This window comes from Sorex araneus, chromosome 2, assembly GCF_027595985.1.
Source record: "Sorex araneus isolate mSorAra2 chromosome 2, mSorAra2.pri, whole genome shotgun sequence".
NCBI classification, from domain to species: Eukaryota; Metazoa; Chordata; class Mammalia; order Eulipotyphla; family Soricidae; genus Sorex; species Sorex araneus.
The window spans coordinates 124,041,871-124,113,642 of NC_073303.1; the positions used below are offsets into that span (position 1 = coordinate 124,041,871).

General features: G+C 44.5%; 1 protein-coding gene and 1 pseudogene across 3 annotated transcripts; one reads left to right on the forward strand and one right to left on the reverse strand.

The window, feature by feature from the left end:
- The first annotated feature begins 1,704 nt into the window (after positions 1 to 1,704).
- Positions 1,705 to 43,827, forward strand: RRM2B (ribonucleotide reductase regulatory TP53 inducible subunit M2B). Of its 3 annotated transcripts, XM_055125503.1 has the most exons (10): positions 1,705 to 1,948; positions 6,156 to 6,215; positions 13,120 to 13,275; positions 17,476 to 17,592; positions 18,770 to 18,903; positions 19,724 to 19,818; positions 22,565 to 22,698; positions 26,161 to 26,265; positions 32,086 to 32,199; positions 37,006 to 43,827. In XM_055125503.1, exons 3-10 carry the CDS (start codon positions 13,234 to 13,236, stop codon positions 37,156 to 37,158), a joined length of 894 nt encoding a protein of 297 aa, XP_054981478.1. In that variant the 5' UTR covers positions 1,705 to 1,948; positions 6,156 to 6,215; positions 13,120 to 13,233; the 3' UTR covers positions 37,159 to 43,827. The 3 variants fall into 3 exon arrangements, with proteins under 3 accessions (XP_054981478.1, XP_004607745.2, XP_054981477.1); XM_004607688.2 differs by lacking the exon at positions 6,156 to 6,215; XM_055125502.1 differs by lacking the exons at positions 6,156 to 6,215; positions 26,161 to 26,265.
- LOC129402689 (U2 spliceosomal RNA) lies at positions 41,677 to 41,846 on the reverse strand (annotated as a pseudogene).
- Positions 43,828 to 71,772: the final 27,945 nt, after the last annotated feature.

A 71,772-nucleotide genomic window follows, 5' to 3' on the forward strand; every position in this document is an offset into this window, starting at 1 on the left:
TAGTGGATTCAATTTTCTTTGACTGTGATGTTTTTCTCCTGTTGTAGAGGCTTCATTGTGACTTTGCTTGTCTGATATTTCCTTACTTAGTGAATAAGCCTTCGGAAGAAAGGGTGATGGAGATCATTGCTAATGCTGTAGAAATTGAACAGGTAAGTAGAGAAACATATCTTATTAGCCCAGGGCTCTCATATCCATACCATTATTGGATTAGGTTGGCACATATAATTTAGTGGTACAAAAATATGGTAACAGTTTTATGTGGTCAAGAATACAAAGGCAAGGGCTAGAGAGATAGTACAGTGGGCAGGGCATTTGGCTTGCATGCAGCCAACCTGGGTTCAATCTCTGGCACCCCTGAGCCTGCCAGAAATGTTCCCTGAATATAGAGTCAGGAGTAACCTCTGAGCATCACTGGGTATGCCCTCCTCCCCAAATAATACAATGGCAGCTCACAGACTGGGAAAAATTATTTTCCCACCACTCATCTGACAAAGGGTTAATATCCAATATATATATATATATATATATATATATATATATAAAGCACTGCTAAAACTTTGTAAGAAAAAAAAATCCAACCATATCAACATATATAGAGTATCATGGATCAAGTTGTCTGGGTCAGCCTTGCATTTTGGTATCTTTAACTATCTTCAGGATCAATTCTAAATGGTTGAAATGTCTTGTATTTTCCTCTCTTGACACTTCATAACTGTCTACAGTATAGATGGAATATTGGCTTAATCAACTGATCTTCCAGCCCACAGATTCATTTTATTTTTTTTTTTTCATTTTCTTTGTTAGTTGATTTTCCTCCCTGTGCCAACTTCCTTCAGTGGCCATTTTCCCACCAACAGCCATTCTTACCCGCCTCTTACCCCGCCCCCCCAACCGATTTTGGGCCACATTCGGCAATGCTCAGAAGTTAATCCCGGCTCTGCAAGCAGGAATTACTCCTGGTGGTATTCAGGGGACCATATGGAATGCTAGGGATTGAAACCAAGTCAGCTGCATGCAAGGCAAGTGCCCTATCTGCTATACTACAGCTCCAACCCTGCCAACAACAGTCATCTTTTAATTTTTTTATTTTTTAACATTTTTTTAAACAATCATCTGTGGTGAATTTATTTCCAGATATTTTGGTAGAAACCCTTTTTGTTTTGTTTTCATAGCAAGACAGTATTGAAAACATAGTGCCTAAAAGGAAAATAAGAAAGAGAGCGAGGAGAGAGAAGAAAAGTTGTTTGTCATAGAGGCAGGCTGTGGGGGCAGGGCAGATGGGAGGGAAACTGGGAACATTGGTGGCAGGAGAAATATGCATCGAGAAGGGACGGGTGTTGGAACACTGTATGACTGAAACCCAATCGTGAACAACTTTGTAACTGCGTATCTCACAGTGACTCAATAAATTAGAAAGAGAGGAAGAGCAAGCAAGCGTATGGATTCCTGGCCTCCGTGTGCAAAAATCCCAGTTCTTGGCATTTAGTCTCCATTTATTTGGGCTATTTATGATCCGAATGGGTGATCGGAGCGGGGTGGGTCAAACAGAGGCCCAGCGCTGGCACTGTTGCTGCAACCCGGAGCCTGGAGATTTCTTCAGCGCTAAGGGGCGGAGGGCCCCGATGCGGGCAGGGGCTCGTGATGCGGGAGGCGGGGCGAGATGACTGACGGCTGGAGAACCCTCCAATGGGCAGGCGGGAACGGGAGGGGGCTCGGCCCAGCTGCCGGACTCTTCTCGGGCGGGCCGGGGCGGACCCAGCCCCGCAGACCCCCGGGCCCCGTCCGCCCGCGGTCAGCAGCAGCGCTGGCTACCCACAGCCCGGACGGGGCCGGGGGGCCTGCGGTGCCCGGTCCGCGCCCCTCCGTCCCCTCCGGGAGCTCTGGCGGAGTCTGCGCCATGGACGGCCGCGCCGGGGGCGCTGCGGCCCCGACCGGGCCGGATCAGGTAAATGTCCGGGTGCGGCTTCCCCCGCTGGCCAGGCGCGGCCGGCGTCGCTGTGCGGAGTTTCCCCGGGGCCGGCCCGGCCTGGAGCCCTCGCCGGAGCCGGGTCTGGGGGTTGCCGGCGCCCGGCACAGCCTCGCCGGGGACGGGGCGAGCAGAAGCCGGCGTCCTGCGCCATCGCGCCGCCCCGGAGCGCGCCCAGGGCGACGGGGTGATGCTCTAGGCGCCCTTCTTCCTCGGACCCTTTTCGGTGTGGATGAAGCAGGGGGAGGGAAGGGCAGCGGGGGCGCGTCTACTGGAGAACGGCTTCCCGACTCGGAGCCAAGGAACTGGAGCTGAAGGATGCGCGGCACGGGACACGCACACCGGGCGAGGTGGAAACGAAGGCAGGTGCAAGGCCTAGAGACAAAGAAAGGGAAAGAGGAAGTACGACTGGGACGCTGAGAGCAGTATTGGTCAGACCAGGCTATTTTAACCGTCGGTTGACTGCCTGTTTGCTTTGGGGTCACCTATGTCTGTGCCCAGGGGCTGCCCCCACCCCCAACCCCCGACTGTGCGCAGAGTTAGCTCCTGGTGGCTCTCAGGGGAACGCACAATGTCAGGGACCAAACCCGGGCCTCTCACACGCAAAGCACCCGCTAGTTGGTTGGGGCCGTTCCGCCGGCCCCTACTGTGTATGAGATTATGTCATTTTTATATTGATATACAAAGGTGAAGTGATCCTTTGGTAGAAACTCACAGAATACAAAGAGTGCTTTATGAAAAGTGCCAAGCCATTTCATTTTTTCTTTTAATTTTTTTAAATTTTATATGTTAGTTCACAGTATTTGATTATACCCAATATTCAAACACCAATTCCACCACCATTACACCTTTCCACCACCAAATTCGGGATGTTTCCATCCCAAACCCCAATCCTTCTCCCAAAACACAACCGAAATAATATATTTTGTATTATCTGTTATGAAGAACTGCTGAACATGCTTACAAAAAGTATTCATATAGGAAACAGTGTGAAGATTGCTCTATTTTGGCAGGAGCCATTAAGACATTCTATAGGATATCACTAACATGTTAAAGTTTGGGTGATGTGAGCTTTGGTATATATATCTAAAAATATGTATATATGCATATATATACATATATATATTTCCCTCTATGATTCATTTCCTACTGTCTGAACCCCATCAACTATGGTGTGGTAATTATGGAGAATGGGTAGGGAGTGTCTTATGATGTGTCCAGGAATATGTTCACTCATATGTGAGGCTTGGCCAGAGCCTGTGAGGAGTGGCCTTGAGAGTGGCAGCAGTTGGATTGTGGAGGTCGGCTGCTGGGACTGGGTCCTTTGGGGCCAGGAGGGCTCTCACCAGCCTCCCTCTGGGGCACCTGGAGTGGAACAGCCTGCCGTGGAGTCCGATGGCATAGCTATGGGGGCCTCATGTTATGCTCCTTCCGGGAGAAGCAGATGTAGGCCATCTGCTTGATCTAGATGTGATCTAGATGTAGGCCAATGACAAGATTATCTGGCTCCAGCAGGAGGTGTCTAATGGGAGTGACCTTGAGTCACTGGAGACTGGGGGAAACAGGCAGAGGATCTCCGCTCCCAGGTCCCATTGAGCCCACCAAGTCATTTCTGGGCACTATATAAAACCTCAGTTAACATGTTTGTCTTCCTTGGCTTCCTCTAATTAGTACAAGTATGTAATTGGCAAATTCTTTTTGTGTCTTTTGTTTTTTGCTGGGGGCACATTTGGGGAGATAGGGAGGTGCCAGGGTTCAAATCCTGGGCTACCAAGTCCTTTGAGGCATATCCCTCACCACTCAGAGACATTTAAACTATTTGTATAAGAGAAATACTTTTTGTATTTATATCAAACCCATTTCTGTGTTTGATTTAATAGTTTCAGCTCAGACTGGCTCACGCCTAACCCCTATTTTCTTTACAATCTTATAGATTTTGGATTTTGTTTTTATTATGTACACATTTGGACTGAGTGATAGCACAGTGGGTAGGACATCTGCTTTGTATGAGGCCAACCTGGGTGTGATTTCTCCGCCCCTCTCGGAGAGCCCAGCAAGCTATCAAGAGTATCCCGCCTGCACGGCAGAGCCTGGCAAGCTCCCTGTGGCATATTCGATATGCCAAAAACAGTAACAACAAGTCTCACAATGGAGACATTACTGGTGCCCGCTTGAGCAAATCGATGAACAATGGGATGACAGTGCTACACATTTGGTAAATAACAAATGGTAAACCATCCAACTCCTTTAGCTTTTTTGGGAAGGGAGAGGGTTGGGACTGTGCCCAGTGTTGCTCAGGGTATTCTTCAGACTCTGTGCTCAGGGATCATGCCTGGTTGAGCTCAGGGACCGGAGGTGCTGAGGGTTCAACCAAAATTGGCCGTATGCAAGGCAAGCGTCCTACCCACTGTGCTCTCCTTTTTTTTTTTAACTCTAGAAGTTAAAAAGCCAACTTCTGTAGCTTTTTTTTTTTTTTTTGCTTTTTGGGTCACACCCGGCGATGCACAGGGGTCACTCCTGGCTCATGCACTCAGGAATCACCCCTGGCGGTGCTCAGGGGACCATATGGGATGCTGGGATTCGAACCCGGGTCGGCCGCGTGCAAGGCAAACGCCCTACCCGCTGTGCTATCACTCCAGCCCCAACTTCTGTAGCTTTTTTTTTTTTTTTTTTTTGCTTTTTGGGTCACACCCAGCGATGCTCAGGGGTTACTCCTGGCTTTGCACTCAGGAATTACTCCTGGCAGTGCTTGGGGGACCATATGGGATGCCGGGGATCGAACCCGGGTCGGCCGCGTGCAAGGCAAACGCCCTACCTGCTGTGCTATCGCTCCGGCCCCCAACTTCTGTAGCTTTTTAAACAAATACAGTTCGTACCAAGTCCTTGTATGGGACAATTTTAGATATTTCTTTATGTGCTAATTGGCAGCAGCTGTCATTCAGACTTAAGACCTGGAGGTTCACTTCACTTACCATCCATATATCAGTGATACAATCTACAGATAGAGGCAGTTTTTTTTCTTTTTGAGTCACACCCGGTGATGCACATGGGTCACTTCTGGCTCTGCACTCAGGGATTACTCCTGGAGGTGCTCAGAGGATCATATGGAATGCTGGGAATTGAACCCGGCTCTGCTGTGTGCAAGGCAAATGCTCTACCCGCTGTGCTATTGCTCCAGCCCCAGAGGCAGAATTTTTAGATCTGGAATGAATTTGAGTGATCATCTGATCCAAAGGGATTTTGGGGGGTGGGGAGGCGTGTTTGATTCTTTGTTTTGGTTTGGATTGATTGGGTTGGGTTGGGTTTGTGGGCCATACCTAGTTGTTCTCACAGCTTACTCCGGGCCCTGCATACAGAGATTCAGGGACTGTATGGAGTACCAGGTATTGAAGCTCGGGTTGGCACTGTGCAAGGCAAGCATCTTTCTCCCTGTACTATCTCTGTGGCTCTGATCCAAAAGTTTTTTACTTTGAGACACAAGGATGCAGTTAACACCTTGTTTCTTTAGATCCTTGCTTCTGTAGTTGTGGGTCATGATTCCATAGGAAATTGTGAAGAGTTTGTCAATAGTAAAAGACTTTTTGAATACACCAAGGCTACAAATAAGTTAAAGAGTAACCTCTACAGTGAACCTGAGGTATTTTTGGCACTTTGTAGCATTTCAGAAGGGGCATCTCCTCTGGAGCGTACAAAGTTTCAGGAACCTGCACAGTATAACAGGGTGTAGTGTGACCACCTGAGTCAGAAACAACTGGAGTGCTTTGTTAAAAAGATCAGTTATTGGAGCTGGAGTGATAGCACAGCTAGGGCATTTGCCTTCCACACGGCCGACCCGAGTTCGATTCATCCCATATGGTCCTTCAAGCACTGCCAGGAGCAATTCCTGAGTGCACAAGCCAGGAGTAACCCCTATGCATCACTAGGTGTGACCCAAAAAGCTGGGGGGGGGGGAAGGTAAGTTATTGAGCCAGGGGTATGCTCGGCGGTAAAGGACTTGCCTTGCATATGTAAGGCCTGGGTCAGCTCCCCGGCACTGCAAAACAAGAAAGAAAAAGTGCATTTCTGGACCCAAACCCCAGACTAAGTAGATCAAATTCTCCTGAAATGGACATTTTTTGGTGGCTGAGGGGTAGTGGTTCAGGCCACACCTGGCCATGCTCAGGGATCGTTCCTGCATTTCTGACAGTGCTTAGCTGATTTTATGCAGTGTTGGACTTGGAACTGGAGCCCGATGTGCGCAAGATAAGTAAGTGCCTTACCCCAATTCTCTGTCTGTCTCTGTCTCTCTCTCATTCTTCTCCCACTCTCTCATTTCTCTCTCTCTCCTCTCTCTCTCTTTCTCTCTTTTCTTTCCTCTCTCTCCTCTTTCTCTCCACCCCACCCCCAAGATGGTAATTTTTATCTAGCAGTGTAGGTGATCCTGGTACATATATTGGAAGAAGAAACGATCTTAAAGGACATGCAGGGGAGGTTAAAAAAAAGTTTCATTAACCTTTTTTTTTTCTTTTTTTGGGTTACACCTGGCGATGTACAGGAGTTACTCCTGGCTCTGCACTCAGGAACCACCCCTGGCGGTGCTCAGGGGACCATATGGGATGCTGGGAATTGAACCTGGGTCAGCCTGGGCTGGCCTTTTGCAAGGCAAACGCCCTACCCGCTGTGCTATTGCTCCAGCCCTGGTTAATGAAACTTTTGAAGTTTGTAGGCTTTATATGTGCTGCAGGAGTCTTCTGAGGAAAGGGTCCTTCCACTGCTTATGTCTGTTCTCAAAGTTAAATGTTGTTCCTTTGATTAGTAGTCCCATTTTCTTTCTTCTGTTTTTGGGTTTTTGTTTGTTTTGTTTTGGGGCCACACCCAGCTGTGTTCAGGGATCACTCCTGGCAGGACATGGGGACCATATAAGGTGCTGAGGATTGAACCCAGGTTGGCTGCATGCAAGGCAAGCACCCTGTTCACTGTATTATGGCTCTGGCTTTTGAAAGGACTATACAGATGCCAGCTTTTTCCAAGTTTCACTGTATCACTGTCATCCTGTTACTCATCAATTTGCTCGAGCGGGCACCAGTAAAGTCTCCATTCATCCCTGTTGTGCTCAGGGTCAGGGGAATGAGGCCCATTATTGTTTCTGTTTTTGGCATATCAAATATGCCACGATATGCCCAAGCTTAATAGCATTAAGCATTCCCAAGTTTAATAAAAAATTCTAGATGTTGTCATCATCCTCTTCCTGAACATGAAGAAACACCCTTCCCAGTGGAAATTTCCTTCATACGTCTTAGTAGCCTTCCCAGACGTTTGCAAACCTCCCCCCACCAAGGTACTTCCTAACTCCCAGACTGGACCCTTTCCAGAACTTCCTCTGTCCCTTCTGCGTACTGATGTTGGTAGCCTGCCCAGTCTCTGCAGCCACCTCAGCTGCTTGCTTCAGTTTCTCCTCTAGCTCCTCTTTTTCCAGCCACGCTGTATTTAGGGGATCACACTAAGTGGGGCTCAGAGCATACTCCCAGTTGGTTGCTCAGGGCTCATGTTGCTGGGGATTGAGCCCAAGGCTCCAGCATGCAGAGAATGCACCCCAGTCCATTGAACTGTCACTCTGGTCCCCACCTGCCCTTTACAAAGAGAGAACAGGGGTATAAGGCACTTGCTTTGCATGTGACAGATGCTGGTTTGACCCTCAGCACTGCGTACAGTCCTCCCAGCACAGCCAAGGAGTGGTCCCTGATCACAGAACCAGGATTAGGCCTTGAGCACATCCGGTGTGGCCCACACCCCCAAACAAAACACAGTCAAAAGTCAAAGTAAATCTGGACTTTCGGTAGGCTGTGCCGGTGCTTGTGCTGGCCGTATGTTATCCCTGTCCGAACATGCTCCTCCCTCACGGGGACGGCTAGTTGGAGCTCCACCAGTCTCCAACGTGATGTCTTATTCCCAGCTGCCTACTGGTTGTCATGAAATTCAACCTGTTAAGGTTTAAATTTTGTTTTGTTTTGGGATCATACCCCTCGATGCTCAGGGCTTATTCAGGGCTCACTCCTGGAGGGGCTTGGGGCACAACAATTAAATCAGTACTGACTGTGTGCAAGGCACGTGCCTTACTCAGTGCCTTGTCTCTCCATCTAATTTTTCTTCTAACCTAACCACTTTTCTTTTTTCCTTGTGTATGTTTTGCTTTTTGGGTCACACCCGGTGATACTCAGGGGTTCCTCCTGGCTCTGCACTCAGAAATCACTCCTGGCAGTGCTCAGGGGACCATATGGGATGCCGGGAATTGAACCAGGGTTGGCCTCGTGCAAGGCAAATGCCCTGCCTGCCAAAGAACTAACGCTCTAACCCCGCTAGCCACTTTTCTCCAAAAAATTATATTTTGTTTCATTTTGGGGCCACACCTAGTGGTGCTCAGGGGCTTCTCCTGGCTTGTTGCTTGGGGAGCATGTGGTGCTGGGGATTGAATGCTCCTGCATGCAAAACCTGTGCTCCAGACCTTTGGCCTCTCTCCCTATCCCGTGAAAGTGAAGTTAAACACAGATCTAAGACAAGAGAAATAGTGCAGGGGTTAAGGCACTTACCTTTTATGTAGCAAATTCCAGTTCTCCTTCCTAGTTCCACTTAGGGTCTCCCAGGCAGTACTGGGGATTTTCCCTGAATACTATAGGGTGTAACCCAAATCACACCCCCCAAAAAAAATCAAATATGATTATGTGTCTTTTTGTTGTTGTTGGTTTTGGGTTTTTGTTTTGTTTTGTTTTTTGTTGTTATTGTTGTTAAACCCGGTGGTGCTCAGGGCTTACTCCTGGCTCTGAGCTCAGGGATCATTCCTGATGGAGTTTGGGGGAACATATGTGGTGCCAGAGATTGATCCTGGGTTGGCCACATGCAAGACAAGTGCTCAGCCTACTGTACTATTGTTCCAGCCCTGATAATGTTTCTTGCCTGATTAAAAACTTTAATGGCTTCCAATCAGTATATTCTCACTGGTTGACTTATTCTTTTTCAAAATCAGGTATCTTATTTCAATTCCATTTAAGCTAGTTGCAGTTCTATTGGAATAATTGTGATTTAATGAACTGTTATGTAAGCTGATAGTATATGAGTATGAAAGGAAAGTTGTTTCTCTGGAAACTTAAATTGAAAGTTTTCAAAATGCAATAAATATTAGATGTGAAAAATAAAATCTGGGTGTCTGAGAGATAGTACAGGGTTTAAGGTGCGTGGCTTGCTGGTGGCTGACCCTGTTTGAGAGCTTGCTTGGGGATTCTAGCCAGGAGCGAGGCTGCTCCTATGCCCTTGACTGTGGAATGGTCCTTCTGTTTAGGGAAGGTCATTAAACCAAGTGGGCAGCTTCAGGATGGACGCACATGGAGCAGTGAGGGAGGAAGGGGACACACCCACTTTGCTAGCCCGATTAGCCCATTCAGTCCCGGGCATAGTGGGAAACAGGTGTTGCAGCCAGATAATATGCTGGCCTCTCCTGGATCCCCACCACTACATATGGTCCCCAAGCACTGCCACACATGACCACCAAGCACAGAGCCAGAGCTATCCTGAGTACCTCTGGGTGTGGCCCCCCAATCAAAGACAAATTAAAAGTTAAAATGAATTGTTTCTGAGCAGGCTTGGGATGTAGGTCAAGTAGCACAGTACATGCCTTGCCTGTCCTGTTTGGCGCCTGAGCAGAACGCGGACTACTTCACTTCCCTGTACCAGGACCAGCCTTGGGGTGCCAGCCACCACAGGTCAGGCCCCATCAGTAAGAAAAGTCAGTGCAGAAATTCTACCCAATTATGTGTAAGTAAGCAGTCGAAGGACCAGAGATAGTACAGGAGGTGGGCGCTTACCTTGCATGTGGCTGATCCTAACTGGACTCCAGGCAAAGCAGATGGTCTGTTAAGAGAGTACCGCCCTCGGTCAGTCCTGAGCACAGAGCAAGGGATGTCTCTTAAGCACTGTCCATGCAGCCCAACCCCCCATTCTTCCAAACAGAAAGTTTGGGGACGGGGTGATTAAAAGGGGGATTCTGCACAAAGGAAACAGGAAGCATTGGTGATGTGTTTACATCAGAACACATTGGCATTTCAATCACTAAACCAAACAACAAAACCAAAAAACTTTGGCCTTGTATCAGATTAATAAATAAATGTATTTTTTAAAAGTTAAATAGTTTAATGCATGTATAATATTCTTATAATTGCTGTAGCTAATTTTTCAGTAAGAAAAAGCTATTTGTATAACTTTGAGAATGAGAAGCTTATACTGTACAACTGCTTACACTGTATTATTGTTTGCTCCTTTTTTTAAAAAAAGTTTTTATTGAATATCCATGAGACAGACCATTACAAAGCTGTTCACTCCCCAGAAGTAGACACAAATGGTTTTGGAGGTTTTGTTGTTACTGTTTTGGGCCACACCTGGTGGTGCTCAGGGATTCGTATGAGGTTCTGGAACCAGTTGAGCCAGGATTTGAACCATTATCATGGTTACAGCCACGTGTGGTTAAGTACCTAACCTCTATTCTCTCTCTCTCTCTCTCTCTCTCTCTCTGGCCCGGCTGTTGTTTTACTGGCTGTCTTTCAATCTCATGATATTATTCTTCAGTGAAGCAAAATAGCTTGAGGAGAACCTTTTATCCAGGGATACTTAAAAATAAGAAGAAAAGAAAGAAGAAAAAAAGAAAAGGAAAGAAAGGAAGGGGAAAAAAAAAACTATGCCCTGGAAATATAGACTCATGCTCAGGTTGTTTCCTTTGTGTACATTAGAAGACATTTCTGTGATGTTGTTGTTATTTTGGGTGTGAATTTACCTGTGTGTGTGCTGGGGCTGGGGGGGGACTGTGCAGGGATGGAATCCGGGATTGTACACTTGTGTCACTCCACCTTCCACCACTGAGCTACGTCGTTGGCCAAAAGGTGTGTTTTTGCTTTCTGTGTGATGTCCCATAGGTCAGAGTTCTTCAGAGTACATTTTGGAAGTGTTTTCTGCTTTTTTTCATGATTTTTGTTACCTTCCATATCTTACTCATACCATAAAGTCCAGACTTAGAAAATTACTTATGGGGGTTGGAGTGATAGTACAGCAGGTAGGGTGTTTGCCTTACCTTCGGGTGACCTGGGTTCTATCCTCAGCATCCCATATGGTCCCCGAGCACTGCCAGAAGTTATTCCTGAGTGCAGAGCCAGGAGTAACCCTTGAGCATTGCTGGGTGTGACCCCCCCAAAAAATTGTGGTTCTTCGGAATATTCTAAAACAGCTTTAGACCTTTGCTCAGGTCTGCCAAGGGTTTCCTGCACATCCCAAGATCTTTGGACACCCAACCCTGGCACTGTATTGAAATCTGTGTGAATTTTTCTATGCATGATGAAAATAAGGAATGTGAGTCAGAGCCATAAGTACAGAGGAGATGGTGAAAAATAAACTCTTATCCACTGCTGGTGGCAATGTTGTCTGGTACAACCCCTGTGGAAAATATTTTGGAGAGTTCACAGTAAATTTAGAATTGAATTATCTTATGATCTAGCAATTCCACTTTTTGCAGTCTACGTCCAGGATATAAAAACTCTCAAAAGGACATATGCACACCAGCATTCATTGCTGCACTCAGTTACAAGAGCTAAGATATGGAATGAACCTAGGTGTCCAAAAATAGATGAATGAATTATGAAGATATTGTATATATACACAATGGAATATTATACAGCTGCAAGGAATGATGAAATCATGCAATTTCCTGCAACATGGTTGGAACTAAAAGATATCATGTTGAGGGAAGTAAGCCAGAAGAAGAAAGACAAACACAGGATGGTCTCACTTAGCTGTGGAATATAGAATATTGGATGAGGAAATGCATTGTAGTAAAGGGGGGGAGGGGGGAGGTCTAGATCCCCCTTGACCCCAGTGTTTAGAGGAATGAAATCTAGGGGGCAGAGGGAGAAAAGAGCGAGAAGTAACAAGTGAACGGGCTCAGGGCATCAGTGATCCCAGGGCTGTGAGTGAGGAGTCTAGCCATAGACCCAAAGCAGATTCAACAGAAATGAAAACATAAGGCCCAAGTAACAAGCACTGAAACTTTGCAATGAGCCTGTCGAGGTGACAGGTGGGGGTGGAGCAGTGGTTGGGGTGGGGAGGGAACCTGGGAGCACTGGGGGAGGGGAGTTGATACTGGTGGAAGAATTGGTGTTGAATTATTGTTTGCCTAAAATGCAACTATCGGTGACTTTGTAAATCATGGCTCTTTAATAATATTTTTTAAAAAATTTTAAAAATGAGGGGGCTGGAGCGATAGCACAGCAGGTAGGGCGTTTGCCTTGCACGTGGCTGACCCAGGTTCGATTCCTAGCATCCCATATGGTCCCCTGAGCACCACTAGGGGTGATTCCTGAGTGCAGAGCCAGGAGTGACCCCTGTGCATTGCCGGGTGTGACCCAAAAAGCAAAAAAAGAAAAAAATATTTTAAAACGCTTAAGGCAGAGCCATTCTGTGCCAGTGTTGTTTCCAGGAGAGTCGAAAGCTCTATTTGACTATGGACTTGGAGACTTAGCCACCCTCATCTGTTCTTTTACTGATGAGGCTCAGCAAAGTTCAATAACTGCCTCTGGTCGCCCCATGAATCAGTTACAATCCCTCTTATGGGCACCGCAAAGAATCCCTGGTGGGCTGACTGACTCTGCCATGTGGGCATTTAGATAGTGCAGGGGCAGGGTTGTAGCAGGCATTTGCTCAGTCAGGAGCACCAAAACAATCTATGGTGAGCAAACAAGGAGATTTTTATTCACTGGTGAGCTGGATCCAGACAGCCAGGGTGTCTGAGAACTTCGGCAGGAAGCAGTGGCCTCACAAGCATTACTGCAAATTCAGCATTAGTCTGCTTCATACTCAGGCATTGCGGGGGGCTTGCATGTATCGTGACATCTGAGCAGCTATGGGGAGTCGGGGAGTTTCTAAAAATCTGCATTTTCTTGACTAGAACCGGGAAGTTCATCCCAAGTGCAGACAGGGGTGGGCATCTTTAAAATTTTCCACCACAAGTTCAAAGGATACATGAGTATATGCTATAAATCAATATCAAATCAAAGATGCATATCATAAATATTCCCCATAGCTAGGAATAAAGAGCAGATGTGGCAATGAGATGGATGTCTGTTCTTTCTGATCCAAAGAGGCTCTCTGCAGACACCGATGAAAGTGAAGCCAAGGCAAGTGAAGAGCCGCTCCTGAGAAAGAGTTCTCGGCGGTTTGTCATCTTTCCCATCCAGTATCCCGATATCTGGAAAATGTATAAACAGGCCCAGGCTTCCTTCTGGACTGCAGAAGAGGTAAGTGCCATCAGCTTCACAGGCGTGCTTGTTGGGCAAACAGCCATTGGAAAGATTTTGTTTATCTCATAAGATACACGGACAAGGATGAGCTGATGCCCACTGCTGAGACTAACACAGAGCGCCAGGGGTTGTGGGATCAGGTGGCTTTCTAGAAACAGACCGAAAAATAATACAACCCACAATGGCACCTCCCTGGACCAGATTTTCAGATCCAGTATATTTCAGTGCATTTCTACTTTTTTGGGGGGAGGGTCACACCCAGTGTTGTTCAGGGGTTACTACTGGCTCTGCATTCAGGAATTACTCGTGGTGGTACTTGGGGGACCATATGGGATGCCAGGGATCGAACCCAGGTTGGCTGCGTGCAAGGCAAACACCCTACCAGCTGTGCTATCACTCCGGCCCCGAATTTTTTTTTTCTTTTTGGGTCACACCCAGCGATGCAGGGGTTACTCCTGGCTTGGCACTCAGGAATTATTACTGGCGGTGCTTGGGGGACCATATGGGATGTGGGGATCGAACCCAGGTTGGCCGCGTGCAAGGCAAATGCCCTACCCGCTGTGCTATCACTCCGGCTCCACATTTCTACTTTTAAACAGACTTTTGGTGTGCAGTGGTCAGCCCAGTCGATTAGATGGCAGCTGTAGCCCCCACTCTCTCCCCCCAAAATGAGAGCAGACTTTTTCCAGCCCTGCTTTCACTTGAGAGAAGAACCTGAGCAGCAGCAGGGAGCTGAAGTACTCCCTCCCCAGAGCCTGCTCACTGCAGTAGCCATGCCCTTCTTCCCCCGCCTGGCATAGCTGCCCCAAGAGACAGCTGTACAGGGATTCTGTTGACCTGATCTTTGCCTAGCAGGAAATGAGTTAAACACAACAAGTGAGAAATAGAGTGTCTGTTTGAGAGGGAAAGTTGGCCATGCATGCAACTGCATTGTGGTCTAACTGAAACTCCGAAGTCATGGTCTTCATCTTTGAAGGTGATGTTTGCCACCTGCCAGAGTATTCTTTCTTTTTTGGGGGTGGGGGTCACACTCGGCGATGCACAGGAGTTACTCCTGGTTCATGCACTCAGGAATTACTCCTAGCAGTGCTCGGGGACCCGTATGGGATGCTGGGAATCGACCCCTGGTTGGCTGCGTGCAAGGAAAATGCCCTACCTGCTGTGCTGTCACTCCAGCCCTGCCAGGGTATTCTTGTCCTGGGTGTGTCTTGCATCTGTCCAGTCGCCTGTACCATTTGGATCCATCTCTTCACAAGGCAGTTTTACTCCTTCCCAAGCCAAACTGCTCAGCTCTGCCCTAATCTTGTCAAGTTGGGAAGGTTGCTTGGTCTCTCTGTGGATCCGGGACTGTGGGGTTAAAGGGATTCACTGATTTTTTTTGTTGTTGTTGTTCTTGCTTTGTTTTTATTTGAACTTATTCCTGGTTCCTCAGTCAGAGATCACTCCAGCCAACGCTTGGGGGACCGTATGTGGTAACAGGGATTGAACCCAGGTCAGCTACTTGCAAGGCAAGTGCCTTACCTGCTGTATTATCTCTCTAGTCAAAATTTAACATATTTAAAAAAAATTTTTAATTGAATCATTGTGAGATAGACCCTTACAAAGCTGTTCATGATTGGATTTCAGTCATACAGTGTTCCAACATCCATCTCTCCTCCAGTGCACATTTCCCAGCACCAGTGTCCCCAGGTTCCCTCCCATTACTCCCCTCCCCCTACCCCCTGCCTGCCTCTATGGGATGCTGGGAATCGAACCTGGGTCAGCCGCATGCAAGGCAAATGCCCTACCCGTTGTGCTATCACTCCAGCAACCCCCTTTACCTACTTTTAACCCTCAGATCTTGTCCAGCCGATCATTTCCAGCTATTATTGTCATACTGCTTCTTCTGTATCTTACCTACCTTCAGCCCCACACACACCTTGGTTAGTTCCAACCATTGACCAGTCCTCCTAACCCTGTTTTCCCTGGCCATGGATATTAGTCTTCTACTATATGTAATTTTATATACCACAAATGAATGCAGTCATTCTATATCTGTCCCTCTCCTAACTCATTTCACTCATGATACTCTCCATGTCCATCCATTTATAGGCAAATTTCATGACTTCATTTTTCCTGATAGCTACATAGTATTCCACTGTGTAGTGGTGCCATAGTTTCTTTATCTGTTTGTCTGTTCTTGGGCACTCAGTTTGCTCCCAGATTCTGGCTATGGTGACCAGTGCTGCAATGAACATAGGAATGCAGATGGAGTTTCTGCTGTGTGTTTTTGGGCCCCAGAGTATAATCCCAGAAGTGGTATTGCTGGGATTATTTATATGAGAAGTGGTATTTCTCAAAAATTATTTATATGAGAAATGGTATTTTTCAAAAAATTAAAAATGAGAGCTCAATTTCTAGGTTTTTGAGAAACGTCCACATTGTTTTCCAAAAAAGCTAGACCAGTCGGCATTCCCACCAACAATGAAGGACCAGTCGGCATTCTCTCCACATCCACGCCAACACAGGTTGCATTTGTTCTTTTGGATGTAGAATTGAACATATTTTACTGGACCAACCTCCTAGCCATTCTTCTCTCTTATTTGGTTTTCTTTGGAGAAGTGCCTATTCAAACTTTTTGCCTGTTTTTGGATTGGTTTATTTGGTGATGGTGGTGTTGAGTTATGTGAGGTGAGTTCTTTAATGTAGAGTGGTAGTTTAAACAATTGCTTGCCAGGTATCTAATTATGTATATATATAATATACATATGAGTGTGTGTATATATGTATACATACACACATATGTTTATATGTGTATATATTTATTTTTATATGTTTTTTGTTTTTTGGGTCACATTTGGCAGTGCTCAGGGCTTACTCCTTGCTCTGCACTCAGGATTACTCCTGATGGTGCTTGGGGGACCATATGGGTTGCTGAGGATTTATCCTGGGTTGGCCACAATCAAGTTAAGTACCTTGCCTGCTGTACTACTTCTCCAGCCCAAATTCTTTATATGTTTTTTGATTAACCCCCTCATCTGATAAATGATATGAAATAGCTTCTTCATCAGCAGATTTGCTTTTTTTCATTTTTGTGATAGTTCTTTCTTTGTAAACATATACAAATCAAAACATAAATGCAAACAAAATCTTTTCCATTCAGTGCAGTCACATTTCTCTATTTTTTTCTTTTATTTCCTTTACTATTGGTATTGAATCCCCAAAGACAGTGGATGATTATATTAACTATGTTTTTTCCTATGTATTTTATAGTTCCAGGCTTCAAGATTATTTTTTAAATTCATATCCCATAAGCCCTAGAATACCCCTCTCTAAGGATTAATTCTGGTAAAAATTTTCAAAAAAATTTCTTAAAAGGCTGATTTTTACACAGTGCTTAAAACCCCAGTTTGTAGGATCAGAGAGATTATACAGGGGTAAGGTGATTGCCAAGTTTAAAATATGGTCCCCAAGTCACTTCTAGAAGTCAGTGTTGAGTGCAGAGTCAGGAATAGCCCCTGAACATCACCAGGTGGGGCCCAAATCCCCTCACTCCACCCACCAAAAATCCCTCCAGTTTGTTACACATTTGACATTCTGAGTGTGAGTAGATTAACTGGCAGTAATGTAGAGTGGTGCTATCGCTGGAGCGATAGTCCAGTGGGTAGGGCGTTGGCCTTGCACACAGCTGACCTGGGTTCAATTCCTCCGTCCCTCTGGGAGAGCCCGGCAAACTACCGAGAGTATCCCGCCCACACAGCAGAACCTGGCAAGCTACCCATGGCTTATTCGATATGCCAAAAAAAAAAAACCCAAAAAAACCCAGTAACAAGTCTCATAATGGAGACGTTACTGGTGCCCTGCTTGAGCAAATCCATGAACAATGGGACGACAGTGCTACAGTGCTACAGTGTAGAGTGGTAGTTTAAACAATTGCTTGCCAGGTGTCTAATTATTGACTACTATAGTAAATACTGCACAAAGTGATAAAAGTTACTGCTGAGAGTAACTATTTACTAATCTTGTTCTTTTTTTTGAGATATGAAATTTTGGAAGCATATAAATGTCTAGTCTATAGCAATAATGTTAACAGTTTTTACTTTTTCATGTTTTACTTGTAACAAGATGCCCCTCCTTAACTTTGAAAGAAAGTTTGTTTTCCCAGCATTTGGAAAAGGTTTTAGCCCCAGGGTAAAATTTTTGAAAATTTTATTTCAGGTTGACTTGTCAAAGGATCTCCCTCACTGGAATAAGCTTAAATCAGAGGAGAAGCATTTCATCTCTCACATCTTAGCCTTTTTTGCAGCCAGTGATGGAATTGTTAATGAAAACTTGGTAAGAGTTTTGCTTTGTTTTCTTTGTGTTCCCATCCAGGAGTTCAGTGATGAAAATGGCAGTGAGATCATGAGACTGAGCCTGAAAAATAATTTCTAGGAAATGAATTTGATGAAGCTTATCCATTGAAAATAAAAGTTTGATAAAGCGTTAGATGAAAAGATACATTGCTGTCATTTAACTCGCAAAATATCCTGAGATCAAGCTTATTATACCAAGACTATTGCCAGTGCACAGACAAGAGGTTATTTTGGTTTTGTTTTGGGTTTTGTTTTTGGCCCACACCTGGCAATACTCAGAGCTTACTCCTGGCTCTCCACTTAGGGGTTACTTCTGGCGGGCTTGGGGCACTAAATGGGATTAAAGGGGATCAACGGAATCAAACCTGGGGCAAGGCAAGCCCCTTGTCTGTGTTGCACTGTATCTCTGGCCCTGAGTTTGATTTCTTTTACCCCAAGATATTGACCCTAATTAGAGAACCTGCGCTTTCATAACCCTCTGGAGCACTGTAGCAGAGCACTGGGTCATGGCTCCCCATTTTAAACCTTGCAGGGTGGTTAGTCAGGAGAGCTGCTTTCTGGCTAAACAGAATGAAAAGAATCAGTTCGAGTACTTGTGAGTTGTAAGGGGCATCAGTAGATCTACATCTACTGTAGCAAAGTGATGATTTAAAAGCTAGTTCTACAAAATGGCTCATTTTCAGTCGATATGCTGAGTTTATTAGGCATCCTAATCACTGTTTCCACTTCTTAGGTCAATTCATTAAATATCTTAACAATATAGCATGCAAAGAGTTTGGGGTGGAAGTTTGGTAGATAAATAACAGGACTTGTTAAATGACCCATTATGTCTCTCTAACCTATTCTGGCATAACAGGAGATTTTTTTCAGGGAGTCGGAGAAGGGGCCACACTTGGCTATGCTGTGATCCGAGCTTACTCCTGGCTCTGTGCTCAGAGGTCACCCATGGGTCACTCCTGGCAGGTCTGGCGGACCACATGTGGTACTGAGGATCAGACCAGGGTCAGCTGAGTGCAAAGCAAGTGTCCTGCTTCCTGTCAGTGCCTTGTTCTGGCCCATGGCAGGGAGTTCTAGGATGATCATTCTGATTTACAAGTTCTGACTTGCAGCGCTTAATGAGAACACATAGAATTAGATCTTTCCCCCTTATTTTCTAGGTGGAGCGTTTTAGCCAGGAGGTACAGGTTCCAGAAGCTCGCTGTTTCTATGGCTTTCAAATTGTCATCGAGAATGTTCATTCAGAGATGTACAGTTTGCTAATAGACACTTACATCAGAGATCCCAAGGAAAGGTATTGCGTGTAGTATTTTATTTTCAAAGGTTTATTCATTGCTTGATGATGTTAAGAGCAAGATTTGTTCCATAATAAAACTATGGGAGCTTAGGAGAATAATATTTTTTCTTATTAATTTGTCAGATTAAAAAAATGGATAGAACTTTTTGTGGGATTCTGCTAAACTGTGGAGAACTGCTAAACTGAACTGTTCAGTTTAGCAGTTCAGTTTTCAAATTTAGTCATTTTGGGGGCTAGAGTGATAGGACAGCATTTGCCTTGCATGCAGCCAATCCAGATTCAATTTCTGGCATCCCATAGAGTCCCCTGAGCACCACCAGGAATAATTCCTGAGTGCAGAGCCAAGAATAACCCCTAAGTATTGCTGGGTGAGATCCAAAAAACCAAAAAAAAAAAAACAGTCAAATTTAGTCATTTTTTTAAAATCAGACTATATCTAAACCATGAATTTTAGTTTACTTTCTTTTTTATATGTCTATTCCAATTTTCAGAAATGCAAAAAACTGCATACCAGAGAGTTTCAAATATTCTCCCTGATTGGTCTATAAAAATTTATTCCAGTTAAGAAAAATAAGTGAGGGCTGGAGAGATAGTACCATGCCTGGTAAGGCACTTACTTTGCATGCGGCCAACCCAGGTTCAATCCCTAGCATCTCATTTGGTCCCCTGAGCACTGCCAGGAATGATTCCTGAGTGCTGAAGCAGGAGTAACCCCTGAGCATTGTGACCCAAAATAGTGTGACCCAGAAACAAAAATAAAATAAAAAGAAAGAAAAGAAAATAAATAACTTTGCCATTCATTCTTTTGTTCATACAGGGAATTTCTATTTAATGCAATTGAAACGATGCCTTATGTTAAGAAAAAGGCAGACTGGGCCTTGCGGTGGATAGCAGACAGACAGTCTACTTTTGGTATGTATTTTTCGTTGCCAGAAACACAGTCCGCCTCATAATCCGAGGTACTTGTATGGTGTGACTCTTGGGTACCAATCAAAGTTAAGGTACAGGAAAGAGCAGCAAATATCTGTGTGTGCCTTTAGCAGAACTGTGATTTCTAATTATTAGAAGCTCATGATAAAAACATCTAAGGCTGTTGTCTGTTTTAATAAGTTGAAACTTGAAAGGTGGACATCTCAATGCACAGTTCCAGTTAAGAGTTAGTGACATAGAATATGATGAGATGAAACTGGGATTAGTCTGTCTTTGCTTTCAGGAATGTTTATTTTAGGGATTTTTTTTTTCCGGGGCTGTGGGGGCCATATCAAGGAGTGCTTCAGGAGTACTCACCCCTATACTACCTCACCTTACTACTGTTAAGCCCGGGATTATGGGTTCCCAAGTGGTGAGATGGACAGAAACACGAACTTGATAATGCAAAAGCAGTAGGAGTTTATTCCAGTATACTGGGGTCAGCTATCTCACCCACAGAGTGGTCTATTGATAGCGACCCCGACTTCAGGCAGCAAGCAGTTTATATAGGGTTTGATTACATAAGCAGTACATGCCTTATTGTTTCAGAAAAGAATCTTAGTTACCAAGCAAAGGTGTTTTGGCAAGTGTCTAGGGTGACAGTGGTTAGGCAACAATTGAACAATAATTTCCAGTATTAGTACCAATTTTATATAAATAAATATATAAATATATTCTATATATTTATAAATAATATATTTATGATAAATACAATAAAATTTAATAATAAGTATAACATTTATAATAAATGAATATATAATGTACTTACAAATAAATGTATATCATACATTATATACATGTATATTATAAATAAATATATAAATAATAAATATATAAATAGACTTCTCATTCTTTTAGGGTTAACAAAAAAGCAGCTTCTGGGGCATTGTGAGAATTGATTAAATGAGCCCACTTGCTGAGCCCAGGAACTTTCCCAGGTGGGTTCAGGTTGGCTAGTTACGCATTGTTTCATTGATGGGAAACTGAAACTGTTTTAGTTCCCGTAACTGAACCTGAGGCCTAGCCGATTTTGCTTATTTCTGCCGCCTATCATGGCGTCAGTTTTGCCTTTACACTACCTCTCAGGCTGTCTATTGTATTTTAACGTTTATTTGGATTTGCACGTACCCAGCAGTGCTCTGGGCTTGGTTCTGCCTTTTCTCAGGGAATGCGACTCCTGATGCTGGAAGTAAGGGCTGATGCTGATGCTGGAAGTAAGGGACTTGCCTTATGCAGCTACTATGGCTCAACTCCTAGTTCAGATCCCTGGCACTGCCTAAGGTTCCCAGAGCACAGAGCCAGGAATCTCTGCCCTGAGCACCACTGGACGTGTCTCAGCTTCACCTCCCTAATAAATTAGAATTAGTGACTTGAGGCCAGAGCTATAGTTCTGTGGGGAGGGCACTTTCCTTGCACGTGGCCAACCTGGCCTTGATCCCTGGCACCCCATATAGTCTTCCAAGCACCACCAAGTATGGGCCTCCCACCGCCCCCCACCCCCCAAAAAAAATCAACAAAACAGAATAAAAAGAATAGTATTCTTTTTTTTTTTTTTTTTTTTTTGCTTTTTGGGTCACACCTGGTGATGCACAGGGGTTACTCCTGGCTCTGCACTCAGGAATTACCCCTGGCGGTGCTTAGGGGACCATATGGGATGCTGGGATTCGAACCCGGTTTGGCCGCGTGCAAGGCAAATGCCCTACCCACTGTGCTATCGCTCCAGCCCCAAGAATAGTATTCTTAACTAGAGCAAGAAACAGTTTACAACAAGTTATATTTTTTATAGATTAGTGCAGACAGCTTTATAGGTGAGTTAAAATCCAATAACATTTGGGTGTGACCCCAAAGCACCATCCCCCCCAGAAAAATCCAGAATCTGTTTATATATGTAGTTTGAAAGGGGAGGAGGAGCCAGAGAGAGCTCAGTGGGTTGAACACATGTTTTGCATGAAGGAGGCCCGGGTTTAAGCCACACAGGCCACCACCAGCAGGAGGACCGAGAAACACAGAGCTGGGAGCAGCTCCTGAGTCCTATCAGATGTAAACCAAAAACAATGAAGGAAGAGAAGGAATGAGTATAAACTTTATTTACTTTTTGCCTTTTGAGGCCGCACCTTGGGGAGCTCAGTGCTTACTCTTGACTCTGCTCAAGGATCGCGACTGGTGGGGTTCAGAGAGCCATGTGTGGTTCCAGAGAGCAAACTGGGTCAGATGTGTGCACCACAAGTGCCACAACCCCTGTACTATCTGCCCCACCCCGTACGCTGTTTGTGTTGGAATTGCGGATTCCTGGCAGTGTCTTTGGAGTTGCTCATACAGCCGAGCTGTAGGATCGCCTGTCTACACCAACACCCCCAGCATGTATGTCCTATTCCGTCTGCTGCTCCCACCCCGCACACATGCACCAGAGCTGGCTCATTGCTGAGGCTCAAAGGTTCTCTTGGTCCTCAGCCTGCCTGGGGTTGGAAGTAGCCATAACTCCCTGTTGCAGTGCAGAGAGATGCCGAACTGCTTTCTGAAACCCCTCAGTCATGACACTAACGTTTGGGTTTTGTTTCCTTCTTAGCCAAGGATCCAGTTGCAGTATTGGTATAAAATATGAGGGAAAAAATGTGTATGCATTCCTGTCAGCAGGCGAACATCCACAGTGTACAGTATTTCAGAAAGTGAAACTGTTTTATGTCTCCAGGGGAAAGGGTGGTGGCCTTTGCTGCTGTTGAAGGAATTTTCTTCTCGGGATCCTTTGCTGCTATTTTTTGGCTAAAGAAAAGAGGTCTTATGCCTGGACTCACCTTTTCCAATGAACTCATCAGCAGAGATGAAGTAAGGAGCAAAGTGTGCTAGTTATCTGTTTCTGTTCTTATGTTGAGTTCATTTATTTTTCTGTCTGTTCTTATGGTTGACACAAGGATCCTGATAATATAAGAAAATAGCTCTTCCGTGAGTTAGGTGGTCCCGAGACCACTTTATCTTCAGTCCAGACATTTTTGGTGTGTTGCGTGTGTGTGTGTTTGTGGGGTGGGGGGTTGCACAGGGTATCTTTCAGTAAGGACCCCAAAACCTGCTAGACAAATTCTGAAAATCTGTAGGTAGGAGGGCTGGAAAATCGCTCAAAAGACTGGGATGCAGGTTGGGGCATGAAAGTCCCTGAGCTGCAGGCCTGGTAGGAGGAGTGCCGGGGTGGCCTCCAGACTCCCTCAGCGCTGCCTGGGAAACCCCCAAAGTGAGTAAAACAAATCTACTGCTCACACCAGCTCAGATCCTCTGGAAGTCATTTCCATACTCCTTGTTCTTTTCCATTTGCTCTCTCATGTCTGGGATGTACCTACCATGCGGGATCATCTTCCCCATCCTTTCATCTGTTTCATCCCTTGCTTACTTCCTGCCACATTACAGCTCACCCCTTATCTGATGCAGTTAGGTAAAACCCAAACAGAACACTCAGGAACCTCCCTCTTCCTTTTCCTTCTGGAGTCTGGAGCCACACGGCCCTTCAGTTCACTTTCACTGACACCGAGCCTGGCTCCTCAGGGTAGAGAAGTGACCATTTCAAATCACTTTGTCGTCTCTGAGACTCAGTTTGTTCAACTCGAAACTCTCATGAGTTTTTATTATAGTGGTCTGATGGAGTATGGGCAGAAGTACTTAATACATGCCCGAAAATGCTTTGTAGAATGACATTTTTTTTCTTTCACTGATTTGTACTTAACTTTAGGATCAAGATCAGTATGAGTATTACTGAAAACTAGATAATAAAATTTATCTTAAAATACTTCTGCCAGGGGTTGGGGTGAAGAGCTTCCTCAGCACTGCATGCCCCCCCCACCAGTGCTTTCAGAAATGAGTTAAGTAGCTACACACAGTTGCTCTGCTTTATTTATTTTTAAAAAACATTTTGCACTCTAATGCAATTGAAATTTCTTAGATAAGTATTGACTTTAATATCAATGTAGTTAGTATAGAAAAAGTCAGATTTTTGTTGTTGTTATTGTTCTGAGGGGTTCATACCTGGCAGTGCTGAGGGGCTATTGTTCACTTGGTGCTAAGCGGTAGCTCCTGGCAATGTTGGGGTACCATTGGGTGCCGGGGATCACTCAGGCCTTCTGCATCCTAAGCATGCACTCCAGCCCTTTGAGCTATCTCCCTAGTGTAACAAATTAGAATTTAACTTAATTTTGTTTCAAATGTATGTGGAGTTTTCTAGATCTGCTCAGTAAATAATTTGTCCTCTCCCATCAAATTGTGTCATCTTCTTTAATATGTGGAAAAGATATAATCAGACATAAATATATAAGGATATAAAGTATACTAAAATACTTTTCAGGGCTTTGTTGTTGTTGTTTTGTTCCATTATACTGTGTCCATCTTCATTCTATTATAAACTATTTTAATTGTTGTAGTTAATTTTAAAAAAAGTTCTGATAGGTTAAATTCATGATGTCTGTTACAGGTATTCTCATATAACTATAATCATTTATTCTTCCATAATATCATTATCATTATTTCTTGTTGTGGAGAGCACACCTGTTGGTGCTCAGGGCCTACTCCTGGCAGTGCTCGGGAGGACCCTGCAATAGCAAGCATTGAACCCAGGTCAGCCATGTGCAAGGCAAAAGCCTTCCCTGAGTACTATCTTCTCTGACCCCAGATTTTTATTATTTTTTAAATTCAAAAACAAGATTTGAGTTGGAATTACTTTAAATCTCAAATTTAATTTTATTCACTTACTGACTTAACAGTGCCTGCCTTTGATTTGCTCATCTCCCTGCTAGTCAGTGCTAATCAGTACTTTTTTTTTTTTTAATATACGTTAGGGTAGTTTATTTGAAATTTAGCCTTGATAATTTGAAATATTCTTTTAAATTTGAAGAAGATATTTCACTAGAAATCCAAGATTAGCTCTTCAAAGACTTTTTATCCACCCCTGTTGGTTTCTTCTGAAATGACAACTTACCTAGTAAAATAGTCCTTGGAATATGCCTTTGATTTGATTTTTATCTTTCAGTGGTCTTTATGTTTTTCTTGATTCATTTAGAAAAAGCCAAGTAATCCTCATTTGTAATCCTTTAAAAGTCATAGTCCTTCCTACCGTTTCCTCCTTGATGACTTACAAAATTCTTTCTTTTCTTTATAATTTAGAAATGTGAATGAACTCAACCTTGCCGTCAGCCTCTATCATCTTTCTCCAGCTCTGGACTCTTTGTGTTTTGTTTTTTTGAAAGTTTCTTTTGTCTTTTTAAATTTCATACCACCTGTTCTGTGATTTTGGACCCTTTCTTGCTCTGTTCTGATACCCTTTTCTGGTATTTGCATAACCTTCTGTTCCGGAGCATATACAAAATAATCTTTCTTTGCTTGAATTTTCTGCAGTGTCATTTTCGTTTCATACAGTTTCAAATGATATTCTTCCTTGACTTCTATTTTCACTGCACTTAATTCATTTTGGAGAGTGCTCAGGGCACTTTTGTAGCACTGTGTTCAGAGATTACTCCTGGTGGTATTTAGGGACGATATGCATAGTCAAGGATCAAACTGGGGTTTTCTGGGTACAGGGCAAGTGCTTTGCTACCGGAATTCATTTTTATGTTGTGCCTTTTCGAAAAAATTTTCAGCTACAACTGGCACCTTAATTTCTTATATCAAAGCAATCACTCCACCACCTGACCTGTCTCTCCACCCCTGCCATTCTTTTTTAATAGAAATATCGACTGTTTGGACATCAGAGTCTTGCCTCTTCTTTTTTTTTCTTTTTTGGTCACACCGGCGATGCTCAGGGGTTACTTCTGGCTCTGCACTCAGGAATTACTCCTGGAAGTGCTTGAGGGACCATATGGGATGCTGGGAATCAAACCCGGGTCGGCCGTATACAAGGCAAATGCCCTACTGGCTGTACTATTGTTCTGGCCCTTGCCTTTTGTTTTAGTGCATATTATTTTCCAATCATTGCTTAAAATTTCTTAGTCACTAGAAATGAATGAACTTTTGTATTGGCATTTTTTTCTTGTTTTATTTTCCTTTCCAAATACTTTCAGTTGCAGATTTGTTTTTAACAAATTCTTCAATATTCATAAAATCAGATTTGCTGGCTCTGGAAACTTTCCATTCTAGATGATTCTATTTGTCATTTTACTTGAAGATAGGATATTTCTGTCCTTATTGGTGCCTCTTCTGTCATCTAGAAGTTTTACATTGCAGTCCCAGAACCTATCTTATAAACTGTTAGGTCACTATGTAAAAATAGTTGATTCAATTTTCTTTGACTGTGATGTTTTCCTCCTGTTGTAGGGGCTTCATTGTGACTTTGCTTGTCTGATATTTCATTACTTAGTGAATAAGCCTTCGGAAGAAAGGGTGACGGAAATCATTGCTAATGCTGTTGGAATTGAACAGGTAAGTAGGGAAACAACTCTTATTAGCCCAGGGCTCTCATATCTATACCATTATTGGATTAGGTTGGCACATATAATTTCACTATCACTGTCACTGTTGATCCTCAATTTGCTCAAGTGGGCCCAGTAACATCTTCATTCATCCTAGCCCTGAAATTTTTGCAGCATCTCTTTACTCGTCCTTCCCAATGGTGTCACATTAGAGGCTCTTTCAGGGTCAGGAGAATGAGACCCATCTTTGTTACTGTATTTGGCATATGAGTACATCATGGGGAGTTTGCCAGGCTCTCCCGTGCGGGGAACTCTTGGTAGCTTGCCAGGTTCTCTGAGAGGGAGAACTAGGCTATAAGATGTCTGAGCAGGCTTGGAGATCTCAGCCCCGGGTCCTGCACACCTGGGTTCCTCTTCCAGTTCCTTCATGCATGAGGCTCATCTGAACGTGTGGAGAGGGGCCTTGAGCATGGCTGTGGCTGGGTTCCAGAGGTCTTCGGCTGCCGGGGCTCTGCTCAGGGTGTGGAGGGAAACTCAACCCATCCTTCTGAGGGATTCCAGTGAAGACAGCCAGGCATGGGGGCAAGAGACTCTGAGTCACTCTCTTCTGGGAGCGTGGCTTTATAGTCTCTGGATGTTATAATAAACATATAATTTAGTGGTACAAAAATATGGTATCAGTTTTATGTGGTCAAGAATACAAAGACAAAGGCTAGAGTGATAGTACAGTGGACAGGGCATTTGCCTTGCACACCGCCAACCTGGGTTTAATCCCTGGCACCCCTGAGCCTGCCAGGAATGTTCCCTGAATATAGTCAGGAGTAACCTCTGAGTGTTGCTGGGTATGCCCCCCTCCGCAAATAATACAAAGAGCTACCTACAGACTGGGGAACATTATTTTCCCACCACTCATCTGACAAAGGGTTAATATCCAAGGTATATAAAGTACTGTTAAAACTTTGCAAGAAAAAAAAATCCAACCCTATCAAAAAATATAGAGTATCATGGATCAAGTCTGGGTCAGCCACTGCAAGGCAAACACCCTCCCCACTGTACTATCTCTGGCCTCGCATTTTGGTATCTTTAACTATCTTCAGAATCAAATCCAAATGGTTGAAATGTCTTGTATCTCCTCTGTTGACACTTCATAACTGTCTTTTAGTATAGGTGGAATATTGGCTTATTCACTTGATCTTCCAATCCACAATCCAATTGATTTTTGTCTTATTTTCTTTGTTACTTGAGTTTCCTCCCTGTGCCAGCTTCCTTCAGTGGCCATGTTCCCACCAACAGTCATTCTCTTCCCCCCTCCCTCTTTTCTGGGCCACACTCAGCATGGCTCAGAAGTTTCTCTGCAATCAGGAATTACTCCTGGTGGTATTCAGGGGACCGTATGGAATGCTAGGGATCGAAACCAAGTCAGCAGCCTGCAAGACAAGTGCCCTACCTGCTATACTACCACTCCAACCCTGCCAACAATAGTCATCATTTTTTTAACAGTTTTTTTAAAGAATCATCTTTGGTGAATTTATTTCTAGATATTTTGGTAGAAAACCTTTTTGTTTTGTTTTTATATCAAGACAGTATTGAAAACATAGCGCCTAAAAGGAAATTAAGAAAGAGAGAGAGGAGAAAGAGAAGAATAGTGTTTGCCATAGAGGCAGGCTGTGGGGGAAGGGCAGGTGGGAGGGAAACTCGGGACATGGGTGGCAGGAAATATGCACTGGAGAAGGGACCGATGTTGGAACACTGTATGACTGAAACCAAATCAAAAAATCCCAGTTCTTGGCATTTAGTTTTCATTTATTTGGGCTATTTGAGAATGCGTGATCGGAGTGGGTTGGGTCAAACAGAGCCCCAGCAGCCTAAAACCTCCACACTCCACAATCAGTGCCATGTTCCCAGCCGCACCCCACTGCTCAGACAAGCCTCATCCAGAAATGAACCCACTGAAAAACTCAGGTATGCAGGTTTTTTGATCGAAATCTCCAGGTTTTCTCCAGAGTCGGGGATGGGCTACCCTTCACCTCTCACCTCTGCCATCTCCCTGTTCTTCCAAATGCCCAAGCACTCACAGACAGGCCCCAAAGTCCACCCAGTTAAAAATTTAACTCCAGCTGTATCATCCGATTAAAAATTTTGACTCCCTGGAGCATGTAAAACTCTACAAGACTGGTAAACCAGAAGAAGCACACCAGATTGGATGGAATGGAATATAGAGGCATCCAATCTCAACACAATATAAACACAGAAGGCTTGATCTGTAACTACATCTTAGTCATCTCCCTTTTTAAAAAAATTTTTTATTAGTGAATCACTGTGAGGTACAGTTACAAACGTATGAACTTTCATGTTTGCATTTCGTTTATATCCCTCCACCAGTGCCCATTCTCCTCCACCAATGATCCCAGTATCCCTCCCACCACCCCCACCCCTACCCCCACCACCCCATCCTGCCACTGCGGCAGGGCATTCCCTTTTGTTCTCTCTCCTTTTGGGTGTTGTAGTTTTTAATAGAGGTACTGAGTGGCATCATGTTTGGTCTGTAGTCTACTTTCGGCACGCATCTTTCTTTTTTTTTTAATTTATTCATTTATTTTTAATTAGAGAGTCATCGTGAGGGTACAGTTACAAATCCATACATCTTTGTGCTCATGCTTCCCCCATACAAAGTTCGATAACCCATCCCTTCACCAGTGCCCATTCTCCACCACCCGTAAACCCAACATCCCTCCCCCCCTCCCCAGTCCCGTCTCCCCCCACCCCACCCTGCCACTATGGCAGGGAATTCCCTTTTGTTCTCTCTCTCTCTGATTAGGTGTTGTGTTTTGCAATAAAGGTGTTGAGTGGCCATTGTGTTCAGTCTCTAGTCTGTATTCGGCCCGCCTCACCCTTCCCCCACATGACCTCCAACCACATTTTACTTGGTGGTCCCTTCCCTGAGTTACCCAGAATGAGAGACCAGCCTCCAAGCCATGGAAACAATCTCCTGGTACTTATTTCTACTATTCTTGGGCGTTAGTCTTATAGTCTATTATTCTATATTCCACAGATGAGTGCAATCTTTCTATGTCTGTCTGTCTCTTTCTGACTCATTTCACTTAGCATGATACTTTCCATGTTGATCCACTTATATGCAAACGTCATGACCTCATTTTTAGTAACAGCTGCATAGTATTCCATTGTATAGATGTACCAGAGTTTCTTCAACCAGTCATCTGTTCTAGGGCACTCGGGTTTTTTCCAGATTCTGGCTATTGTAAACAGTGCTGCGGTGAACATATAAGTGCATATGTCACTTCGACTATACTTTTTGGCTTTTCTGGGATATATTCCCAGCAGTGGTATTGCTGGGTCAAATGGGAGCTCAACCTCTAGTTTTTTGAGAATCGTCCATACTGTTTTCCAAAAGGGCTGAACTAGCCGGCATTCCCACCAGCAGTGTAGAAGGGTCCCTTTCTCCCCACATCCTCTCCAACAGCGGTTGCTTTTGTTCTTTTGGATGTGTGCTAGTCTCTGTGGTGTGAGGTGGTATCTCATGGTTGTTTTGATCTGCATCTCTCTGACGATTAGTGATGTAGAGCACTTTTTCATGACGGCACGCATCTTTCAACCTGAGTGGGTCCTCTCAACATCCTCTACTTGGTGTTCTCTTCTCTATCTGAGCTGCCTTTTCCCCCAGCACATGAGGCCAGTTTCCAAGCTATCGGGCAGACCTGGTTCTTATCTCTACTACTCTTGGGTGTTAGTCTCCTATTCTGTTACTTTATATTCCACAGATGAGTACAATCTTTCTATGTCTGTCTCTCTCTTTCTGACTCATTTCACTCAACATGATACTTTCCATGTTGATCCACTTACATGCAAATTTCATGACTTCATCTTTTCTTTTTTTTTATTAATTAGTGAGTCATCATGAGATTTGCACATTTTCATACTTGTGTTTCCCTCATACAATGTTCGAGCACCCTTTCCTCTACCAGTGTCCATTCTCCACCACCAGTTAACCCAGTATCCCTCCCACCTCCCAATCCCATCCTCCCTCCCCCTACGCCCCCCCCACCTCTGTGGCAGGGCATTCCCTTTTGTTCTCTCTCTCTCTCTTTTTGGGTGTTGCGGTCCACAATAGGGATATTGAGTGGCCATCATGTTCAATCTATAGTCTACTTTCAGCATGCATCTCCCCTCCCGAGCGGGTCCTCCAACCAGAGCTTACTTTATGTTCCCTTCTCTATCTGAACAGCCTTTTCCCCCAGCATGTGAGGCCAGCTTCCAAGCCATGGAGCCAACCTCCTGGTACTTATTTCTACTATTCTTGGGTGTTAGTCTCCTACTCTGTTATTTTATATTCCACAGATGAGCGCAATCTTTCTATGTCTGTCTGTCTCTTTCTGACTCATTTCGCTTAGCATGATACTTTCCATGTTGATCCACTTATATGCAAAATTCATGACTTCATCTTTTCTAACAGCTGTATAGTATTCCATTGTGTAGATGTACCAATATATACATAACTCGGAGAGCCCAGCAAGCTACTGAGAGTATCCTGCCCGCACGGCAGAGCCTGGCAAGCTACCTGTGACATATTCGATATGCCAAAAACAGTAACAGTAGGTCTCATTCCCCTGACCCTGTAAGAGCCTCCAATCATTGGGAAACATGAGTAAGGAGAGGCTGCTAAAATCTCAGGGCTGAGTATAATAGAGACATTACTGGTGCCCGCTTGAGTAAATCGACGAATAAGGGGATGACAGTGATACAGTGATACAGATGTACCAAAGTTTCTTTAACCAATCATCTGTTTTTGAGCACTCCGATTTTTTCCAGATTTTGGCTATTGTAAATAGTGCTGCAATGAATATACAAATGTAGATGTCATTTCTACTACACCTTTTTGTCACTCTGGGATATATTCCCAGGAGTGGTATTGCTGGGTCAAATGGGAGCTCAATTTCTAATTTGTTGAGAATCATCCATATTGATTTCCAAAAGGGCTGACCAGTCGGCATTCCCACCAGCAGTGAAGGAGAGTCCCTTTCTCCCCACATCTGCGCCAACACTGGTTGCTTTTGTTCTTTTGGATGTGGGCCAGTCTCTGTGGTGACTGTGGTGACATCTCTCCTACAAGGGCTTGATGTCTCCATGGTGAGATTCAACAACCTTCACTAACCTTCTGCTACGGAAACATTTTTTAAATTATATTTTTAGCAAAATATTTATAATAAGCTGTATAAAATAAATAATTGAGGGCCTGCTCTAGGGGCAGGTTTTAGAAATGATTGGGAAAATTGGAAGTAATGCTGGTAGGAAGGTTCAATGGTGGTGGGATTGGTGTTAGAATATTGAATGTCTGTAACTAAACTGATGACTTAATAAAGTTATAAAATAAAGAAGTAATAATATAGTATATCCAAATAGCAATCATATTGAACCAGTAAGAAAATGTAGTTTAATGTTTTTACTGTTTATTTTAGTAATTAGGAAATTCATAAAATCAAAGCATATATTGAATTTGTTTATCTTTAACAGATACAACTATGTACTATAGTCAAATTTTGAAATAGTTGGCAGGCAAAATAAAAGATTTTTGCTATGAAAAAAAAAAGAATAGGTGAGAATGGGAAATAATATGAAGAGCAACATCCTAACCATCTTCAAACAAGTGGAGGCTGTTTGCCACGTTCAAAGAACTTACTTGTGAATACATTCCTTGACCAGCATCAGTTATTTTAGGAGATTGAATATCAGAAAACCCAAACCCACTTTTTGGTGGGAAAATGTGGATTTATTATTCTGTCTTATATCTATTCTGTTCTTCCTTATATCTCAGGAGTTTCTAACAGAAGCTTTGCCCGTTGACCTCATTGGAATGAACTGTGTTTTGATGAAGCAGTATATTGAGTTTGTAGCAGACAGGTTACTTGTGGAACTTGGCTTCTCAAAGGTAAAGCATTTAAAAGTGTATTTGTTACTGGTTAAAAATGTTAGAATCAAGGAAGGCTACTTACCTGTTATATTCACTAACGGCATTTGTGGGCCGGAGTGATAGTACAGCAGGTAGTGTGTTTGCCTTGCAAGCGGCCGACCCAGGTTCAATCCCCGGCATCCCATATGGTCCCCCAAGCACCGCCAGGAGTAATTCCTGAGTGCAGAGCCAGGAGTAACCCCTGAGAATCTCTGGGTATGACCCAAAATAAAATAAAATGAAATAAAATAATGGCATCTGAACATGCTAGTCTACTTTTCTTTGTTTTAACGTATATTATTATTATTATTATTAAGACTTTATGTATTACAGTGATGTTAATATTTATGCTCTAGGCATGTGGTTCTCAGCACACCCACTGCAGAAGTGTGATATCCCTCTGCCCTGGGCCTCGCCTACCTTTAACATGTCTGTGACAGGGCCTGAGAGATGGTGCAGGGCTTAAGAGGCTTCCTGGCACCTCAGGGGACCATGGTTGGAGCCCCAGCACTGTCAGGGCTCATTCCTGAGCACAGAGCTAGAAACAGTCCCTGAGCACTGCTCAGTGTGGACTCCTCCAAACAAACAAACAAGAATGCCTTACCGGCTTTTTTCCCCTTTTTTGCATAAACAAACTGGCTTCACAGAATCCTTTGATGTTTAAAATGAAATTCCTAATGGAAATAGAAAGCTGATGAATCTTAGAACTGAACTAATAGCTCAATGAATGGTTTTTGGTTTGTGGCCACACCCAGCAGTGCTCAGGGGTTACTCCTGGCTCTGTACTCAGGAATCACTCCTGACTGTGCTTGGACAGGGGGTTCTGGGGAATGAGCCCGGGTCCACCATGTATAAGGCCAAATGCCCTACCTACTGTACAGGTAGCTCAGTCAATTTTTTTTTTTTTTTCTCACGGGTGTAGCTATCTAATAGAATTCTCTTTTTATTCTGGTACATTTGGGCCACCTCCCCAGCGGCCGTGGGGATGACCAGTGCTACATGCAGTGGTGCCAGGGAAGCCATGCAGTTCTGGGGATCCAGCCCGGAGCCCTGCGCATGCCAGCCATCTGCTCCAGTCCCTGCTCATCTCCCCAGGGCCCCAGTAGGGTTATCTCTGGGTAGTGAATGGGGTTTAATGTACACATACATGTTTACTCTCATACAAATGCCAGTGTCTATTGTAATTTGGGGGTTAATTCTTGTATATAGGAAACAGTCATAAAGGCATTTAACTTCCATCATTTAATTCATTTGGGGGAGAGGGCTCCCCAGTGGTGCTCAGGGATCTGGGGCCCACGCTGATGATGCTTTGCATGGAGCTGCTTCTCTGACCCAAGCAACTGAGGCCACTAGGGCCACAGCTGGTGGGGTTCAGGGCTCATGTGTTGCCAGGGATCAAACCCGGGGCCTCAAGCTTGCAGGCATACTGTGCTCCAGGCCTTTGTGCTCTCCTCCTGGCTCCCTTTGAACTTTGCCCTCTCTAAGTTATTGACGTCATCTGGTTTATCTCTGATATCATTCCCGAATTCATAAAGAGGCTTCTCAACTGGCTTCAGACGAAGTCTGCTAGCGAGATGACCTGGCTTTCAATCCTGCTTCCCGCTTTCTGACTGGATATCCGCCCACAACTTGCTTTATCTCTGCCTGAATTCTCCTGCTTGTAAGATGGAGTTAATACTTGTCACAAAGTATGCCTGATAAACCATTAAAGCCCTTAAACTCGTGTCAGAAACTGGTATGATCTCTCAGCTCAGTGGGCTGGAGCACCTGCCATGTATGCAAGAGGCAAGTGCGGTCACCAGTGTCCCTAAGCACCACCAACAGGTGTGGCCCCCAAGCCCCAAAATAAATATATTAAAGGAACTGAAAAAAAGAACTATTTTTTTGTCATGGTATTTTTTTGTAAAATAAGAGAATTATTTGCGTTAGAAAGTGGTTATTATTTATACAGAATTCTAAATCAGGGGCTGGAATGATAGCACAGCAGGTAGGTCATTTGCCTTGCATGCAGCTGACCCAGGTTCAAATCACAGCATCCCATATGGTCCCCCAAGCACCACCAGGAGTAATTCCTGAGTGCATGAGCCAGGAGTAACCCCTGTGCATCGCCGGGTATGACACAAAAACAAGAACAAAAAAAGGATTCTAAATCATACTAACATTCATGATATCACCAACCTCTCTTTTAGTTTAGGATGAATTAAAAGGGGCCAGAGAGCTAACAAGGATTAAGGCACTTTGCTTTGCAAGCAGCCAGCCCCTGTTGGATCTGTGGCACCTCAGTTAACTCCTTTTCATGGTATAATGCTTTTAAAATTTTGTTTGTGTTGTTGCATATATCATATTCTTCCTTTTGTGACCAACTGAAATTCCATTGTGTGGACATAGTAAATTTCATTTTTGTATTGATCGAGTGACTTTTGGGTTGCTTCTGCTTTTATGGCTGTCATGCATAATGTGACTGTGCAGTTCACATTTACATTTTTGTACAGAAATATGAAATATGCCTTTATTTTTCTTGGCCCTGTAGTGAGATGATGGCTAGGTCATGTAGCCTCTTTTTTTTAAATCACGAGAGCAGCTCTCAGACCATTTTCCAAAGCGACTGCTGCATCTCGCGTCAGCACTGGCACTGAAGGAGTGCCCTTGTCTCCGTGTCCTGACTAACATGCTCCGTCTTCACTGGAGCCATCGCATGGCGTGGGAGGTGCTGCCTCATCATGATCTTGCTTTGCGCTTGCCCAGTGGATAATGAGGTTGAGCACCACTGGATGAGCCTATCGTTCTTTTGTACGTCTACAGTAGAGCAGTATCTGTCTATTCAAAGCCTTTGCCTGATTTTCAGTTGGGCGGTTTGAATAGACCCTTCCCTGTGGTGTGTATAGTCCCTGCAGGGCTGCTCCTGCACTCTTGTTTCTCTTTTATTGCTTCTCCTGAACCTTGGACATGGCTCATGGTGCCCATCAAGCAGCACCAAAACTGCTTCTTGAATTCAGAAGCAGTAAATAAAAGCTTGGGCTTGGGAGGCAGTCCAGTGGTTAGGGTGCATGGTAGACCTGGTTCAGTCCCCAGCACCGCATGCTTCCCTCAAGCATCCCTCACTGGAGCCTTGTAGCACCCTCCTCCTGCCCCAGCCCTGCCTGGTATGACCCGAGCCCTGCTGCATCCTTAGGCCCTTGCTCTGGACAGCTGGCCTAGTTTGCTGACACTTCTGGTTAGCCTCAGGCCTTCTGAGCACTTCTTGGAAGGACCTCCCCCTTCTCCCCCTCAACACAGACCTCTTCTTGTTGGTTTGTGTCTCCCATTTAACTTGGCGGCCTCTTCAGCTAGCATGGATTTTATCTGGGGTCACTATAGAGACAGGGTTAATTCTCTCCTCCCCCACTTAGTGTCAGTATGTCAGTATGTGGATTCTCCATCTTTCTTTCTTTCTTTCCTTCTTTCTTTCTTTTCTTCTTTCTTTCTTTCTTTCTTTCTTTCTTTCTTTCTTTCTTTCTTTCTTTCTTTCTTTCTTTCTTTCTTTCTTTCTTTCTTTCCTTCCTTCCTTCCTTCCTTCCTTTCTTTCTTTCTTTCTTTCTTTCTTTCTTTCTTTCTTTCTTTCTTTCTTTCTTTCTTTCTTTCTTTCTTTCTTTCTTTCTTCCTTCCTTCCCTCCTTTCTTTCCTTTCTTTCTTTCTTTCTTTCTTTCTTTCTTTCTTTCTTTCTTTCTTTCTTTCTTTCTTTCTTTCTTTCTTTCTTTCTTTCTTTCTTTCTTTCTTTCTTTCTTTCTTTCTTTTTTGCTTTTTGGGTCACACCCAGCGATGCTCAGGGGTTACTCCTGGCTTTGCACTCAGGAATTACTCCTGGCGGTGCTTGGGGGACCATATGGGATGCCGGGGATCGAACCCGGGTCGGCCGCGTGCAAGGCCAATGCCCTACCCGCTGTGCTATCGCTCCAGCCCCTCTCCATCTTTCATGAACCAAGAAACAAATTTAGATTCACAATCCTCATTTTAATACTTCAAATTAGATTTCAAATAGTATCTAATGACATACTATGTGATGGGAGGGAGTTGAATATTTTGTCATACAGTGTTTGTTTAATTCCCAAATAATGCCTCTGAAAAATGACGAGAGGGGCTGGAGCAATAGCACAGTGGGTAGGGCGTTTGCCTTGCACATGGCTGACCCAGGTTCGATTCCCAGCATCTCATATGGTCCTCTGAGCACTGCCAGGGATGATTCTTGAGTGCAGAGCAAGGAGTAACCCCTCTGCATTGCCAGGTGTGACCCATAAAGGAAAAAAAATGACTAGAATACTTTTATACTTTTGGTGTGTTGACTGTGAACATATGTTTCATTTGGCGGAACATGCATTTCTTTATTTTCTGAAATAACCCTCTTGTTCTTTCTACTTGGAATCCCAGTGATGCTAGCATCTTTTCTAGAGACAGTTAGGGGATGGTCTCAATCTTCTTCAATTGGAGGTCTGAGTACCCTCTCAAACCTCGGGGATCCGCTAGTGACTCAGCCCCTGGAGGGAGGTCTGAGTTCCGGGTGTCTGCGGTTCTTCTCTTTGCTTTGGGGGCCATACCCGGTGGTGCTCAGGGCCTACTCCTGGCTCTTCACTTGGGGATCATTCCTGGTGGGTCTTGGGGGACCATCTGGGGTGCCGGGGCCAGAGCCTGGGTTGGCCATGTGCAAGGTCATCTCCCTGCCTGCCACACCATCACTCTGCCCCTATGGTGCTCGGGGGAGATCGTTCGGTTTCTTCAGGATGACTAGTAACTTATTTTTTTCCTTTTCAGGTTTTTCAAGCTGAAAACCCCTTTGACTTTATGGAAAACATTTCTTTGGAGGGGAAAACAAATTTCTTTGAGAAGCGGGTTTCAGAATATCAGCGTTTTGCTGTTATGGCAGAAACCGCTGATAATGTCTTCACCTTGGATGCAGATTTTTAAAACCTTCTCAAGGGGAGTTTGTTGTTGTTGTTTGATTGTTTGTTTTCTTCTTGGGTCACACCCGGAGATGCACAGGGATCTCCTGGCTCTGCACTCAGGAATTACTCCTGCCTGGCTGTGCTTGGGACTGGGAATGAGATGCTGGGAATCGAACTCCAGGTTGGCAGTGTGCAAGGCAAATGCCCTACCTGCTGTGCTATCACTCCAGCACCTCCCTAGCCTTTAACAGAAATGTTAACTAAGTTTAGGGAATAGGAGTGTGGCAGGGTCCTGGCCTGTCGACCCTGGCAAACCGGAGTATGATCCCCCAAGTAAGTAAGTAAGTAAGTCCACCGGACTTACTCCCTATAGGAGAGGCAGTGGGGAGGGGAGAAGCCTCTGCCCTGCCCCTTTGTGGACCTCGGACTCCCCGCCACCACTGAGAAAGAACCATGCACAGAGGGGAGAGCTGGAGGTCAAGCAGCTCTCTTTTGATTAGCTCTCGCACAGGATATTTATACATGAGCTTCAGGGTAGCCTACATGCCTATCGCGCACACCTGGTTGTCACGCTCATCAGGTACACTTCATTGGGCTCATTACAGATGTTAGCTAATGATTTATATTTCCCGCTCTCAAGGCCAGGTGTGTTAGCTGAGGCAAGTGATGACTGTCAGGTCTGTCATCCCGTTATCTCCTCAACCAGAGTGCCTTTCTGGCTGGAGTGCTGGCACAGGGCTCTTTTCCATTGATCTGAGGGTCTGTCTTTATTCTAGTATGAACTTCACAAGAAAAAAAATTCAACCCCATCAAAAAATGGGGAGAAGAGATGAATAAACTTCCTCAGAGAAAAAATACTAATGGACTCATGAATCATCATTGTCACTGTCACTGTCATCCCATTGCTCATCGATTTGTTTGAGCAGACACCAGCAATGTCTTTCATTGTGAGACATTGTTACTGTTTTTGGCATATCCAATACGCCATGGGTAGCTGGCCACGCTCTGCCATGTGGGCGTGATACTCTTGGTAGCTTGCTGGGCTCTCTGAGAGGGGCAGAGGAATCGAACACAGGTCGGCCGCGTGAAAGGCGAATGCCCTACCACTGTGCTACCGATCCAGCCCATGAATCATCAGGGAGATGCAAATTAAACAACAATGAGCTGTCATCTCATACCACAGAGACTAGTACACATCAAAAAGAACAGGGACAACCAGTGCTGGTGTGGATGCGAGGAGAAAGGGATTCTCACTGCTGGTGGGACTGTCCACTGGCCCAGCCTTTCTGGATATGCCAAATGATACAGACATTATTAAAACATCTAGGAATTGAGCTTTCAGTTTACTCAACAGTCCCACTTAGTGGTGCATGGTGATGGGCACTGGAGCAGATAAGACCAAACCTCGAAAAGTGGCCCAGAAGCGAAGCCTCACAAGGGAGTGTCCGGGCAAAGTTGGCAAGAACAGGCTGTCAGCCAGCACTGGGTGTTGGGCCTTGAGCCTCACTTGACCTCCTGGTCACATGAGCCCAAGTCACAGAAACTCATGAATGCTTAGCACATCATCCTAAGTGCAGCATCTAGCCTTGATTGGGATTGGACCGGGGCAAAGCAGAGCTGGAGAGCTGATAGGCCCATGATGCTAAACTGTCTGTGATTGGACCTTTCTGTAAGCCGAGACCCCCTATAAAATATGTGTGTACTTGGCAATGAAGTGAGCAGCCCTCAGCTGCTCCCAGAGGGTGCCTCTCCGTGCCCGTCATCCTTCACCCCAGTCTGCCCAGACCTGGTGCACGTGTCCAGGCATGTTGGGGGAAAACTGTTCCCCAACATCTGGCGCCCTGAATGTGTGGCATTTACGAAGGTAATCGGTGAGGTTTTTGGACGGGTGAGTTCCCCTGGCCAGATCTGGGGGAATACCGGGCTTCTTCAGCCCCTCAACTATCTTTCCTTGTCTCATTTTCCTCCTGACCTCTCCCACGCACCTGCGTGTACGATGGCCATTTACACGTCTGTTTGCGAAACTGTCTAATCCTGAGCTGTCTCTGTTCAGTCACAGTCGTGCCAGCACAGCGCTGGAGCAGCCTCTTCCTTTCTCCTTTGAATTCAAAACGTGTGAGTGAGGGGCACCAAGTGTATCTGGAGAGTGAGTGGATAAGGCACCACGGCTGTGGCTACGGGGTCTGAGTGGGCTCCAACCCGCAGTTCCGTGGATCCCGTAATGGCTGAAGAAGACTTGCCCTGCAAGAGAGCAACCTGGCAGGGGGTTATGCCTGCACTCCAATGTCAAGGGAACCTTAAGATCCCACCATGGATCAGCCAGGCGAGCACCAGAGAGTGGCCCCTTCCTTCCCCTCGCCCCTTTTTCCTCTTTTCCTCCCTCTACCCGTAACCATGGGAGCTATCAGCTCCAAGGACTCTCTTATTCTAAGCAACCTGCAAGAGATCTTCCACTCTCGCAGCATGAAACTTAGCTGATCTCAGGGTGAGGCTTTTGAGGGGCATATGTGTGAGATCACTCCCTCGATCACCAAACTCTTCTGGTCTGAAATCCAGGGCTCAGGTGAGAGATAAAGTATTTCCCCTGAAATTTTTACTGTTCTTTTGGCCCTTCGCCAATGCCTTAGGTCTTTTGAAGAGGCTTGAACTGCACAGGAGGCCTCGGATGCATCCCCAGGCTGACAGAAGTTCACTCAGGGTGGCCCTTGGCGGGCAGGATTCAGATACTGTTTCTATGGGCCCTGCTGAAAGCCACTCTGCCTTTCCTTGGTCCTGCTGAATCTGTTAATTGCCCTATGCAGCCCCTGCCAGCAGTTCCCACCACTCCCATCCCACCTCCATATTCAGTTCCTGAGCAGTCTGGTGCCCTGCTGGACAAAATCCCCCTTTATCCAGTCCATGTAATGCCAGGGGCGCCCCATACATAGATCCCCTATTCTTCTCAGGGACTCAAGGATCTATGCACCACCATTAAGGAGGATGGCGTTACGGCACCTTGGACCAAATTGATACTGTACAGTACTTCTCTATCGCTTAACACTCCCCGTGATTGGTGGGACATTGCTCGGGCTGTCCTGCCGGGCTCTCGTTTTCTTCAGTGGGAGGCCTTTTATAGAGATGAGTGCTGGGAGGCTGACCGCCCTAATGTAGGCTCTCATACCCCACCAATGTGGGCTTCAGGTCACCTGCTGGGGGAGGGAGTAGCAAAAGACCCATACTCCCTATTGCAACAGCCAACTGGATTTTTTTTGCCAAGTCTGTTTATGTGCAAGTCAGTCCTGGGGAAGGCCAACTCCTGGTGCTGACGGAACCCTCTGGCCCTCTGGCGTGTCTCTAACTTCCCTGCATCGGAAAGCAACAGAGCTTTTCCCCGACTTTGTTCAGAGAGTCAAAGAGTGTGGAGCGCCAAGTCTCAGACCCCATTATTCAGCACGAGATGGTACACCAATTGGTCTGGGATGGAATGACTCCTAAATGCCTGTGAGGGCATGCAGCATGCTCATTATAAGGATTGGGTCATAAAAACACACGATGTAGGATCGTCCTACATGGCTGCTGCCTTGCAGGATTATCATGTGAGCAAACCTCACTGCTTTATATGCGGTGAGTTAGGTCACTGGAGAATAAACTGTCCCAAGAAGGACCACCCCCCCACACCAGAAAAGTTCCCTCCAAACCTAATACCCTCTGCCCTCAATGATGTCCCTACATCATTGGAAAAAGGCCTGCAAGGACTCCAAAACCCACAAAGATGGGTCCCTTCTGAAGAATTTAGCATCCCCACCTTTCCTGTTCCCACCAAAAATTTTCTGGACCATTCCAATAGAACTTCCACTGATCCCCATGTTTGATAAGAAAATTCTAACTCTGTCTCAGAACTAGAAAAAAAATGATACCATCTGAGGCTTACAACAACGTTGTCATAATTTATTTTGCCTGCTTTATATTATCAAAAGTGCTTTCTTGACCCATTTTTAACAAGCAGGCAACAGGCTGATCAGGCTGGGAAATGGGGGGTTGCTGACCAAGGTTCCCAATTGGCCAACAGGGCAAACTTTGCCCTGGGGGCTGACCCTTCCTTTATCAGTCCGTCAGTTTTCTCCCTGCCATTCTTGAGGGGTCAGATCAATCGCTCAACAGTATACGTTTGCACATGTGCACGTGGTGTTTGTAGTCAGTCCATTGTCTCTCTGTCTGTCTGGGTAGAGTACTCAAAAGCTAGAGCCAGGTTAAAATCAGAAGTAGAAATCCTTAAACCTGGGCAAGCATCATCATCATGAGAAGCCAGAGTGATGTGCAACTCAGCGATTTAAAAAGTTTAGATGTGGGGCTGGAGTGATAGCACAGCAGGTAGGGCGTTTGCCTTGTATGTGGCTGACCCGGGTTCAATTCCCAGCATCCCATCTGGTCTGCTGAGCAACGGCAGGAGTAATTCCTGAGTCCATGAGCCAGGAGTAACCCTTGTGCATCACCAGGTGTGACCCAAAAAGAAAAGAAAAAAGTATAAGTGTTTTTGAAAATTGTTAGACCAAGTTTAAATAAAAATTTCTCACCAGAAAGTTGAGGCTACAGAGAAATTAAAATTCTCAATCTAAAATCTCTTACTTGGAAAAACATTAATGATTGTTAACAGTTAAAATCCTGTTGAGCTTCAGAAACTGCACTATCTAGATACTACACTTGATCTTAGCCAAAAGGCCGAGAAGCGATAAAGCTGCACTATCTAGAAAGAGCTGTGGAACTAGAGTCTGAAACTAAAGTGAATTAGGAGTTCAGAGAATGCAAGGCTTTCTCTTACAAGCCTGAGCCAATTGTAATGAAGAATTAGTCTGCTTTCTAGAGTTATAAAATTGGTTGCAAAATTTACCCTACCACTATTTTATTTGATCTCTGAGACTTTTGGTAATTAAAATTTCTAGAGCTACTTAGCAAAGAGTAGCTAATGCGTTAAAATTTCAGACCAGCTTCAGGTCTTCTTGTAGAAGAAAAAAAGTGAGTCACTTTAAGTCCAAGCAACTGGAAATGCCCTTTTGGCTTTCATGACCTTGTTAAACAGAGGCAGCTGCCTCCCCCGACTCTTTCTCTTTCCTCAGCCTTTTTTCAGCCGAGGCCAATTAGAGCTGAAAATGGTGATAACTCACAGTCTTATGCTGATTTCAATTTTGAAGTTAAGTAGTTAATATCTTATTGTTAAAAGTTTTGAATTCTGGGGCTGGGGCAATAGCACAGCGGGTAGGGCATTTGCCTTGCACGCGGCCGACCTGGGTTCAATTCCCAGCATCCCTTATGGTCCCCTGAGCACAGCCAGGAGTAATTCCTGAGTGCAGAGCCAGGAGTAGCCCCTGTGCATCTCCAGGTGTGACCCAAAAAGAAAAAAAAAGAAAAGTTTTGAATGCTTCTGGAGCAGAGTATATCCAGAAAACAAAATATGTTTTTGTGGTAAAAAGGAATTTAAAGTTTAAGGTATTCTGGCAGAAGAGTTTTGTCTCAAGAATTATGAAAGAAAAAGGGTGATAAAACAGAAAACTGGAAGGAATATTTTACCTTCATATTAAGATAAATATAGACAATCTAAAACTTTGTTCCTTTCTCTATATTAAGTTATTTTCAAGGGTTGCCGAAGTATACATGCTTAAACTGCATATGTGACTATTTGAGTTGTTTACTGGAGAAAATAAAAATTGAGGTTTAAGTCATTTAAAATATATATAATTACAAAATGCAGTCCACTGGAAGTGATGAAGTGGGCAAAGATGGAAGGAATATGCAGGTAAATGAAATATATGAATCTTGTAAATGTATTTACCCTCTCTCATCCATATTTTCCTAGGATTCAGAATTTTATATTATAAGATCTTTAATTGTGAACATTATAAACCTTTTGAATATCTATGGAACTGATGTAATGCTTTTAAAAGAGTACTGCTGGGTACATCTTAGTCATAGTAATTGAGAGAATGATTAGCACCTTGTTAAACATGTCAGTAAAATAAAGATGTTAAAACCTATGAGATATGACTATAAGAAAGGAATATAAATGTGTATTTTAAGTAAAAAGTATGATGGATGGAGATATCATCAGTGGAAAGCAGGAAAGCAATCCTGTTAAAGTGAGTTGGTTTTGGGGGCTGGAGTGATAGCACAGCAGGTAGGGCATTTGCCTTGCACGCGGCTGACCCGGGTTCGATTCCCAGCATCCCATAAGGTCCCCTGAGCACCGCCAGGGGTAATTCCTGAGTGCAGAGCCAGGAGTAACCCCTGTACATCGCCGGGTGTGACCCAAAAAGAAAAAAAAAGTGAGTTGGTTTTGAAGTGGAAAGGTACCAGATAGAATGGATATAATGGAAGTTTGTAGTTGTGTTTTTAAGGGAAACTGTGATCAAATTATATTGTTATAGGGGCTAAAGCAATAGAACAGCGAGTAGGGTGTTTGCCTTGCCTGCGGCTGACCCGGGTTCAATTCCCAGCATCCCATATGGTCCCCTGAGCACCGCCAGGGGAAATTTCTGAGTGCAGAGCCAGGAGTACCCCTGTGCATCACCGGGTGTGACCCAAAAAGCAATATATATATATATATACATACATATATATACACATTTATTTATTTATAAAAGCTATACCTATTGTTATATATGTTATATACAATATATTGTTATAATTATAATGTAATATTATATTGTTATGAAAAGTATACCTGCAGAATTGTTCTAGTATCCACTCTGGTTACAGTACTCTTAGATAATTGCAAGTCAAGGTTTTGAACATGAAACTAAATGAATTAGACATGATGTTGTTAAAATGTACATTCTATCTCTATAGAACTTAATGCTTCTTTTGACTAGGACCCATACAAGTGGATATATTGTATCCCATTGTGAGTGACATGAAACATTTGCTTTTCTCCTCTTTGTATCTTTCTATCTTTGTGCCTTCAGTATGTTTTGATGCTTCATGGAACTATGGTGCTTTCATAAATCCAGATAGAAAATCTTTTCTCTCTGTAATAGAGTCTGTCCCTCATACAAACAAACAAACAAACAAACAAACAAACAAACAAAAAGCTGGGTTGCAGATACCAAACCCCTGGCACAAACCCTGGCAGGTGGGAGCTGACGGATTTCTGCCTAGCCCCCTTCTGGCCCTAGTATCTACAATCCACACTTGATCTCCACCCTCCTTTGTAAATATCTGTTTCTTGATTGCTATTGTCCCCCACTTTACTCTTTACATTTAGGATGAACTCGCCTGGCTCCTGCTCAGAACCTGACAGGAGCACGCACTTCTCCTGCCCCTCTTGGCTGCTTCTGGTCTGCCTGCCTCAGTGGGACTGTTCTCTAGCTCCCTGGCCAAAACACTCCTGACAGCCAGGAGTGCTGGAGTGGAGGGCCTGCAAGAGAAACTGCCATGGCTTTGATAGAATACCTGCAAAGTGAGCCCTTTCGGCCTGAGATGGAACCACTTATTTATCCGGTGCTGCATGGTGCTTCCACTCCTTGCATCTTACAACAGCTGTAAGGGCTTCCTGGAAGCAGGGCTGAGGATGTGTTTTTCAGGAATCAAGATTTGTGAACTCTCTTTAGTATTTTCTTGCAGCTGTATATAGACAACTCAGAATATATTTAAAAATCTTTTTCTTTCTTGAACAGTATATTTAAGTCATTGCTCTATCCTTTTAACTTCATTATTTTTGTATGTAAAACCTCATGGTTCTCCAAATGGACTGCATTTATTTAAAATTCTTTTTTGTAGCATATATAATTTTGGTGGGAATTATATAGGAAAGCAGTTTGGCCTCGTTCTTTCACTCAGGGTTGTGTTTCTGTCCAATTATATGCAGATCTCATTATGCAAGCTTCTCCTGTCTTTTGAGACATGCTGGTTTTACACTGGTCTCATTTTGGAGCATTTACTTGCTTTCTTTTTTTTAATTAAAATTTTTTTTTTAATGAATTACCGTGAGATAGATACAAACTTACAAATGTTTGTGCTTATATTTCAGTCATACAATGATCAAGTACCCATCCCTCCACCAGTGCCCATTCTCCACCACCAATGTTCCCAGTATCCCTCCCACCACTCCAACCCCAACCCCCTCCCTTCTACGCCGCCCCCCACCACACACCGCCTCTGTGGCAGGCACATTCCCTTTTACCCTCTCTCTCCTCTAGGGTGTTGTGGTCTGCAATGCAGGCATTAAGTGGCCATCATGTTCGGTCTTTTTTTTTTAATAGTTTTTTTTAATTAGTGAATCAACGTGAGGGTACAGTTACAGATTTATACATTTTTGTGCTCATGTTTTCCCCATACAAAGTTCGAGAACCCATCCCTTCACCAGTGCCCATTCTCCACCACCAGTAAACCCAACATCCCTCCCACCCTCCCCAGTCCCATCTCCCCCCACTCCACACTGCCACTATGGCAGGGTATTCCCTTTTGTTCTCTCTCTCTGATTAGGTGTTGTGGTTTGCAATAAAGTGGCCATTGTGTTCAGTCTCTAGTCTATATTCGGCCCACATCACCCTTCCCCCACATGACCTCCGACCACATTTTACTTGGTATTCCCTTCTCTGAGTTGCCCAGAATGAGAGACCAGCCTCCAAGCCATGGAGACAACCTCCTGGTACCTATTTCTACTATTCTTGGGTGTTAGTCTCCTAGACTATTATTCTATATTACACAGATGAGTGCAATCTTTCTATGTCTGTCTCTCTCTCTTTCTGACTCATTTCACTTAGCATGATACTTTCCATGCTGATCCACTTATATGCAAATGTCATGACCTCATTTTTTCTAACAGCTGCATAGTATTCCATTGTATAGATGTACCAGAGTTTCTTCAACCAGTCATCTGTTCTAGGGCACTCGGGTTTTTTTCCAGGTTCTGGCTATTGTAAACAGTGCTGCAATGAACATATAAGTGCAGATGTCATTTCAACTATACTTTTTGGCTTTTCTGGGATATATTCCCAGCAGTGGTATTGCTGGGTCAAATGGGAGCTCAACCTCTAGTTTTTTGAGAATCGTCCATATTGTTTTCTCCTCAAGCTTTTCCAGGAAATTGAAAAGACAGGAACCCTTCTGAACAGTTTCTATGAGGCACATATCTCCCTAATACCAAAAGAAAACAAAGACACCACTAACAAAGAAAACTATAGACCAATATCCTTGATGAACACCGATGCAAAGATCCTCAACAAAATACTAGCAAATAGAATCCAACAACTCATCAAAAAGATCATACACCATGACCAAGTGGGATTCATCCCGGGGATGCAAGGATGGTTTAACATTCAGAAATCAATCAACATAATCCATCACATCAACAAAAGTAAAGATAAAAACCATGTTCGGTCTTTGGTCTACCTTCAGCACACATCTCCCATCCCGAGCGGGCCCTCCAAGCATCCTTTACTCGGTGGTTCCTTCTCTCTCTGAGCTGCCTTCCCCCCTCCCTACTTGGCACGTGAGGCCAGCTTCTAAACTGTGGAGCAATCATCCTGGTCCTTGTCTTTACGATCCTTGGGTATTAGTCTCCCATTCTGTGACTTTATATTTCACAAATGAGTGCAGTCCTTCTATGTCTGTCCCTCTCTTTCTGACTCATTTCACCTAGCATGATACTCTCCATGTTGATCCACTTATATGCAAATTTCATGACTTCATCTTTTCTAACATCTGCATAGTATTCCATTGTGTAGATGTACCAAAGTTTCATTAACCAGTCATCTGTTCTCTCGAACTTGGGTTTTTTCCAGATTCTGACTATTGTAAATAGTGCTGCAATAAACATACAGGTGCAGATGTCATTTTGACTATATTTTTTTGCATCTCCAGGATATATTCCCAGAAGTGGTATTGCTGGGTCAAATGGGAACTCAATTTCTAATTTTTTGAGAAACGTTCATACTGTTTTCCAAAAGGGTTGAACCAGTCGGCACTCCCACCAGCAGTGAAGGAGAGTCCCTTTTTCCCCACATCCATGCCAACACTGGTTTGTTTTGTTCTTTTGGATGTGAGCCAGTCTCTGTGGTGTGAGATGGCATTTCATTGTTGTTTTGATCTGCATCTCCCTGATGATTAGCGATGAAGAGCATTTTTTCATGTGCCTTTTGACCATTCGGATATCTTCTTTGAGAAAGTTTCTGTTCATTTCATCGCCCCATTTTCTCATGGAGTTGGATGTTTTCTTGTAGAGTTCAACCAGTGCCTTGTATATCCTTGATATCAGCCCCTTATCAGATGGCTATTGGGTGAATATCCTTTCCATTCTGTAGACTGCCTTTGTATTCTGGTCACTGTTTCTTTTGAGTTGCAGAAGCTTTTTAATTTAATATAGTCCCATTTGTTTATTTCTGTTTCCGCTTGCTTGGCCAGTTGCCTGTCATCTTTGAAGACAACTTTAGCTTCAATGTCGTGGAGGCTTTTGCCGACCTTGTCTTCAATGTACCTTATCGATTCTGGCCTGATGTTGAAGTCTTCATTCTTTTGATCTGACTTTTGTGTATGGTGTTAGGTAGAGGTCTGAGCCCATTTTTTGCATATAGCTGTTCAGTTTTGCCAGCACCATTTATTAAAGAGGCTTTTCTCGCTCCACTTCACATTTATTTTTTAAAAACAATTTTTTATTGAATTACTGTGAGAACAGTTACAAAGCTTTCCAGTCTAAGTCTCAGTCATACAATTATCAAACACCCATCCCCTCACCAGTGCACATCCTCCACCACCAAGAACCCCAGTATACCCCCATCTCACCCCTCCCCCCCGCCTATGTGGCAGATGATTTCCACCTTACTCTCTTTCAGATTTGATCACATTCAATATTTTGACAAAAGATCCACCATTATTATTTGGAATTTTCTCCAACATTCAGACCTGCCAAAAAAGGCATCATTAGATAATTTGTTTTCTATTGCTGATATGAACAGCATTTCGGAATTCTGATATTTTAGTAATAAGTCTGGAGGGATTTCTGCCAAAAGCTGCTGGGTTTCGAGATTGATTTCTGTGCCTCTGGGATCTGGCCATTCAGGAGCCAGGAGATGTTAGTGGGCAGCAACTCAGGGCCTTGTTGAGAGGGACTGGTTCCACCACCCCCCCCCCCCCATCCCATGAGGCCCCTTGTGTCATGTCATTGCAGTCTCATACCTGGCTGTCCAATAGGTTCTGAAAAGGTGGCAGCCACCGGGCCGCCAGGGAGAAAAGGTGGAAGGGACAAACACCTTTCCCCACCCTGGGTGGCACGGTGCCATAGTTTAGTGCTCAGTCCAGATGCATTTCTGCAAGAAGCCACTGTTTTTTTTTTTTTTCACGCTTTTAGAAACCATTTATTTCCTGAATTTACTAAAACTTAGAGATGAAACTCATTTTTCTTGACTATTCAACATATATCCTAAATACATTCTCTGTTTTTTTAATAATTTATTTATTTTTAATTAGTGAATCACCGTGAGGGTACAGTTACAGATTTATACATTTTTGTGCTCATGTTTCCCCCATACAAAGTTCGAGAACCCATCCCTTCACCAGTGCCCATTCTCTACCACCAGTAAACCCAACATCCCTCCCACCCTCCCCAGTCCCATCTCCCACCACTCCACACTGCCACTATGGCAGGGTATTCCCTTTTGTTCTCTCTCTCTGATTAGGTGTTGTGTTTTGCAATAAAGGTGTTGCGTGGCCATTGTGTTCAGTCTCTAGTCTATATTCGGCCCACATCACCCTTCCCCCGCATGACCTCCGACCACATTTTACTTGGTGTTCCCTTCTCTGAGTTGCCCAGAATGAAAGACCAGCCTCCAAGCCATGGAGTCAACCTCCTGGTACTTATTTCTACTATTCTTGGGTGTTAGTCTCCTAGTCTATTATTCTATATTCCACAGATGAGTGCAATCTTTCTATGTCTGTCTCTCTCTTTCTGACTCATTTCACTTAGCATGATACTTTCCATGCTGATCCACTTATATGCAAATGTCATGACCTCATTTTTTCTAACAGCTGCATAGTAGTCCATTGTATAGATGTACCAGAGTTTCTTTAACCAGTCATCTGTTCTAGGGCACTCGGGTTTTTTCCAGATTCTGGCTATTGTAAACAGTGCTGCAATGAACATATAAGTGCAGATGTCATTTCGACTATACTTTTTTGCTCCTCTGGGATATATTCCCAGCAGTGGCATTGCTGGGTCAAATGGAAGCCACTGGTTTCTGAGGTTGGTCTGTGTGCCTCTGGGATCATGGCCATTCAGGAGCCAGGAGCCATTCGTGGGTGGTAACTTGGGGCTTCATTGGGGCAGGGAGAGGGGTCTACTTCACATTTCTTGCTCCCTTATCAAAGATTAGATGATCATATATTTGAGGGTGTGTGTCAGGATATTCGACCCTGTTCCATTGGTCTGCAGCTCTGCCTTTGTTTCCAGTACCATGCTGTTTTAATTATTACTGCTTTGTAGTAGAGTTTGAGGTTGGGGAAGGTGATGCCTCTTATCTTCTTTTTCCCAAGGATTGCTTTAGCTATTTGTGGGGGGTTGTTGCTTCATATGAATATCAGCAGTGTTTGATCCATTTCATTGAAGAATTTCATGGGTATCCTAATAGGGATCACATTAAATCTGTATAATGAGCATTTACTTTTTGCCATTTAATTTTTTCATTTGTTCACTGTTGGGGACTGGCCTTGGTAGCCCCTGCTTGCTTTCCCCGAGAAGGGAATGAGCAGAGGAAAAACTTGGCGTGTGGGAGCACCATGCTCTGGCAGCTGACCCTGTAAAGGGGAGCTGAAGGGAAAGCTGCACCTGATCTGCCTCAGCCGTGCCAGGAGCCACATTCTCATTCCTGAGAGAGTTCAAGGACCTGCCCGCATGCGCAGCTGCAAAACAGTAAGAGATAACGTAGCTCGCTCAACTTGTAACCCTTGGCTTTCCCACGGAGTGTTCACTGCGTATTATAAAAAAAAAAAGAGCTTTGGAATAAAGTCGCTGTATGTTTAATACAGTCCTCCATACCCTGTCTTCAGCTCTCATTCTCTTCTCTCCGGCAGAAGTTTAAGTTGCCTGCGCGGGATGCAGCAGTTCACTGAAAAAAACGTTGTTATTATTAAGAAAACATAGCAGTTTGTGTGTTTGAAAAATAAGTTTGGGGGCCAGAGAGATAGTATGAGAATTAGGCACTTGCCTTACATGTGGCCAACCCCGGGTTTGATCCTGGCACTGCATATGGTCCCCAGGAACTGCCAGGGATCACTCCTGAGCACAGAATCAAGAATAGACCTGGGCACTTTTGGTTGTGGCCTTATAATTTCTCCCTTCCCCAAATATTGCTTTAAGTGGAAAGTTGCAGAAATTCTTTGGGTATAAATGTATAACAATTCAGAAGTCAGGAAGATAGCTCAAAGCGTTGGAGAATGTGCTCTGCATATAGTAGTTCTGGTTTTTATTCCTGTGCCTGCTTCCCAAGTATGATCATACCAAGCCAGGTATGATCCAAAACAAAAAACATGTTTTAGGCACGGTCTTTTCTTAATTCACGAAATTTTAAATTATTTTTTTCCCCATGGGATTACATGAGGATGCGATGCTACGCTGTGGGAAATCTCCAGCCGGTTGTGAGAAAGCTCCAGCCTTGAAGGCCAAGGCGGAATGTTGTCAGGAATCTCACAGACCCCTGAGATAGAGTGTCCCGACCTTGGCTCTACCTGAAGCTTGCAAACACTTGATGGTGCCGGGCTGCAGCTGTGCTGATCCACCCTGGCCAAACAATTAATGCTGATGATCATTGAAATGGGGGAGGGGCGGAGGGAAAGGAAGGTAGAAAAAGATCATAAAAATAGTGACTGAGACATAAACATAGCTTTGGAACTGTCCTTGGTCTCCTGCTCATTTATTTAAGACCACCGTGCCTCATCCCCCAACGCCTGCTAGTGGGTCGGCATGCAAGAGGAGCAGGAGGAACATTTTCCTTTGTCAGTTTTGGACCACACTTGACAATGCTCCAGGGTTGTTCCTGATCATGCTTGGGGTACCATGCGGTGCTGGGAATTGAACATGGGGTGCCCACATGCAAACCATGTGTTCCAGCCCCAGAGCCTTCTCCCAGGCCCAAATCCACAAAATTCTTCATTTAATGCATTTAAATCTGTTTTACAGCTCTGTTTTGACTTTTCCAAATGTCTGGTCATATAACAAAATTAGTGTCTACTGTATACATAGAATATTTTTTCAGTGTGACTATGCCTAAATAATTTTTGCTAAAACATACCATAAGTCTCAAGCACCTAGAAAAATCAATAATAAATTTTGTACGGAATCAGAAGACACCTGAATAGCCAAAGCCATAACAAAAACTAAAAAATTGTGAGGTATCTCATTACCTAATTTGGAACTGTATTACAAAGCTATAGTGGTCAAAACTGCATGGTACTAGAATAAAGATAGACTCTCTGATTAGTAAGGGTTAGAATTAAGTACCCTACAACAAAACTCCATACATATGGACAGTTAATTTTTTTAAAACTTTTTATTAAATCACCATGTGGAAAGTTACAAAGTTCTCAGGTTTATATGTCAGTTATACAATATTCAAACACCCATCCCTTCACCAGTGCCCATATTCCACCACCAGAAACACCAGTATACCCCCCGCCCCCACCCCTACCCCCTACTGTATAACTAATGAATTTCACTTCATTTTTTCTTTACCTTGATTACATTCCATAATTCAACACAAAACTCACTATAGTTGTTGGAGTTTCCAACCAAGAGAGACAGACCTACTACATTTGATAATTAGTTTTTCATTGCTGGAAATGAAGAGATATGTAGCCCCACTGCTACAAGTACATAACTCTCTCTCTCTCTCTCTCTCTCTCTCTCTCTCTCTCTCTCTTGCCTTTTCCCATTTTTTTTTCTTTTTCCCCCTCATCCCCCTTCCTGCGCCTCATAGTATGGTGTACGCCACGCCGCGTCGGCCAGCGTGGGGCTTTTGCTTAGTTCACAGTCCAGAGAGGTGGCTGCTACATTAAAAACCTTCAATATTTCAACAAAAACTTACTGTTATTATTTGGAGTTTCCCCCCCAAGTCAGACCTGTTCAAATGAAACCGTTTCACATTGCTGAAAATTATAAATGTTAAGTTGTGCAGACGCGGCAGTGTCCGCGCGGTTTTGGATTTCTGTATAAAGTCCAGGGAAAATTCTGCCAGAAATTACATAGCCCAGCTCACAGTCCCAGTGCATTGCTGTAAGAAGTCTCTGAATTCAAAGTCTTTAGGCGCAGAGGGTCTCCATGATTCGCGCTCTGCGGCTCTGGATTTATCTGGGCCGAGGGCGTGCCAGTTACGCCCCCTTCCCATGAGTTCCTGGGAGCCCCCAAAGTAAAATCCGAATACTTGTGGGTTTGGAGTCACAGAAGATGGCGCCTGCCACGTGGGTGCCGCCAGGCCGCTGCTTTCTGTGCGGCAAGACAGGGTGGGGAGGAAAAAAATCCACCCCCGGCAGCACAGAGTTGTAGCCCAGTTCGGTGTCCCAGTGCATCGCTATCGGATGCTGCGCTGGATGCCCGAATGTGTTACATCTCTGGAATCAAAGTTTTTAGGCGCAGAGGGTCCCTGGACAGTTAATTTTCAATTAAGGAGATGTGTTGGAGTTCTTTCTGGCACAGCTACCCAACCATTTGGGCTCCAGGTCCTGTGAGAAAACTCCAGGTCTTGACCTTGTGGAGGAGAGATGGTGCCAGGGAACCTGGCAGGCGAGCAGATTAGTGTAGATTAATGACTTCACGATTACTAGCGCCCAGTGCTTGAAACATGGGAAGCTGACACTTACGGTATCTGTCAGACTTACTGCTCTGCCTCTGCTTTAGATCATGGAGACTCCTTATCACTGCATCCCACCTAGCCCACAGAGTCATAAATCTGGCCTTTCTCTTCCCCCTTACCTCACACCCTCTTGTCTTTCACACTCGTGCACATATTTCATTCCTTTCCTCCTATGTAACCAATGTTTTCCCTGAATAAACTTTGTCAGAACATCAGTCTATGGCCCGTGTCTATTGCTTTTCCAGTTGTGTACAAGCCTGTGAGCTACCAGCCTTAGACCATCAAGGAGAATCCCCCAACCCCAGGCTTCCCCCATAGCTGTGGGACAACTACAGAGTGAAGAACATGACATGAGTAAAGATAGCCGCTTAAGTAAAAGGTGCTGGGGAAAACTGGATAACTACGTGGATCTATGCCTCACACCCTACACAAAAGTCAATTCAAAGAGAAAAAGACCTTGAGGTCTGGAAACTGTAAAGTATATTGAGGAAAATATAGGTAGAACATTCCAAAATTTGAACCTCAAAGGCATCTTCAGTAATCTGATACCACTAGCAAAGGCAACAAAAGAAAAAATAAATGTGACTACATCAAATTGGTTTCTTCATGGCAAAAGAAACATGGGCTAAAACTAAAAGCTACCTGACTGGGGAAAAAATATTTGCATTCAACACATCAGACAAAAGGTTGATATTTAGGATATATAAAGTACTCACAAAGATCAACAACAACAGAAAATTCAAAAATGGGGAGAGGAAATGGACAGTTCTCAGAGGAAGACAGGTGGATGGCCAACAGGCGTATGAAAGAACACTCATCTTTAGGGAAATACAAATCAAAGTGACAATGAGATTCCATCCCGCACCAGTGAGAATGGCATATATCAAAAATAGTAGGAACAGGACCAGAGCAATAGTACAGTGGATAGGGCGTTTGCCTTGCATGCAGCCCACCCAGGACGACCTGGGTTTGATCTCCAGCATCCCATATGGTCCCATGAGCACCTCCAGGAGTGATTCCTGAGTGCAGAGCCAGGAGTAACCCCTGAGCTCTGCCAGGTGTGATCCAAAAAGAAAAAACAAACAAACAAACAACCCCAAACCACAATAACTAAATAGTAGGAACAATCTGTGCTGGCAGGATGTGGTGAAAAAAAGAACCCAAACTCTATCCACTACTTGTAGGAATGTTGTCTAGTTCAACCACTGTGGAAAACAGGGAGAATCCTCAGGAAACTTAGAATTGAGCCATCCAGACTGGGTAACAAGTGAGAACATTCTAGGGATCCTACAGGGGAAAGCTTTAGATAGCAAGTCCAAACAATGGCGAAGGACTGAGGCCAAGGGACCTACTATTTCCCAAAGAACAGTATAGATTGATAATAGATTAGTAATTTACTATTGGCCAGCCTTAGGAATGCAGGTTGCATTTGATGAGTGAAACCTTTAAAGGGGCAGAAGCTTTGTTTCTGTTCAGAGAGCTTCAAGACCCTGGGCACATATTACCCCCAAAACTGCACATAGCCCATGTCACCATTAATTCTCCTTTCCATTCATCTTCCCCTTTGCCTCCCCTTACCACGGCCCTCACCCTGCACATACTGCATTACACATACCACTTGTCCTGAATAAACAGGTCTATTAGCCATCAGCCTGTAGTCCACACCTGTGATCATCAGTCACAGGCTGCATTGGAACTGGCTCCTTGTACCAGGTCACCAGCACTCCTGGACCGTGACATCATATGATGCAACAATTCCACTTTGGGGCATCTTCCCCCGGGACATAAGAACATTTGTACTCAAAGATGGAAACAACATGAGGAAACGTGCCTGCAGAGGGGTTTGGGAGATAGCACAGGGAGAGGGCAGCGCGATGGTGGAAGGAAGATCAACTGGGAGGAGGTGGTGGTGTTGAAAGGAAGTTAAGTGATAGAGGTGGTGTAGAGGCAGACTGGTGGGTGGGGGACAGATGGGGGGGTGGAGAGAGGGGGCCCTGGTGAAGGGATTGGTGTTGAGACAATGTATGCCTGAAATCCAGTCATGAATAACTTTAATTTCATGGTGACTAAACAAATTTTTAATTAAAAAATTCATTCAAAAGGATGTATACACACCATTAGTCATTGTTGTGCTCAGTACAATAGCTAAAATGGAATTAACCTAGGTGTCTAATGACAGATGAATGAATTATGAGGATGTGGTATATATACACAGTGGAATACTATGCAGCTGCAAGGAACAAAGAAATCAAACACTTTGCTGCAGCCTGGTTAGAACTGGAAGACACCGTGTTGAATGAAGTAAGCCAGAAGAAGACACAAATGGAGTAACTGGATGAGGAAATTTAATGTAGCAAAGGCGGCATGCTAAGATCCTCCCTTAACCCCAGAAGTTAGGGAGAAGGACAGAGAAGGAAAGAAATCAAGCGGAAAGGAAGAAGATGAGAAAAGGAAGTAATGGGGGAATAAGGGTGTGGGAGTTGGTTACTCTGGTGGTGTGGGAGAGTGGTTTAGCCTATATCCAAAGCACAGACTCAACGACACTGAAAACATGAGATCTAAGCTGCAGTTACCAAACTGCCTACCTTCCTTCCTCCCTTCTTTCCTTCCTTCCTTCTGTGGAATCACTGTGAGACACACTTACAAAGTCGTTCATGACTGGGGTTCAATCATACAATGTTCTAACACCCATCACTTCACCAGTGTACATTTGCCACCAACAATGTCCCCAGTTTCCTTCCTGCCAGCACCATACCCTGAGCCTGCCCCTATGGCAGATACTTCTCTCTCTCTCTCTCTCTCTCTCTCTCTCTCTCTCTCCCCCCCCCCCCCAAACTTTGTAATGTGCCTGTCAAGGTGACAGGTCAGAGAGGAGGGGGAGGGGATATGGAGTCTGGGAGCACTGGAGGGAAGTTGGCGCTGATGGTGTGATTAGTGTTGAAATATATGCCTAAAATTCGACTATCAATAACTTTGTGAATTGCACTGTAGCATTGTCATCCCGTTGTTCATTGATTTGCTCGAGCGGGCACCAGTAACGTCTCCATTGTGAGACTTGTTGTTACTGTTTTTGGCATATCGAATATGCCACGGGTAGCTTGCCAGGCTCTGCCATGTGGGCGGGATACTCTCGGTAGCTTGCCGGACTCTCTGAGAGGGCTGGAGGAATCAAACTCTGGTTGGCCACATGCAAGGCAAATGCCCTACGCGCTGCTATTGCTCCAGTCCAACTTTGTGAATTACCATTCTTTATTTAAATTTTTAAAAATTTTAAAATGAATAAAATAACCATCGTACAAAAATAAATATTCCATACCATGAATATATAGAGTTGGATTTTTTCAAAGATCTGATTTGGTTTTGTTTATTTTATTTTTTGCCTTTATAATAAGCTTTTTGATTCTTTTTTTTTTACTAAGTGGAACTCCTAGTTATCTCTTTTGCTTGCTCCCCGTTTATGAGTCTCTCTTCATATCTCTATGTCCTTATGAGATTCCATCAGATTCTTTTTAAAAAATTTTTATTTTATTGAATCACCATGAAAAAAATACAAAGTTTTCAGGTTTAAGTCTCAGTCATATAATGATTAAACCCCCATCCCTTCACCAGTGCACATGTTTCACCACCAAGAACCCCAATATACCCCCCTCCCACCCACCCCTCACCTAAGTAGCTAATGATCTTCATTTTATTCTCTATACTTTGAATACACTCAATATTTCAATAGAGAACTCACTATTATTGTTTGGAATTTCCCCCCAACAATCAGGCCTGCTGAAAAGGCATCATTTAATAATTTCTTTTCATTGCTGAGAATGAAGATTCTATGAGCTCGCACAGCCAAGACATCGGCCGCGCGGTTTTGGATTTCTGATATTTTAGCTCAGTTCACAGTCTAGATGCATTTCTGTAAGAAGCCGCTCTGGGTGCCAAAAGGGTTTGAAGACCTCTTGGATCATCGTTTTTAGGAGCAGAGGGTCTGTTTTGTGAGCAGCAGTCCTGGATCTTATCTGGGCGGAGAGCGTGCCGGTAACGCCCCCCCATCCCATGATCTCCTATGAGCCACATCAGTGCAAACACATACCTCTGGGTTGGGAGTCTTAGAAGGTGTTTCTCGCCATGTGAGTGTTGCTGCCACCGCCATTTTCCGAGCAGAAAAACAGGGTAGAGAGGGAAAATCCCTACCCGGGCGGAATGGAGTTGTAGCACAGTTCACCATCAGATTCTTAATAGTAACATTTTTTGCCCATATAGCCTAAGCTGTTTTCCATCCTCCTTCTGACTTTGCAGAGAAAAGTTTAGATGCTTTATCTCTCTTAGGAACCCAACAACCCAATTTTTAAAATCTTTATATCCCAGTAATCAAAGTCTGCTAAAGAAGAAAAATCCTGCAGATAATTTGAATCTACTGTAAACTCACGATTAGCTCAGATTGCTGTCAAAACTTAGTAGACTTGGGGACTTCAACAGAATATGGCTTTCACTGTTCCAGAAGTCAGAGGTTCAAGATCAGGGGCCTGGCAATTACGGACACAGTAAAGTTTGTTCCTGGTTCATAGGCGGCTGTCTCCTCACATGGAGGAAACTTTGGGGTTCTGATCCCATACACAGGGGCTCTGTCCTCATGCCCTATGTCATTTGATTGGGGTTTAGGTTTCAATGGGAACTTTTTCCAGGACACAAATGTTGAGTCTGTCCCACCTACCTCAGCGCCAGCTGACCAGCCTACTACAATTTCCAGGGCAACTGCTTCTCCTGTCTGCACACTTGCTGTTTTCCACTCTCTCCACTCTCTTCCCACCCTTTATCCCCTCTATCAGCTGCATTTTCTTAGTGGACTGGACCCACAAAGATAAACTGAATTCGGTGGGAAAATTTTTCAATATAGAAATTATTGATCTAGAGTCTAGGAAGTTAGCATGCTAAAAGTTTATTAATTATTATTATTTTGCTTTATGGTTCACACCTGACATTGCACAGGGATTACTCCTGGCTCATGCACTCAGGAATTACTCCTGGTGGTGCTCAGGGGGACCATATGGGATGCTGGGAATTGAATCCAGGTCAACCATGTGCAAGGCAATCGCCCTACTCGCTGTGCTATTGCTCCAGCCTCGCTAGAAGTTTTTTTTGCACTATTTCTGTTCTGAAAAGTCATGATAAGACAATCTCTATTTTTCCTCCCTTCTGGAGAAACAACTTCTTCAGGTGATTCTGCACTTCCAATACTTCTTCCTGGACACAGGGCTAGATCTGGGATCAGGATGAGGACAGGTCTTCCCTAGGATGCTTTCTGATGGAAACTAAGGGAAAGATGATGAAGTTCAATGACAAGACTAGAGAAGGATTCCCAGTTCCAAGTCTCATGCGGCCCAAACTATATCTTTCTTCTTTGTAGTCTTTCATTATCAAGGTGATATATGCCTCATTTGGGCCTAAGGTAGTCCAAGTTTACATTTCTGGGTCTGTCACGGAGAGAATGCTACTTAGTAACTGATTCCTAGTTAGGGGTGACTCCTGGCTCTGCACTCAGAAATATAATAAAACTGAGGGGAGAGAAACAGGGTGTTGCTGGGTATTACTGTAGGTGTAGCCTACAGTTTGCACATGGGCTGGGGCCCCAAGAGCCAGATGAGTTTGTCTTCAGCAAAAGATATGGAATTCAAGGTGAAGAACAGAAGAGGGAGGCAGCTAACTTGTCTCAGAAGTACAGTAACTGTTCTTACTTGTCTCAGAAGTACAGTAACTGTTCTTACTTGTCTCAGAAGTACAGTAACTGTTCTTATCATGACTTTGCAGAACATAAGGCCTACGTGGCCATTTTGCAGTTAAAGCCTGGTGGTCCTTGCTTGTGGCGCCCCCTTTTCCCAGTTTCCGGTGCTTTGGAATCTGTCCCCCGTGTATAGCCCCATCTGCTCTGCCCACTTCTCCTGATTAACGTCTTTTGCTCACCAGAGAAACCAGGAGGCTCCTCTGGTTGGGGCAATGGGCAGGACCTTCTTGGTTTTCCTGCATTGTCTGTGAGAGCCCCAAATTGAATGCATGTGCTTTGGTTTCACTGTGTCTTGAAGTGTCCATTCATCCTCACCTAGAAGGTGGTTCTGGCATCTGGCCATCCTAGTCCTCTCAGGTGTTCTCTAGTTGTTCTTTACCTTTCTCTTCTTTTCTCACCTTTTGTCCTCTTTTACTTTCTTTCCTTTTATTTACTCCCAGCAGTGCTCAGGGCCTACTCCTGGCTCTGCACTCAGCAATCACTCCTGGCAGGCTCAAGGGGCCATATGTGTTTTTCGGGATCAAACCTGGGTCAGCTGCATTTGAGGCAAGTACTGTACCATCTCTCTGGCCCCCTCTAGTGCCAGGACTCCATCAGGCCGCATCAGGCAAATTATGCACTCTATCACTGAGCCACACCCCTAACCCTGGTTAAATAATTTTAGGAGGTTTTTCCATGGCCAATATTCATGGACCTAAGGTTCAGACAGGTCCAGCTATGTTTCCAAGGCTGTACAGCTAGTAAAAATTAAGCCCAGACTTTAAGGCAGGTGTCACGGCATAAACCCCATCATCCTGCCATCTAGTACACTCAACTTCCTATTCCCATTACAGTACTACTGATGGAGAGATTTTATTTATTTGTTGGTTTTTAGGCCACACATGGTGGTGGTTAGGGGTGACCCCCGGCACTCAGGAATCACTACTGGTGAACTCAGTACTATGTGGGATGCCAGGGATTGAACCAGGGTTGACTGGGTTTCAGGCAAGCGCCTTAGCTGCTGTTCTGACACTCCACCAGTGTACATTTCCCAGCACCAGTTCCCCAAGTTCCCTTCCATCACCTCCCCTCCTCCAGTCTGCCTCTATGGCACGGGCTTTTCTCTCTGTCTCTGTCTGTATCTCTGTCTGTCTCTTTCTTAAAACTCTCTTAAGAGACCCTTGGCTGCCAAAGGTAACATCAGCATACAAGCAGCCGCGTGTGTCTGAGACAAGAGTGGAGATAGTGTCTTTGGCCGGCTGCCTTAGCTCCTCTCCAGGGAGTGTCTCATCAGCCCCACGTTGGCCACCAGCAGCTCCCCTTTCAGACCTTCCTGTTTCTGCCTCCTCATCGCTCAGTCCTCAACGTGCTCAGGGCCCTGGGGGCTCTGGATCGGCACACGAGATGCAGAACCTGGTGTCAGCCCCAAGCCTGCTCGTGTGTATTGTCCACACAGCATATAGTCGCCGTTTACTAAATCATGTCCCCCATGGATGCGTGAATGAAGGCAACATTCACCCCGCGTGGAGCCGCGTGCTACTCTCTGAATAAGCAGATGCCCAGAAACACAGCAGCGTTCTCCAGCAGTTGTCCACGTGACCCTGTTTTATTTCTGTACCCCTGCCCTCACACTGTGGTACCCCATTTATGTGCTTCCCACCCATACCCCCCTTGGAATATCCTGGGACACACTGGAGGCCCTCCCAGTTGAGAAACGAGAGCTGCGGGAAGTCCACAGGCCTCCTGGCCCTCGGCGGGGCAGGTGTTGGTGCCCGCTCCCCTCTGCAGAGCCACAGCGACGGTGCCAGCAATGTGCAGGATGCGGGGAGCACATTTTAGGAGCCAAGTAGGGCAGACACACACAAAAGGAGCAAAGTAAACAGAAATCTATACCGTGGTTTTCTCCATTTTTCCCCCCTGGCAGCTTTCATAAAGGCCCTGCTCATTTTACGCCTTAGAGTGGTACAGCTAGAGCCAGAATTGGCTGCCAAGTCTACCGGCTATCAGAAGCCGTGAGTCCCCCAGTTTCTGCCAGCTTGGCTGGGCACCTGGGCACACAGTCCCAGGCCTGAGCTGGGGGCGGCGGGGGGGTGAGGTCCCAGCCCCCCTCAAAGGGCTGCTGCAGGGGAGGGCTCAGGTTCTGGGGGAGGAGGTGGGCATGGCCCTGCAACCTCTGTCTCTCAGCTGGCTGTCTGAAGGCCCCTAGCTGTCAGGGGTCTTTGCTGGGTAGGCCTGATGGGAGAATTAGCAAAGCTGAGTCTCTGAAAGCCGAGGTCGGCTGTGCCCGTTGGGGTGGAACTCAGTTAGCAGCTCTGCCTGGGTCCCTGGGCGGGGGGGTGGGGGGGGGAGAGCAGGGCCTGTCTGCATGCACATGCCAGATTCTCCTTTGCACCAGACGGGCCAGAGCTGCAGTCCTGCGGCTCCCTGAATCCCACCTCAGACCTCTGTTTCCTGCAGGGTCAGGTGCCATCTTCTCAGGGAGGAAGGACCCTGCACATGTGTGTGGTTGTGTGTGTGTATGTGCATATATATGTATATATACACACATATGTATATGTTGGGCTGGAGCGATAGCACAGCAGGTAGGGTGTTTGCCTTGCACATGGCTGACCTGGGTTCGATTCCTCCGTCCCTCTCAGAGAGCCCGGGAAGCTACCGAGAGTATCCTGCCCGCACAGCAAAGACTGGCAAACTACCTGTGGCATATTTGATATGCCAAAAACAGTAACAACAAGTGTCACAATGGAGATGTTACTGGTGCCCACTCGAGCAACTCGATGAGCAATGGGATGACAGTGATACAGTGATATATATAGATATATATGTGTATATATATATATACATATAATATATATACATACACTTCCCCCCCCCACAATTGGTTCCTTTTCCCGACGTCCTCTTGGGGGAGCCCTTGAGCTGCTGGCTGCTCTCTCAGAGTTTCTGGCTCCCAGGACACAGGTTTTCAGAGATTTACACATCCCTCTGGTGGCTGAAGAGAAACGAGGAAAGAGACAATGGCCTGTGGAAACGAATTCTGAGATTCTGCCAACGGAACTGAGTTTGCCAAAGCGGGAGCGGAAGTGGAGTGAGGTATGGATGAGGAGGGACCTAGGACCATGGTGTGGGGGACACTGGCAATTTGGGGTGTGTGGTGCAGTGACTTGGGATGGCGAAACCATAAACGTTACTCCTGTCCTGAGCCTTGATGCTTCCACTGGAAATTCACAACGATGGAAGATTCGTGGGCTGCTTGGCTGGAGGGAGGCTTCAGATGTTGAGGGTTCACACTCAGCGTGGCCCTTTCCCGCCTGCCTCCTCCCTCCAGGAGCCCTCCTGGAATTCCACCCCTGGCTGGCTGGGGTGCAGGGAGCAGAGTGTAGGGGCCACCTGGACGCCCCGCATCCGGAACCAATGAAATGAAAGAGAAACAGTCTCTTAGTTCTGGCTGACTAGTCAGTTGGTGGGGAGTAGAGGAGGGGGACAGCACGGGAAGATGGGCGTCCGCTGGCCCCATCTGGAAGGATCCAGCGATGGGGGGAGGGGCTAGCCCTTGTCTGCAGATACAATGGGGGACCTGCTTGTTCCTTTGGCCGTGAGCTCCTGTTCTCAGCCTCAGTAATGTGCAAGGGGCAGTCAGGACTAGGGGTGTTATCACAACCCGGGGTTCCCAGGAGGTTGGGGGAATGCAATGATGCTCCGCCTGTGAGCGCTAAGTCAATCTTGACCCTCATAAAGGATCATTAATAGAAATGCATTTGGACTTGGAGGTCTTTACCCGGGGCAGGCGGCACTCTTAGGTGTGAGGAAATGCACCTGAGGAGATAAAGATCACCAGAAGTCAGGCACCAGGAGGACACGCCCACCCAGGCTCAGGTGGCTCAGAGGCAGCCTGACCTGCCCGTGTTGTCTCAGGGGTGGGCTACAGTGTTAGATGGGGCAGGGCAGGCAGTGCTTTTCATCTTCAATAAACCTTCCCCCTCCTTACTGATCAGTAAAGAACTGCCAACTCATCCCACGACTAGCACCTGGAACAGAGGAATTGTAGCAACTTTAATTCCCTGAATGGTTACTCTGACCTGGGTTGTCTGCTTCTGTTGATTGCTTTGTCTTTGGACAGTGGCTTTCCCCTTAATATCTGAGAGAGGAGGGGAGAGGGAGGGAGAGAGACTTGGGGAGAAGCAGGGGAGGGAGGAAGAGACAGAGAGAAAGGGAGGGAGGGAGAGAGACAAACAGAGAGGGAAGGAGGGAGTAAAAGAGAGGGATGAAGGGAGAGGGTAAGAGAGAAGGAAGGAGTGAGAGAGGAAGAGAGGGGGAGGGAGGGAGAGAGAGGAAGAGAGAGGAAGACTAATGCCAGCCTTTTCTTTGAGTTTCTCCCCTGTTCCAAACTTCCCACCTTTCTTTCATAGCTGTGCCACAGGGATTTCTCTCCGTGCTCACATTCCTCCCCAGAGGTCGCCTCTTTACCTGTACCTACTTTTTAATGGGTGGCATTCTGGAGATTTCCTTTGTGATTTTCTTAGTCTGAAGTCTTCTCTGCCAGAATCTGGGGTTGGACGTTCCATCCAATGAGTCCTTTGACTCTTGGAAGATGGATTTCTGTGTTTGGCAGGTCTTGCATGGGGGAGAGCACTCTGCCCTTCCTCCAGTTTTATTGTACTTTTCTGGTCTCTTGGACCCAGGCCCACTTCCTGATCTTCTTTCTGGGAGAGAATATTCTTCTGTTATCCTTTCCTCAGCTACAAAAACCTCTCCTCCTGTTCTCTGGGGTCCACAGAGTTTGTGGTCCCTCGATGAGTTTTCTTTTAACTGAATTTTTTGTTTTGTAGAGGAGAAATTTCTGGACTCTGTGTGTGTGTGTTTTTGTGTGTGTCTGTTTTACTTGTAAAAGTCACAGTGTCAGAGTAGGGGTGAATATGAGGAGTGGCACACTCCCTTCTCCCCTCCTTGAGCCCCCACATCCTGTTTTCAGTGCTTCTCATTGGCTGGGCCCCAACAGATGAGTGAGAAAGAAACGCAGAAAATGTGATCCAAAGGAACCTGCTTGGGGCTGGAGCAATAGCACAGCAGGTAGGGCATTTGCCTTGAACACGGCTGACCCAGGTTTGATTCCCAGCATCCTATATGGTCCCTCGAGCACAGCCAGGAGTAATTCCTAAGTGCCAGGAGTAATTCCTGAGCCAGGAGTAACCCTTGTACATCACCAGGTGTGACCCAAAAAGAAAACAAACAAACAAACAAAAAAACAAAGGAACCTGCTTCCCAGCGTCTGGGAACTCGTGCATGGGAAGTGGAGAAGAGGAGCATAGCGACGCATATTTCATATGTGTCACATGGAAGTAAAACTAAAACAGAGAAATAAAAATCTGGGTTTCTTAATGGGCCTCTAGATCTGGTTGGTGTGGGAAGGATAAAGAGAGAGAAGGACCATGAGAGGGTAGGGGGGAAGTAGAAGTACAAACTATATGGATGCCTGGATGAAGAAGGTTGATGCAGAGATCAAGAAAGCATCATCAGGGGAGCTGGAAGGATCACACACAGGGCTAGGGAAGAAGGTGCCTCCCAAGAGTTCCAAGGCATGGTCGCCCTGGAGTGCCTGTGTAGTAAAGATGGCTGACGTGGGTATTGACAGTCAAAGGATTTGTGAAGTAAACCTGTTGGATGGGGGCTAGAGTGATAGTACAGTGGGTAGAGTGTTTGCCTTGCACGCGGCCGACCCAGGTTCAATTCCCAGCATCCCATGTGGTCCCCTGAGCACTGCCAGGAGTGATTCCTGAGTGCAGAGCAAGGAGTCAGCCCTGAGCATCACCAGGTGTGACCCAAAAAGCCGAAAAAAAAAAAAACCCTGTTGGATGGATCATTTGCTTAGATTTTTTTGGTTGGAACCAAGAATAATGGATTGAATTAATGAAAAGAACTTTGGCACTTCTGAGTGAACTCAGTGAAAGAAGGCATGGAGTGAAGGCTAATGAGATCTGTAACAAGACAGAAGGAGGCGGGTGGGGCCAGGTGGCTGGTGGTTGCCAAGAGCCCTATTAGACCAGTATTCATGCTTCTACTTTTGCTGTTCCTTCTTCTAATATTGCAGTTGTGCTGCTATTAGACTCAGCCCAGCTTTCAGAGAATGGTATGTCTTGTGGACCAAAAGCATGGACGGCGTGGGCAGACCTGTGGCCTGACCCGGTGTTTTCACTCTCAGGCATGTCACCATGTGCGTCAGCCTCATTGATTGGGACGTTTCTTAGTGGTGGCCATTTGGGGTGTTTACCACTTCCGGTGTCTTCAGCATTCCCAGCTGTAGTGCTGCACCCATTTAATAGTCAGTAACATTTGTGACCAGGCTCTGCATGCTAGAGACTCAGAGTGGGGGCCCTCCAAACCCCAAGTCCTAAAATCGATGTTTTTGTGCTATTTCCTCATCCCACGTTGTTACTACTAACCAGTAGATGATAGGACACTGGTTGTGATTTGCATGATCTCAGACTCATTCTAGAATCTTTCTTGCTGAATTTAAAGAGATAAGTATTCGTGCCTGTGAAGTCAGGAGCTGGGGAAAACCAAGAGTGGGTTCTCGTTGGAGCCCATCACAGTTCACACTCCAGCCAGGCCTTTAGACACAGTTCCAACTCTGGATGATGTCTCATTGTGGCTAAGCCTTACCCAGAATCTCATCCACAGGAGTGGTGAGAGAAGGAATCTGTAGGTTTACAACAGCAAGTGTTGCAAAATTTCTCTTTCTTTGAGTAGGTCTTTGGTGCTTCTTAGTTATATTCCCCTCTTTTGTGAGCAGAATATTTTCATATCCTACTTTTGGGGGGCAAAAACAGTAACAATGAGTCTCTCTCAATGAGAGACGTTACTGGTGCCCACTCGAACAAATCGATGAGCAATGGGATGACAGTGACAGTGACTTTTGGGGGAACTATGGTCAGAAGGGAGAGCTTATGAAGGAAGCATCTTCATGTTTTATCTTTTCAAATAAGAAAATGAATTAAATTTTGTTGTTGTCATCAGGGCCTCATGTACACAAGTCCTGTGTTCTCCCACTGACCTTCATTCCTGGTCTAGAACATTAATTTAGATTAAGCTGAACTCTAAATGAAGCATCTTGGGACAGAAAATGGCATGTTGAAGCCTAACACGATTGTGTGTTGATGGCTATCTTCCAGTAATACATGACTATAATAATTATAGAATGGTACATAACCATATTACAGTCATGATTTTTAAAGCACCTCAGAGAAAGTCATTTTTATTCAAGAAGAGCAATATTCCTGCCCTCCCACCCCCTGGATCTAGTCTCTTACTCATGTATATTTTCTATACACTTGCCTGTATAAACCCTGGAGTACTATAATTTACTTTTATCCACTGTGCCAGTCTGACAAAATGCTATCCTGAAAATTGTGCTCCCCTGTAGCCAACTGAATTACCAAATAAAATAGCTTGGTAGCAAGTCAGTTTGGATGGCATATTTTTTTTTAGAGGTTAAAATTTGTCTGTCTTTTGAAAGAGCCATACAAAACAAGAGAGTTTTGCAAATTTATCCAAGGAAGAAATACAAAATCACTGGTTTCTTTTTTTCTCAATTTAAAAATATATTTTCTATATTTTAATGTAGAAAAAGCCACAATTGTTGATACAATTTCAGAATTAAAATCGAATAGATAACAAAGCTCCAATATTAAAATCAATAAGTATTAAACCATAAATTTATGTGTAAATTGTTATATCGATTGTGTAAGTTCTTATCTGAGAATTTATTAAGCTATTTACTGTTAGTTGGGACTTTTGTGTTATTGTTTTCCTTTGTTGAGTTTAGTTGGCATCTTGCCTGAATAAACCCTGGAGTACTATAATTTTTTATCGAATTTGCTATAATTTTATCAAAGTACTATAATTCTTATCGAATTCATACCTAATAGAAATAAAGTTTTGAGGAATTAGGAGGGGTTTAGGAAGGGTTTCGGGGAAGCTAACAACCCTCACTCTGAGGTTCTCAGCCTGGGCACCAGGTACCTGCAACTATTCACAGTTTGGCATCTCTGCAGAGAATATTCGTGAAGTGGTAGAATTGGGCATTTGGTGTGGCTGAAGTGGAGGGGTGTGACAGAATCACTGATTTCTATGGGAATATTCTCCCCAGTCTTCTTATTCAAGAGCAGATGCATTCTCTTTCTGAATGAGGACAAAGAAATCACATGAGTTCTTGAAGGGACACATTTCAGGCACTTCCAAATGAAAATGAAAATAGTTTGAGTATGAGAACATGCATTTTTGTGGTGTTGGGGTTTGACACTAAACTTGATGGAAAAGTAGGATGATAATATCTTTTGTTTTTTTTTTTTTTTTTTTTTTGCTTTTTGGGTCACACCCGGCGATGCACAGGGGTTGCTCCTGGCTCTGCACTCAGGAATTACCCCTGGCGGTGCTCAGGGGACCATATGGGATGCTGGGATTCGAACCCGGGTTGGCTGCGTGCAAGGCAAACGCCCTACCCGCTGTGCTATTGCTCCAGCCCCAGGATGATAATATCTTGAGTTGAGTTGTCTAAACCCTTTTAAATAAAGCATTAAATCATGAATCAGTTAATTAATGAGGTAGATCACTCAATGCTTTTGAAATAAAAAATCTAGGACGTGTAATTACGCTGTGAATACATTAGTGAAAACAAACATTATCTCCCCAGCCTGTGGATTGTTTCCTGATTAAGCTATCTTTGTACCTCTTTAATTCTCTCTCAGACTGGCTCATGAGGACGGTGATAATGATGATGAAAAAACTGATCATGGTCATGGCTCATGACACCTTATTAAAGGTTGACATAGAGTATCTCATTCAGTCTTCTCCAAACCATATGAATAAGTGCTGTCATTATCCATAGATAGGAAACTGTAGGTCAGAGAGCTAACACAGTTGCAATAATATTGATATGATGTTTTTGATATACAAAGCCACTGCACCCTCACCATCACCAGGCTGCCCAAGATTCTTTCTAAATATCCTGATGGCACACCTAGGCCTCCTCTTTCTTCTCCCCATGCCCTTTCCACACTGCCTGGTATTCTGTGTTTTTGTAATCCAAGATCAAGGTTTTTGCCATCATTTGATACTTACCCTTGACCTGTTTCCCTAGATACTAGGGTGAGATCATCAAGTATTTATCCTTCCCCCTCTGAGGTACTTTGCTTAACATGATACCCTCCAATCCCATCCAAGTTTCAGAAAACTAAGATTTTATCTTACAGTTGCCATTATGTACCACACACAATAGCATTCCATTGTGTAAATATATAACCACAAATTCTTTATCCAATCACCTTCCAATTGACACCAGAGATGTTTCCATATCTTGGACATTTATTCCATGAACTTCAATAAACATAAGTGTGCATCTATATTTTCAAATTAATGCTTTTGTATTTTGGAGGTAGATGACAAGAAGCAGAATTGCTGAACGATATGAAAACTAGTCTTAAGTTTTTTCTTTATATTATGCATATGAGAAAGATTTTTAAAAAATTTACTGTAGAGCTAGTGATACACATGTGCATATAGATGAATAAAGGTGAACTAAACCTTTGCACAATTGTAAATTGATGATAAGTTGATAACTTTTTTCCTTATTTTTTTTGAGAGCTCTCCAGACTGTTTTCCATAGAGACTGAGCCAGATGACATTCCCAAGAGTGAATGAGAGTTTCTTTCTCACCACACACAGGACTGAATCTTTGGGGACTTAGAAAAGATGAAATCACTAAAAAGCATATTTGTTATGTTCCTCTGCCTTGTCAGTATCATCTTTCAATCATTTCTGTGACATTTAAAGATACAGAGGTATCTGCATTAGATATTTAAAACTCTGTAATTTCACCAAGATGCTTTTTGTGACTTGCTTGGAAAGAAGATAAACCGAGATATTTGTCCAGAACTCCGCACACACACCTCCTTGAGAGATGTGCTTTTTCTTCCGTGGCAGCCAAGGCAATAAAGGGAACTGTCCATGGTGGTTTCTAGAAACATTCATGAGCATCATGCAGGCTTTGCAGAGTTAGATATAGTGCTGAATTTCTAGCTAGGCTTTAATTTTTTTCTCCTTTTCATGTGCTTATGAATTGGATAGATGCTAAGGGAGACATCCGTATACTTATTGGATACCTGTGCATTTGTCAGAGCAGATCTATCAGATTTTGAGATCCTGAAACTAGAAATAGCAAATGTATTTATACATGCTAATAGCATGCTAAGACTATTGAAAATAGCAAAATAATGTTCTATTTTTAAGGGGGTCAGTCTTGGTTTTGTGCTCAGAGAAAAAGTGTTCTTTAGTGAGAAAGACTGTAGCATTGCTATCATTCATCCAGAATACATTGTGTTTTCAGTTAAAATGTCTTGCACTGTGAATCTTTAAATCTTGGAAACATAGAAAGGCAAAGAGGTTCACCTTGGTGAGATTTCTGAGGAAATGGGGCGCTCTTGTTATTGGAGGTCTCCAGGGCTTCACTTGTCATTGCTCAGGGGACCGTATAGAGCTGGGGAAAAAACTGGAGTCATCTCATGCAAGGCAAATTGTCTCACCCTTTGTACTCTCTCCACCCGGAAATAGATCTCTCTTTCAGGAGCAGAAGGAATGACTTGACCATAGAAGGCTCCCAGAGTTTTTGTTTTTCTGTCTGGTGTTTCCATCTCTGGGAATATTGTAATCTAATATATATCTGATATCTAATATATATTATATATTATATTGTGCAGTTCAGAACGGGCAGCGTGGTTAACTTTGACCAATCTCATGAGGGCCTCGTGTGAGCAGAGGCTGAGTACGAACTGGTACTACACTCCACACTCTGCATAGCACCTCCCTCTGGGTCCAAGTGAGCGTAATTGGATCAGATTGACTCTTCATGAACAAATAAAATAAGGAAGGAATTAGTTGGTGCTGCTATTGTTTTGGTAGCAGGGGTTGAGCCCAGGTCCTCCTCTACTTGAAGCATTCACTCTACCAGCGAGTCCTCCCCCTGGCCAGGTTGGGTGGTATGTGTAAGCCACTGAGGACCTTTGAATCATTGTCACTGTATGACTTTACTTCTTGGAGCCTGTCTCCACTCTCATTTGCTACCACAGAACCCTCTAGGAATAGGCAGCCAGAAAATAAGTTTCTATTGATAATAAATAGTAGACTAGTAGAATTTAATAGAATAAAAACCCATGTGGGTTAATATAATTTCCACCTTCTCTTCTATCCTACTGGCCAGAACCCTCTATTCTATGCCTACAGTCTTTCAGACTAGTCCCTGACTGCCTATATTTCTCTAACAAATGCCAGAGGTTGGGGTGATCGAACAACCCTGTGGGTCCTCCCATGCCAAGAAAGAGCTGGTGGAAGTGACTATGAAAATTGTAGTCACTCTGTAAAAATGTTTCCATATGTGGGGTATAAAAAAACGTAGGGAGGGAATAACAAACGGCCAATGGCAACAGACCTTGAGGATCAGTCTGTCAGTATCTGCCGAGCAGATGGGGGTGGGACAGAGGGGGCCTTGAGGCATTGGCTGACTCTCTGGTGGTAGGTGTGGTCTTAGAACACTGTATGCCTGAAACTTCATTCATCACAGTATTGTCAATTGCGGTACCTAAATAAAAATTAGAAAAATAGAAATAAACAAGGTGGTATTTCACATGAGAAACTTTGGGTTCAATCCCAATGAAAAGACATTAAGAATAGTTGAGGGGGACCAGAGATATACACAGTGAGTAGGGCATTTGTCTTGCATGTGGCTGACCCAGGTTTGACCCTTGGCACTCCAGATGTCCCCAGAACCCACTAGTAGTGATCCCTGAATGCAGAGCCAGGAGTCAGCCCTGAGCACTGCTGGGGGGAGGTTACCCCCAAACCAAACGTAAACAAATAATCATGCTGGAGACCTAGGAGGGCTGAGATGGTGCCTGTCACATAGGTGTGAGGTCACAGCTTTGATCCCGGCACCACCCCACATGCTGAGAATGAGCCTAATAGCACTGTCTGTTAGTAGTCATGGCTCAACAACCAGTTTTGGTCACAACTAAAAAGTTTGACCCTCTGGAGTGTCCCACAGCTAATGATATGAGCACCGCAACCTAGCGTGTGGACCCTCTTCATCTCAACTGCAAAGGGTTGGGGAAATCAAGCCCACAAAGTGGCCTGAGCTCCAGATGCAAGGCTAATTGCACCCAGCAGTAACCTAAGTAACCTAAAATGAAGTCATTCTGTGTTTCCCCGTCTTGGCGTTTACTCCGGTAGAATGAAGGGAAGCATGAGACCGTATATGAGGTCCCCCTGGAAACAGGCCACGAGGCAGAGCATTGTCTGTGGGGGTCTTGGTGGAAGTGGGCAGTGCTCTTGGAAGGCAAGTGGGGTAGAGTGAGAAGATGACCAACAGTGTGACTGGAGCAGAGACGTCAGCTCAGCCTTCACAGAGTCCCAAAGGTGTAGAAACTTTCCTTTCTTGTCCCCAGAGTTCGGCTCTTCAAAATCCCGAATCAACCTGGCTGAAGGGCAAAGCATTGGCCCACCCCTGTGGTTGACAAGAATAAGAATGAGGGATATAACTCTACTAAAGCTAGTTGGTAGCTAAGGGAATAAAAGGATCATCCTTTCTTTCTTTCTTTCTTTCTTTCTTTCTTTCTTTCTTTCTTTCTTTCTTTCTTTCTTTCTTTCTTTCTTTCTTTCTTTCTTTCTTTCTTTCTTTCTTTCCTTCCTTCCTTCCTTCCTTCCTTCCTTCCTTCCTTCCTTCCTTTCTTTCTTTCTTTCTTTCTTTCTTTCTTTCTTTCTTTCTTTCTTTCTTTCTTTCTTTCTTTCTTTCTTTCTTTCTTTCTTTCTTTCTTTCTTTCTTTCTTTCTTTCTTCTTTTTTGTCACACCTGGCGATACTCAGGGCTGACTCCTGGCTCTGCACTCAGGGATTAGTCCTTGCAGTGCTTGGGGTCACCTTATGGGATGTGGGGATTGAACCCAGGTTGGCCACGTGCAAAGAAATGCCCTCCCCACTGTACTATCGCTCCAGCCCCTAGAGGATCGTTCTTTTTATTGTTTGTTATTTTA

Bases quoted from the DNA above. Each gene is read 5' to 3' on its own strand.
- RRM2B (XM_004607688.2), top strand. From the start codon at position 1,901: ATGGACGGCCGCGCCGGGGGCGCTGCGGCCCCGACCGGGCCGGATCAG. The intron at 1,949-13,119 runs GTAAATGTCCGG...TCTGATCCAAAG, and splicing joins CCCCGACCGGGCCGGATCAG to AGGCTCTCTGCAGACACCGA. The intron at 13,276-17,475 runs GTAAGTGCCATC...ATTTTATTTCAG, and splicing joins CCTTCTGGACTGCAGAAGAG to GTTGACTTGTCAAAGGATCT.